The sequence below is a fragment of the Emys orbicularis genome, chromosome 14 (assembly GCF_028017835.1).
Source record: "Emys orbicularis isolate rEmyOrb1 chromosome 14, rEmyOrb1.hap1, whole genome shotgun sequence".
In the NCBI taxonomy this organism is placed as follows: domain Eukaryota; kingdom Metazoa; phylum Chordata; order Testudines; family Emydidae; genus Emys; species Emys orbicularis.
The window spans coordinates 28,688,318-28,760,406 of NC_088696.1; positions in this window are offsets into that span (position 1 = coordinate 28,688,318).

Consider the following 72,089-nt stretch of genomic DNA (forward strand, 5'->3'; position numbering starts at 1 on the left):
CTTGTTGAAGTAGAAAAGAGTGTGTAATTTATGTAATAAAAGTCAGCGCTTGTTCTTCTAGACTCCTGAGTTTTGATGGTTCCCTTGCTGAATTATCCGAGGCTGAATTTCATATTATAAATGCAAATGTTTGATCAGCTACGCATCTTCTTAAGAGGGACCCGTATCATTGGGCTGGATTTTCTTCCTTGGTTATCTCCAGAGTTTTCCTTCATAAAGTCTTTGTTTCCTTCAGAATTCATTATAAACAACATAATTATATGTCTTTTTCTTCCTTGATTGAGCACATTTCTTACAAATGGTGATTTACCACTTGGAAATTACAAATAGCCTGAATAGATACAATTATTATATTGCTGAATTTACTTTAAAATTCAGAAATGTAGTTCAGCTGAACTGTTCATAAATTATAAGTAGGCAGGTCACATTCTTTCCTCTAATCTTCACATGCGACCTTAGATGCAAATTCTACATGTTCTTCATAAAGAGAATTAGAAGGCTGGTGTATTGGAATGTGGGACGGGTTTATGGTTTAGATGAGCTACAAATGGAAACCGAATGGAGTTAAAAAAAAACCCATTTCAGAATGGGACTTTCATGACTGATCTGCCAGTCAATAGTCATGTCTCACTAACAAACCCTTTTTGCTGCATTCTTCTCTTCAGCAAGATTTAGTCATGGCACAGGACCTGCCCCCAGCCAACTGAATATAATGGAAATATTTCAATTGACTCTAATAGGCTTTGGACCAAGCTTACAGAGAAAGCTGTGAATGTGTACTCCTTTATTTTTGTTAGCCCATTTTCAGTAAGAGAGATAAGAGCAAATATTATTTCTATTTCTGATTATATTACCTATCTGGGGTTTTATAATCACAGTGTGATTTATTTTTAAATATCTGTATGTGTGTGCATGCACACGCTGTGGTATCTAACCTGTAGTCCATAAATGCCACAGTATTTGTCAGTCTGTTTATGCTCTTTTGGAACTACCAGAATCCATTTAGGAACACACTTTGAATGGGGAAATAAAAAGTGAAATGTTCATTTTAGCAACAGCACTCTGAAGGATTCTTCATGTATCTGATCTCTATTCCACTCAGATATGTAAAGCTGTAATTAAAAAAAATTAGAAGACTGCATGCACTTTTGTGCATGCACCTGGTGTATTTCCTTGTGTGCACGCACCTGGTGTATTTCCTTGTGTGCACACTTACAGCAAGCATACATACAAACTGGGTACACATCTGAGCAAGTGGGGGTTGTAGAGTCTCTTGTAGAAACATGCACCCAATGCAGGCCTGATGTTAGTGACACTGAAATCATATCCATGTATGAAAGTTGCCATTGAGTTAGCGGGAGCACAGTCAAGCACTATGTGCATACACCTGCAATAGGTGAGTGTGCAAAAGCAGGCTGTGTACACACAAAACGTGCCTGAACTAACAGGATCTCCTTCTCTTCTTAAATGAGGTCCACATCATCATTAATGTGAGGTGGAGGTTTTAAAAATCATAGTGCTGGGATCAGTAAATGTAAATGAGATATGATCTGAAAAGGTTTCTACTTTTGTACTAAAAAAAACCCTAATTTATTTCATAAATAGGGCCCTATATAAATAGAACAACTATGGCATTCTTCATCTCTAACCTTAGTCAGTTAATATTGTAGGTTGGGATTTTCTAAAGCACTTACCATTGGTCGAACTATGTTTTCATTGAAATCAATGCTAAAATTCATATTGACTTCAGTGGGAGAAGAGTTAGGCCACGCTGCGTGCTTTTGAACAACCCACTTTAAGTGTTTAGTATGAAAGACTCATTTATCTTGTCAGTGATCTACAGCTAAACATTCTTATGATGCACTCCTTCTATAGCTCACAAGCTAAGCAGGTCTGACCTAGGTCAATACTTGGATGGAAGACCTCCAACGTAAAGTTTGTCATAAAAAAAAGGGGGTTGTGTTTTTTGTTTGTTTTATAAAGACCCTTGTGTGTCAGAAGATTTCAAAAAAAATTTCAACCAGCTCTGACCCAAAGAACTTCCTTCCTTAGGGTCTAATCCTGAAACAGATCCCTGTGAGCATAAAGTTTTACCCATGTATCTCTCTTTAAAGGATTGGGGCCTAAGACTCTTGTGTAGTTGTGATGCTCATACAGAAGTGTCCAGCACAAAGGGTGCAGTAATGTGTGTAATTGAAGCAAAATTTTTTCAAAAATTGCAACGAAACAACAAACAACAACAACAAAACTAAAGAAAAAAAACAATGGAGGACAAAGGTGTGATGATAATACAAGAGGTTTTTGTTGTGTCTCTTCATACATTTACAAAACAAAGTTCTACAATAGATGATTGAGCTAAAGCCAATTAACCCCTAAGAACTGTTAGTTACAAAAGAGTTTGTATATACCAGGAAACTAGAACAGAAGAAATATGATGACAAGGCCAAACAGCTATGCCATCCACACCACATTCATATGTCATAACTACCTAGAGGGTCAGTACAACAGGAGGACAGATCTCTAAATAAAACTGAGGAGGATGCTGCCTCTCTGTTTCTTGAGTGCTCCAGAATGCTACTGAGTTCCTTTGCTGTCAGAAGTAACATGGTTCCCCCTGCCCAGACACCAAACATGAAAAACACCAGCAGCAGTAAATACAAGTTCCTAGAGGCAATTCCACTTCAACATCTAATCAGTCCATTGCAGAAGGCCACATGTTAGACATAGCACTTATTGACAGACATCCAACAAAAGGGATGAATAACCAACTCTTCTGTGAAGGGGTTCAGGTTGTTCTGCCCTGATCTCTATTCTAGATACAGAAGTCTCCATTTTTGTTTTATTCATTGGCTGTATTAGCTTGTGTTTGTGGGTTTGCGCTAGTATGTTTTTATTTGCATTATGATTGCTAATAAAACAAAACAGAACCGTAGCCATTCCAGTGAATAGCACTCCCGCCATGTGACAGAGGGACTCAGCTTTTGTCATACTGTGACTGAGGCTAGGACATAAAAGTCAGTTTCTAACCAGTATTCCTGCATAGCGCACACAAAGCTGGTCAAAAAATGTTCATGAGAAGTTTTGTGGGGAAAAAAACGGGGTGGGGGTATTTTCAAAAATGAAACTGCTCATGAAAAAATTGTTATTGACATCATAATGTTCAGGGTTTTGTAAAATTTTCCATGTTTTTACTGAAATTATTTTTAGACTCATTAAAAGGTTTTGGTTACTGAAAACCAAAAGTTTACTAACTAAAAACTTTACAAACATGATTCAACACATAATTGATAGAAATGTCAGTAAAAAAAATTGCATACAATTGTGGGGAAATGGAAAGCGGGTCTATTTTGACCCTGCAGTATGGAAACTTTGAAATTTGAAAACGATTCACAAAATCATGTTCGTGTTTTTCAGCTAGCTTTTTAAAAAAAGCAGCGTCAGCCATGCTGACAGCATTTCATCAGGGATGAATGTAAACAATCCTTTCATTATAAGAGACTTCATCCTGCAATCCTGGTGCATCCACAGTCCACAATGAATTCAATTCTGTGTTAACAATGGAGTCCTAGCCTAACTCAGGTAATTATGCCATTGTGCTTACCTAGATCCCACGTTTCATCCAGATATAGTGTTTTACTTCTTGTCTTTGAGCCAAATCTTCAAAGGGAGTGTTGCCACAAGAAGGACTTCAGAATTTGTTCACTAAACATTGGTGTTATAGTGTGCCTTCAAACAGCTGTTCTGCTCTACTCCAGCGGTGGCTGCATTTCAGTGCATGAACTTCTTTACATATTGCCTGATCTGCCATTCCTTGTGGCAGCTGTTTAAAAGCACAGAGAAACCCTACACAACAGTGTAAAGGCAGGAAATAAAGAAATCTATATTCAATTGAAAATGCAAGGAGAATTTTAGGTAGGCAGAACACAATTACCATAATTGGAATTTAGCTGGAGCAGCAGATTAGCATGCTGACTCATATTGCCATGGGATCTTTAATAACCACAAATGGTCAATAGAAGTTTTAGTTGTGTGAACAACCCGGAACGGGGCCCACTTGACACTGTCAAGTGTACCAAATTGTGAAATGCATTGGGATCCCTTGTCATAGTGGTACGATATTGTACTAGTATAGGTTTTCAAAATAAAATCTGGATTTTTTTTTTCTACCTTTGGGTGAAATCCTGACTCCACTGAAGTCATTGGCAATGAAGCCAGGATATCACCATTTATTTAGAAGTTGTGTTACAAACAAAATTTCAAATCAAGAACCAAAAATAAGAGTAGGGAGTGTGGTGCAGGTAGAATTCCATACTTAAAATAATAGAAATTCCATATTTGCCAATGAAGATCAACTCAGAGACATGTGGTCAGATGGAAAATACCCAAATTATTGTTTGCAGAGTCAATAATATAAAACATATCTCCATTAAATTCTGATTTAATTGAGATTACATTTTCTTTAATCCGTGCCAGGAAAAAAGAGACAGACTATGGTTACAGAATTCCCGTGCCTACTTTTTATCTGCACGACCTGCTTAAAGAGCTAAGCCAAGTTTCATTAAAAATTATTGGTCTCATAACTTTTTTTTGTGCCTTAAAGAGTCCCATATGGAGCCAATATCATAATAAAATTGTAGCAGCCCAAAATTTTTTTTTTTTGCTATATTCCAGTATGTACCATAAACATAAGTAATACCTTGATTTAAAAAAAAAATCATAAAGAGACTTTACGTCAAAGTCAAAACACACTAAACAAGACAAGAAGGTCTTGCTTGCACAAAGTGTCAGAGGCAACTGCATAAGTTTTAAAATAAATGAGGTATTTATCTGAAAGAAGACATACAACAATATGTTCCAACGTGTTATGCACTGCATTTAAAACTATACCACCGCAGAAGAACACTGTTCATTTTTTTCCTGGTGCTAGCTAACATACTGTTGTATTAAGGAATTCTTTTGTATTACTATGGCATCTGCTAAAAATGTCAGATGTGATCACAGCCCTTGCAAAACAAGTATTTTAACAACCAAAACCTTATGATAGGTTATATTTCAGTGACTTGGAAACAACACTGCATTATCTGAGAAAACAGCACAGATGTTGCTTAATAAACTGTTCAGTTTATGCATTGTATTAACCTCATGAAACATTTATGCAAATCTTGCATTAACAAAAGGTAAAAGAATCATTATAGGTTATGAAGAAAACAATGTGACAACCTTTGTTTTTACCTCAGTATTTTATGGGTGTATTTTAACTCTTTGGGGGTTCTGTTTAGAAAGACACTGGGGCATTACAGATTTTCATCTATTTTGTTTTCAGTTCTGCTATCATTCCTTCCAGCTGATTTCACATTTTATAATGCTAATAGTGGGTGTATGGTTTTGAGTTTCTCTACTGTCAGCTGGTCAGTAGGTCTGGGGGATATATTTAATGGAATCTGACAGCTGATGGAACTGATCTCATTGAAAGGGGATTTGATATGTGGGATGAATGTGGTGACCCTCAATTCGCCATTTTAATGACCATTATTATTCAAACTCTTGCAGCCAATATAACTCTTTTTCTTGGACACACCAGTACATGTGTATAAAAGAAATGACTTATGGATGAGTTAGTCCATATACTGATTTGTGTGCCATTTAGATAGCATGTCAAAACAGATTAGCTGTTTTATCCTGCTATAAAATTAAAGGCAAAGCCTTTGTACTACGTATACTTGTAAACAAAGCAATCATAACAGTGAAGAGTTTCACTGTGCTGTATTTGAAACCTAGCAAACATATATGGCTTTAATAGTGAAAAAATGATGCATCTCCATTTGCCAATGAGAAGTAAAATACAATAGTAATTCAGATACTATTCTTTACTAAAAAAGTAAGATGGGATGCAACAGGTCTGCTAAGGGTTACCCAAAAGAAATATAGTTTCAGATATCCTCCATGTGCAATTAATCTTCAGGGGAAAAAAAAGCATCAATCTTGCTCTAATTAATCTGAAATCCGAACTTAGACAAATACATTGACATGATAGCAGAACACAACATTACATCCCATATTGATTTGTTTCAAAATCTTTAAAGAGCCTCAGTTTCACTCCGATTACAGAATAGCCATAACCATTTGACCCAGTCTAAGACGGTGCTTCATGTAAAAGCAATATTATCAGGGAGAACTGGTGCTATACTTCAACAAATTGTTCTATTTTGCTACTGTCATCTTCTGGCAGAAAGGAAGTTGGTCACAGAGGAATTAACAGATGTGTAAGGGATACACGAGGAAATCTCAACAGATATGAAGGAGATATACAAGGAGCTGTCTGCTTTTAAATTATATGGCACTAGTACTTTTTTTTAGGTCAGAAGCATAAAATCTATTATTGATCTTGAGCAAGTCCTATTTTGAATGTCTTTGAAAGCCTAAGGCGCTCTAATGCCACATAATCAATATCTACTTTCACATTTTTGAAGCAAATATGCAATTTTGTTTACACATCTGAAAGGCTTCTAATGCATTTTCCCTTTTATTCTCTCTCGTGTATAAGAATAGGTGATGTTATGTACTATTCAGGTACAAAGCCTGCTGTATGCGACAGGCCATTGAAAACCTTTGCAGACTGTATTATGGGCCCTATCATATATGAATAATGTAAACATACTACATTTCACTCCTTTATTGCCATAACAATTGCTCCAAAAGGAGAGAAGGCTTTGAAAGAAACCAAATAATAAATGGTGATGCTACCATCAGCTTAAAGCACTGGGACACTTATCCAACATACATAAGTAATACAGCATATAAGGAAAGCATCAATAACCTTTAAGTTAATAAGGAAACCATCTGAGAAAGACAATGTAATTAGATCATAGCAGAGAGGTTCCCATATTTTCAAGGATGACTTGCCATGATATCATCTCAATTACTGTATGGTTTGAAAAGCATACCCGTATGATGGCACTCAGCTGGACATTCATTTAGACATTCACCAGACGTTTAAGAGTCCTTGAGAAATCGGACCCTTACTCTTTTAAGAACTGTCTTTAGCTAAACATCATCCCACGGATGAGGGTACAGAATTTCTTGTTCACTTCCATGTTCGCTCCCTCTCACTTGCTCACTCTCTGCCTATATCAAGGGAAATTCTAGGTAAGATGCTTTCTTGGATTTGAGATCTGCTCTTTCAGGACACAAATTGCACCGAAATTCACAAATCACACCGAATACACTGAAATCAACAAGAGGAAGAGCTTCTAATGCAGGAGGATGCAAAATTCTGAATTGAGACTACTTACACATGTCTTGTATTTATTATTACAATAATATCTGCTAATGAGTTTGTTAACAAAAGGCCTGAAGATATGTAATTATGAAAATAATAAAGCAGATGTTTAATTCCATAATTTATAAGAACTTGTGTGTTTATTAGAGATAGACAGATGTGTGATATATTCTCATTTGTATTAGGAACCAATACAGTTTTAAAGGTAAAAATGTAAACAATGAGTAAAGAAGAGAGGGTGAATTAATAATAGCATGCGATAATGAATGGTGATGCTTTAATTAATGCTAGGCTAGCCTATAGACATCCGATGACAATTTCCATCTGTTATATGAAAGCTGAACCTGGGTTATAGGCTGTAAGGCCAAAATTTTGAAAAGGAACTAGTGATTTCTGGTCATCTTTTTGGATCCTACCAACAGTTGGTAGGAAGAGCACATTATACCTTGCCTGAGGATCACACAACGGTGATTCTGGGACACTTATTCCATCTCCTAACAACCTGTACTCAGGTCCTTTTAAAGGTCTACTCCTCTACTGACAGTCTCCCCAGAAATGGCCCAGACCCAAGCAAGCAAATTCAGACCATTATAAGGGAAGTCTTTTGGCTTTAAAAAATAAATTAACCTCCCCTTTTGATTGACATTCATGCATTCAGTATCCACAGGAATCTGACTTAATGTTTCTATTTGTGTTTCCTCCTTTTGTTGCCTTGCAAAGTTATTAGACTGAAATATCACAAGAACTGGTCCCTTCTCAGTATCACCACCCTTCTGGAGTTTAAATATTGTGAGAGGACCCTGATTCACATCAGCCACAGGTTCTCTCCAGCTTTTCAAAAGCCAATGAAAAACAAATCTACATATATACAAATGCTAGAAGCTGTGCACAAACCCATTTGACTCCCAGTGGTACTCCTTATTCATGTTATCCACTAATAGTCAGCAGACTTCATGCAGATTCACCCATAGCTATGTTTCTAGGGTAAGAAATATTTCACCTGAACATCAGTAACTTAACTTTCCAAAACAAAAATTACAAATATGTATGTGCAAACTATAGTGTGTGAGAGACTGTGTGCAAGTCTATACATTAATGTACACACACATATACACAAAATGGATGCATATGTAACTATACACACACAGAAATACAAGCCGTTAGACTGACTTGCGACCATTTCAACTTCTAAGCTGTTTTCACATACAATGACAACAAGGACCAGAAATCGTTTGCCAGATTACCTTCCACCACATCATGGAGTCTATGTACTAAGAAAGGGTTAAAATAGAGTGAGGGGGAAAGTTATTTCTAAATTATGTAGAACAAATATACTATACAACTCTGAAGACTTTGGGATCTTGAGTGCTGCCAAATCCCCTACCAGTTACTGCATTTTGGCTTGTTCAACCTGAATTTCAGCTGCTCTGATAAACACTCTTTGGAATTGGTGCAGCTCAGAACTACAGGCGGTGTTTGCAGAAATGATGTTTCAGTGGCAGAGGATTAATTATTACTACACACATTTCTCAAGTGTCTCTCTGGGGGCTCTTCAATAAATTTGTCTAGTACATGAAACGCCTCCGAACTCTCCATTTTCTCTCCTGCCCAGCTTGTCAGAACAGTCAGACATCAAGTGATGCTGGTGGACCCTGCCCATCCATGAAGCAAATGCTTGTATGAAGAGGTGGGTTTACAATAGGACTTGGAGGTGGTAAGATTTGGGATCTGACTTGTATGGCAGAGGCTTGATACAAAGCCTTGGTTCCATGGGCACAGCTATACAGCAATGTTATATGTGGAGCTACAACATCTGAAATGACAATGATTTCCAAAACTGCAATGACTGAAGCGGGCAGAGTGAATGGCAAAATTGATTTGAATGTCATTCCACAATTTCAAATTTCAATGAACATTTGTGAATCGGAATAAAAATACTTTGCTATCTAGCTATGCAATTTGTCTTAGCAAACCCATTAATTGCACAGAGTTAGTATATATTAAAAATGTAGATATCCTTGACATTTGGAGAGGGAAATTCATATACAAGAAAAACAGGCAACGATTTTTTTAAATGTTGGGGGGGGGGGGGAGAGGGAGAGAGAATATCCAAAACTTTCATTATTCACTTCTAGTAAAGAGTTTGCTGGAGGTCACTGAGGACCTGTCTATGCTATAGATAGGATTTTCTAAAGCATTCAGCGTTGGCTCAACTTTGATTCCACTGAAGTCAACATAAGTTTTCTGACTGATTTTAGTGGGAGCAAAGTTGTACCAATGTTCTGCAGAGTGTGACTTTCAAAACAGTTCATCTAACCAAACCAGCCAGCAATTGTCTGGCAAAGTCAAGGGTGTCAGTGTTCTAAAGAGGACTGCTAATGCTGATAATACCTCCCCAGGGGAAGGAAAGGTCAGTGTCAAGGCCCCAACCCACTTCCAAACTAGTCAGCAAAGTAAGCTCCACTCCTGGCATGGAGAGTGTTTGAAGAACACTTCATCCTGTCAAAGGATAGCACATCAGCCATGTGCCCCATGCATTCCTGGAGGCTTTTTGCCCAATGGTTATCCAATGCCTCAAGATGCTCCCACTGGACTAAAGGGCACCTCTAGACACAGTTCCTTACTGCAGGCTGCCTTAAAAGGACTGTTTATTCCTTACTGTTAGATCCACAATGTTTACACAGAACTGTAGATGATTTTGAAGCACAAATACATTAAAAACTTGGGCAAGAAGTTTCGGTTGTGGCTTATTAACAATACTGACCTTTTGGTCACATATAATTTGGCATGTAGTGGATGTCTACATTACAATTAAAATCTTGGGCTAAGAAGCTGTTTAATTGTGGTGTTGCTTTCAGGCTTGGGCTGCAGTCTGGTCTGAGGACCTTCCCACCTCGCAGGGTCCTAGAGCCCAGGCCCAAGCCCGAGCCTGAACGTCTGCAGTGCAAATAAACACCCCCCTAGCCCAAGTCAGCTGGCAGGGGCCAGCTGCAAGTTTTTGATTGCAGTGTAGACATACCCATAGAGGACAAGAAAATTGCTGATGAAGGGAACAGTGGAAAATGTCTATCACTTGTAGACCAGTTAGGACAAAACTATCCTGTGTTTAAACAATTCATTAATATGTCTGTTGGTTTTGCAATATATCCAAAAGAGAAATGCTGTGAAATACTTCTGAAATCTGAAGAAAGTGAAGCTCTGTAACAACAGACACTAACCAGGACATTGCTAAGATTGACCAGCTGAGTCCAATATTTCATATTTTTCATACATTTCAGTATTGACTGATGAAAACAGCAAACCAGCTTGAGCAAATAAATAAATAAATAAAATCCTACTTTACTAGGTTTTCACAAAATAAAAGACCAACAGGCTCCCGGACTCAAAAGTAAAATAAATCTATTGCATTAAACTGAAGGGGTTACTGATGGCTAAGTGTTGCGGACAAGGATACAATGCAGTATTAATAATACTTTTTGTCTGTTGACCTCAAAGCTCCTGCCATGCTCATACATTGACAGAAGTAACACATGTCCAACATCAGCAAACAATAGGCTCTGGGTGACAGATTCACCTTCTACACCTGAACAGGTCACTGCAGAAAGAACTGTTTTGACCAGCAAAATACTCAGATGATAGTTAAGAATTCAATATCCTGACCACCATCCTACACCATCTTTGATTTATCAGGTGGCTGGGTTAGTTTATGGTTATTGCTGAAGGACGGGGAAAGGGAGACAAGCCACCACAAGAGTGTGTAGATTTGACCCCCTACTACAGTATTTGTCAAAGATATTAATAAGAATTGGGTGGGAAACAGTGTTCCTGTCCCATGAGAATTTTTGAGATTTAAAAACATAAAACAAAAAAACAACTTTCCCATCCAAAATCAGAATGAAACGTTAAAATCTAGAAAATTTTTGTAAACCAAAAATCCAAGAATGATTGGGTCAATCAAAACATTTCAATAATTTTGAAGCATTTAATTTTAATTTTGATCTCTTAAAATTTTTAAAAAGGGGAAAACTATTACCTTAAATTTCAAAACAAAGAAAATAATTTTGAACCAAAAATCGAACTTCTCCTTTTGAAAGTGTCAAAATAGGACACTGAAAATTTTGAAACGTTTCAAAAAAATTGAATGTGGGAAGTTCACATAAACTGACCCTTTCCTGCGAATAGTTTTGGTCTCAACAGATCAGCATTTTCTGATTAAAAAAAAAAAAACTTTGTCTAAAAATTCCCAACTAGCTCCAGTACTAACCTTTTGTAATTATCACCTCAGGTTATGTGACTGGGGCCAGTCCATGAAGTTCAGAACTTACCAGAACTCTTATGCGCCACATTGTTATTGTTGTGATTCTCATCTTCCTTTCTGTAGTGATCATTCAGTTACATGGATGACACTTACAAAAGCCAGTTCCCATTGGTGATGCTTTTGCTTCTACTGATCAGTGAAGTTTTCAGTTTAGGGATCAGATGGGAAAATGATTTCTTTGCTTTGATTGCTTTAAAGTTTAGAAATAATTTCTTTCTTGTATGAGAGGCCCCTCAGCTGCAGGTAAAATAATGTTACAGCTTTTGGGCATGCCAGCCAGACCTTTCTTGGCACTGAAAGGTCCAGCAGGGTTTGCTCTAACCTGGCAAGATTGCTTTTGTATCCACATGGTCTGATTTGGTAGTCTAAGGTTTTATGGATCCTCAACACAGCAATCATTTAGATGAAATAATTCTAAAGCGATCTGTCCAAATTAATACTATGAAATAATTCCACTGCATATTGAAACTAAACATTATCTTCAGATAAACCTTAAACGAGTCAGGTTTGCTTTAGCAAAATGAGACTTAGTAAAGCTGTAAAATGCATTTTATCCTATCAAAAATAACTGACATTATATAACCATAACCTCTTCCCTTGACAAATATGCTTCTGAAAGGCAGTGAAACATCCATAATTATAGGCTGAAAAACACTAAAAATATACTCTGTACCACACACATGCAGCATAACAGCTTGACTTCATAACACTTAAATGCAATATTTCCCTGCGTAGTATTATATTAATACGCTAAAGAACAGTCAGCCAAAAAAAAGAGCTGAGGAGCTGCAAAGCGATTTCAGAAATTGGAAAAAAAAAAAAAAAAAGTGATTTCAAATGTTTGGTAAGCATTAACTTGCTCACTGCGCCCTATCAAAAACAGCTGCTAGTCCCTAATTCTAACCCCATTCCTTTCAAAATTACAAGGCCTTGAGATCATATTAATGAGAAATAAATACAGTCATTGAAAGAGTTGTTAATTATAAAGGAAACCAGCTCCCACCAAATCCTCCTCTTGTTCCTTTAGTAGAACAGGCTGATGTAATGATCTACAGAATCTAAACACCAAAGCATTTCCCAGCAAGATGCTCACCTGCTGGTGCTGTGCTAATTGGCAATACACATATAGAACATGGCACAGTGTGGGTCTGTCCCACTCAGCAACTGATCCACAGAGGATCTTGCTGAGTCTGTTCCAGCTCCAGTTTTATGCACTTGGTCCTTTAGCTCAAAGGAATGGAAGTCTGGGCTTTGGAGCTTGAATGGTTCAGGTCCAATCTGTGATGCTCACTTAACCAGAGGTGTTGTTCCATGTAAGAAAGGCCCTGGAAGGGTTAAGCTTTCCCTGTCACAAACATGGCTTCCATGGCCCCTGAGTTTGTTTCTGATTAGTGCCACTTGTTGCAGAGCAAATTAAACAGACTATTGAGACGGAGGCAAAATATAGACGTGATGCTTAGTACACCAGTTATTTATGATCTGTACTGCAACAGTGCCTAGAGGACCTAGCCAATGTCAGGGCTCCAGTATGCTAGGCACCGTACAAACACCTAGCAAGAGCCCCAAAGAGCTTACTATCAAAACATAGCCCTATGCCTTAATTTCTGGACATTTCTCCAATTGCAAGCAATAGATTTGACTGAGATTTTGGGTCCTGTGAATCGAAGCAATCATGAACTACCTTGCTGCTAGACTCATGGGACCAGTTCCACTCCAGCTGCTGGTTACACCTTTTCACCAGCTGATCCCTCCACAACCCAGAGGAATCATCCTCAGAAAGTGCTGTAAACACTTGCCCCTACCTGAGGTTCACATGAGTAGGGAAAAGTAGATAAATTCAAGTAGAAGCTCCATCCGAACCATACCAGTGTAGCTGTTCTGACCAAGTCTCTCCTCAGCCAGCTTTCTGCTGCTGCAGCCTTCCACATGGCAGACTTCACCTTGAAAGGCCCTGAAACTATTTCACTGAATCCCTATGATAGAGGGAACTCACAAGCTCCCCTATGAAAGAACTGTGTTTTGATTTTCTCTAGGACAGCATGAGAAGTGTGTCAAAACAAGGCGCACATACCTTCATGTGATCCCCATTTTGGAGACAGAGAAACTGAGATGGAGAGGTAAAGATCAAAATTTTCAGAAGTATCCCCTCATTTTGGATGCCTAACTTGAGATATCTAGGACTTTAAGATTTTCAGAGGTGTTGAATATCCAACGATTGAACAAACTGAAAATCAGGTCCTAGAGATTCCAAGTTTGGACATCCAAAAATAAGTGGACAATTTTGGAAGAAAAAAAAAACATTGGCCAAAGATGTAATCATTGTCAAGAGCAGGATTAGAAGTTAAGACTTCTCTGCCTCTAGCGTTGTGCTCAGACTGCTATACTCTAATACGCCTCTCTCTCGCTCTCTTATTTTGCTGCAGAACCCTGACTATACTAATATGTCACAGAGAGGCTCCAAGAAAGCAGGGTATCAGGAATTCCAACAAGGTGGAAGCCTTTTAAATGCTGCAGCATCACTCCCCTAAACACCAGTTAAAGGGCTTCTGTAATACCAGGACTTGCATCAAAAACAGCCACCTGCAAATTGCTAGGACTAACCAATGACAGTCCACAATGACATAGTGCTGCTCCTTCCAGCCAATCACCTCTCGGTAGGACTGTAACCCTTTACAATCAGAAAACGACGTCACTTACCAAATAAACCAAGGGGAAAAGAGACTTAAAGTTACCTTTTCTCCCAATAGCAGTGATTGTTCTAGATCAGGGCTCTAGCCGCAATGGTTTATGGGAAAGATAGGGCTTGCCACAGTTGTCCTATGAATAGCTAGAGGAATTCAGACTCCAGAGCTGTCAAAAACATCCACCAGCACTAAAGTCACTTACAACTAGAACGGGGTGAAATTTTATACAACAAATAGTAAATTTGCCAAAAAAATACATTTTGGGAGGCATCAAAATTATTCGCAAATTAAGGTCCAATTTGGCCAAAAAGTTCAAAAATTTGAGACAGTTCATTTCAGCAATTTCTAAATGAAAGGTTTCATTTTGAAATGCTTTGGTTTAGCAATTTCAAAAGGAAACAGTTTGACTTTTCATTTCAAAATGGTGCTTTATTTTGAATTTTAGCTAATTTTTTTTTTAAAGGGTGCAACACACACACACACAAAAAACGTGGTATGGCCAATTTCACAAACTCACGTGAAAAATTCTATACTGCCTGGAACACAGACTCGTATGGGGTTTTTTAATTAAATATTTATTTTGCACACTAAGAGCATGAATACACACACAGGAAATGCTGTTAAATTGTCCATTTTGAAATATGTTCTAAGGTACGAAAGTTCCCCCATGACCCTTTTCAAAAGTTCACCCATTATGAAAAATACACAGAGAAAAACCATCATGTGAACATAAAAATTTTGGTGGCACCAAACACTGTTGACAAATTACATTGGGTCAGATTTGTCTTTGGCATAACAAAAATGTCAGTTACATCAAGCATAAATTTGACATAATGAGCAAAAACTGCTCCTTTTCAAGATCCTTGTCTTGAAATAATAAAATTGCTTCCATCACAACTCATTCAGGAGTTCTTTTTGGCAATTTCTGTTAGAAAAACAGTTAAGATTGTAATATAAATTTATAAAACTATTTTTTCCAGTAATAATTCAAGTGAAATTATATATATTTAGGAACTATTTTAAAAAAATCTCACTCTCTTGGCCAACTTTCCCTCTTCCAGACATCATATAAAGTTTGGCTAATCAGCCAACCAATGCCACACACTTCTAAAAATCCTGGAACACTAGTCTCTTGCCATAATTCATTTCACGTTCCCCTTAGAAAGGCCACAAACGCAGAGGTATGAATGGCTACAGCTGCTTCTAACACACAAGCATGGCCTGATACTGTGGTGCTCACTCAGGCAAACCTCCTATTGACTTCACTGCGAGTTTTGCATTATTATGGACTGCAGGTTCGGGCACAACAAACTTAGTTTTATTCAATATTCCTTCCCAATAGGTCCCGAAGTAGTGTCCACTTGTTCTGCCTAAAAGGGGGGCAAATGAATTAATCCCAACTATACTTTGAGCCAGATCCTGAAGTTTTTACTCCAGCCACACATGCACAGCTTGCAATGGCAGTGCTGTCTGAGTCAAGACTAAGTGAGCAGGGCCGGCTCTAGGTTTTTTGCCGCCCCAAGCAAAACAATTTTTGGCTGCCCCTGACCCCAGCCCTGGGCTCCCCCCCTCAGCCCCCTGCCGCCCCAGCCCTGGTCTCTCTCCCCCCCCCACCCGCACCCCCTGTTGCCGCCCCAGCCCTGGGCTCCCCCACCCCCCGCACCCTCCTGCCGCCCCAGCCCTGGGCTCCCCCCCCCCACACACACACACCCTGCCACCCCAGCCCTGGGCTCCCCCCCCACACACACACACCCTGCCACCCCAGCCCTAGGCTCCCCCCCCCCACACCCCCTGCCACCCTAGCTCTGGGCCTCCCCCCCACCCTGCACCCTCCTTCCGCCCCAGCCCTGGGTCACTGGTAACTCGCTCCCAGGGCGGGTCATTCAGCAGGAATTTTGGATGTGCACAGAACACAGACAGGATTGGTTCCCATATGGTTACAGAACTGCAGTAAAGTGGAACAATTTTCAGCTTGTGTGATTGGAGGATATCTGGATGCATATTATAAGACTGTCCTACATAAATGAGGAAAAGTTGAGGTGCCTTTATTATTCTTTTGTTCCACTCTTCGTTTCTATGGGGAATTTGCCAATGCAATATCACTGTCTTCCTTTTAAACAAATAAAACTAAAAAATAAAAAGGCAATGGCTGTTGAAAATAGCAATTCCAGTCCTAATAACCACTGGGAAGCATTTCTTGCTCAATTTTAGTCTACTTTTTCTACAGCAAGTTACAGTGGATCAGTATATGTGATTTGGGAGAAATGACGTAACAGCTGCCCAAATTGAGCTTGAGCACTCCTGAATTTTGAGATGTTCAAATCTGGAAGGCAGGTGCTAGATTCCCTTTCTGAATATTAGCTAAATCTGGAAAGGAAAAGTCAATTTCTGCTTCCATGGCTCAGGAGTGGAACTCCTCCTACGTGCCTGGTACTGTCTCTAAAGCTGCCCAGGTCCTCTAGTAGAGCCTCCCCTCCCTTACTTTTTATTTTAAATTCTAGTGGGATCCACGTACCTCCCTTGCTAGGCTTCAGATAGAGAGGGGCACTGTCCATTCATTCCACCCAATTCCTTCTTTGAGGGCTGCAAGGTGAGGTCACACCAGTATCCCTAATCCAGGCTGGGGATGTCTTCTGAAGGGGACATCTGGGCCAAAGCCTACTCCTTGGGCATACTTGTTCCCCATTCCCAGGGCCACCCTGTTCTAGCAGTGAGCTCTACATTCACAACAAGTGCATGGGGTCTCAGCTTCCCCACTCCCTCCCCCTCCCTTTCCTGTTGATAGCAGTCAAGGGAATGCTGGGAAATGTAGTTCTTTCCCTGCTCCAGGGCTGACTCTATAGGCAGGGAGCTAACCAAGGAACTACAGCTCCCAGGGCCCCCTGTTGGTTCTCAGCTCCCATGCTGGCCTGCTGCTGCCCCTGCAAATGTGCTGCCCCAAGCACCTGCTTGCTTTGCTGGTGCCTAGAGCCACCCCTGTAAGTGAGGACTGGTTTCTTATTCTTTAAGGCCTGATTTTTAAAAGCTGGTGTCGCTTTTGGTGCCCACAATCATCTAAAGGCGCAAGCAGTCACTTGGGTGTTTGATATGCAGAACAATTGGGTCCCAATGATAGTAACCATGCCTGCTTTTATTTGCACCTGCAATCCTGATGGGGTTGCCAACTGTCTAATCACACAAACCCAAACACCCTTGCCCCGCCCTATCCCTTACCCAAGGCCCCACCCAGCTCACTCCATCCCCCCTTCCTCCATTGCTTGCTCTCCCCCCACCCTCACATAATTTCACCAGGCTGGGGCAGGGGGCTGGCACGTGGGCTCTGGGCTGGGGCTGTGGGGTTCGGAGTGTGGGAGGGGGCTCCGGACTGAGCCTGGGGCAGGGGGTTTGGGTGCAGGAGGGTGTGCAGGGTGCAAGCTCTGAGAGGGAGTTTGGGTGCTGGAGGGGGCTCAGGGCTGGGGCAGGAGGTTGGGGTGCGGGAGGGGGTGAGGGCTCCAGCCCAGCGGTGCTTACCTTGGGCAGCTTCCGGTCAGCGGCGCGCGAGGTTAAGGCATGTGCTGCTCCTGGAAGCAGCTGGCATGTTCCTGCGGGGGCCAGAGGTCTCTGCGCGCTGCCCAGGCCCTTAGCACCAACTCCACAGCTCCCATTGGCTGGGAACTGTGACCAATGGGAGCTGTGGGGGTGGTGCCTGACATAGCCCTGCTGTGCCACCAACCGGGAGCCGCCTGAGGTAAGCGGGGTCAGGGGGCTCCATGCGCTGCCCCCTCTGTGCACCGCTCCCGGAAGCAGCCAGCATGTCCCTGCGGCCCTGGGGGCAGGGGACTCCACATGCTGCCCCGCCTACAGGCACCACCCCCTCAGCTCCCATTGGCCGCAGTTCCCAGCCAATGGGAGTTGTGAAGTTGGCACTTGGGGCGCAGGCAGCTCACAGAGACCCCTGCCCCTCCCCCCCCCCCCCCCCCCCAGGGACCACAAGAACATGCTGGCTACTTCCAGGAGCGCTGTGGGGCCAGGGCAGGCAGGAAGCCTGCCTTAGCCTGCTGTGCCGTCAGACTTTTAGCGGCCTAAAAACTCCCAGTTTGGCTTCAGTAGCCTCCGGGAGATAGAGCCTGATTCAGGGAGACTCCCGGCGAAACCAGGAGTGTTGGCAACTCTAAATCCTCAAGGACATTTTCAGAGATTCAGGGATTCTAAGGCCAGCAGGGACCATTGTGATGATCTAGTCTGACCTCCTGTATAACACAGGCCATAGAAATTCCCCAAGATGATTCCTAGAGCAGATCTTTTCAGAAAAATCATCCAATCTTGCTTTACAAATTACCAGTGATGGAAAATCCATCACGACCCTTGGTAAATTTTTCCAATGGTTAATTACTCTCACCTTTAAAAATATATGCCTTGTTTCCACTCTGAATTTGTCTAGTTTTAAATTCCAACCATTGGATAGTGTTATACCTTTCTCTGCCAGACTGAGGATCCCAGTATTATTCCCCACATAGATATTAACAGACTCATCAAGTCACCCCTTAACCTTCTCTTTAGTCTAACATATAGATTGAGCTCTTTGAGTCTATCACTATAAGGCAGGTTTTCTCATCCTTTAATCATTCTCATGCGTCGTCTCGGAACCATCTCCCTTTATCAACATCCTTCTTGAATTCTGGGCAGTAAAAGTGGACACAGTATTCCAGCAGTGGTCACCCCAGTGCCAAATACAAGAGGTAAAATAACCTCTATACTCCTATTTGAGATTCTTCTATTTATATATTTCAAGATTGAATTAGCTGTTTTAGCCACAGCCTCACACTGGGACCTCATGTTCAGCTTGTTATCCACCATGACCACCAAATCTTTTTCAGAGCCACTGCTTCCCAGGGTAGAATCCTGCATTGTGCAAGTATGGCCTACATTCTTTGTTCCTAGATTTATACATTTACACTTAGCTGTATTAAAATGCTAATTGTTTGCTTCCTCCCAGTTTACTAAGCAATCCAGATCATGCTGAATCAGTGAACTGTCCTCTTCATTATTTACCACGCCCCCAATTTGTGTGTCACCTGCCAACTTTCCCAGTGATGATTTTATGTTTTCTTCCAGGTCATTGATAAAAGTGTTAAATAACATAGGGCCAAGAACCAATCTTTGTGGGACCCCCCTAAATGAGAATTACATTTTGAGACCCGGTTTTAATCCATTTAATATGTGCTATATTAATTTTATATCATTCTAGTTTTTTTAATCCAAATGCTGTGTGGTACCATCTCAAAACACCTTACAGAAGTCTAAGTACACTATGTCAACACCGTTACCTTTATCTGTACCTGTAATCTTATCAAAAATAGATATCAAGTTATTCCGAGGCCTCAATTTTGCAAGCTATTGAAGACTGACAGACAAGAGTGGTTTTTTGGCAGTCTGGAAGCCATAACTCCTCAGCTTTGCTCCACATTCTCATACCAATACTGCTCACAATAGAGCACCTTTACTAGGAAAACATCCTTAACCATTTGTCCCTCTTTGTACTCTCCTCGGATATTTAACTGCATTCCTGGCAGTACTTGGAATATGGCTGAGAGCAGACTGGCTGCCACTTAGCCTATATAAACTCAGTTTGGCGCTAGCGTATAATTATATGCTCTGTAAAGCACTTCAAGATGTCTGATAGCTAGAAAAGTATTGTAAGAAATGGAAGTTAACATCGTCTGTAATTTGCAAACTTCACAACTGGGAATCTAAGCAATTAACAGATGTCTGCACTGCAGTTTCTTAAAAAAAAACAAAAACCCACAACCCACACAGAACACAATCAATCAATAAGAAAAGTGAAAATCATGAAGGCTTTAAGTGCAAAATCAGATCTTATCTACTATTAAAAACTGGCATCATCATCCTAGAGTAAAAACTTACTGTACTCAACACAGTACTTCCTCCTTAAAACTGTCACCACTCTCAAAGTTGTTTCTCCAGCTGGCTCTTTCAGTTGATGAAGTTCAAGTAGCTATGCCACTTTTCATAGCATTGGGGACACTCACCTGGAGGCTGCACCTGAACAGTGCAGATCTCACTAACTGAGCTGACAGAACAATGTACAGTAAAGACTCTTTTTGTAGTTGGAAGCAGTGGGGTTCTAAAGACTCAGAAGTGTTCAGGAAGACAACAGCAGGCTGAATGGCTGCCCTATATTTTTTTATACTCCTCTTTGAGATAGGGATGTGCCAGGCTCTCGGCAAATTCCCATTTTGGGAATGAATTATTTGACAAACTAATCAGCACCTTATTGCTGCCTCAAGGCAGAGGGATGTTCAAACAAATTAGCTAGGAAACAACCTACAACATGGCATGGCAAGAAGTGGTTTAACTAATCTGAAGGTAAAAGATAAATAAAGCTCATGGTGTAATGATTTACTAGAACAGCTGAATGGCCTTCTATTAATGAGATTGGGGGACATATGTCCACCTAGGTTACCCATGAAGGTAACTCTTGCATCTACATGTATTCAAACAAAAGTCATTTCATCTTAATTGGATCTCCTGGAGTACTCAAATCCCATTTTACATAATGTGTTTACCTCTCCTGATGGAGACAATGCTCCGTGAAATCACTATCCCAGTATATCAACTTTTTGGCTGCCCCACTCCTGGTATCAAGTATCAGAGGGGTAGCCGTGTTAGTCTGAATCTGTAAAAAGCAACAGAGGGTCCTGTGGCACCTTTAAGACTAACAGAAGTATTGGAGCATAAGCTTTCGTGGGTGAATGCCCACTTCATCAGACGCGTCTGATGAAGTGGGCATTCACCCACGAAAGCTTATGCTCCAATACTTCTGTTAGTCTTAAAGGTGTCACAGGACCCTCTGCCACTCCTGGTAAATAGTCTAACATGAACTACTGTACAATAACTTGGATTGTTGTTGATCCATAGCATTGTTATAAACTTTTTGGCAAAATATGCTCGAATCAGATTCAGTAAAATGTGGGGGAACGGCATAACTTCTCAGTTGGAACACTGTTCCCAAGAATGATGAAAAATTACTTCCCATCTATCCAGAATTAGCATCATGACTATATACAAACATCACGTTCTTTTAACTCATTCCCCCCCCCCTTCCTCCTCCTCTCCTCCCAGCTCCTTTACTGAAAAATCCCATCAACATTCCAGGGCTGCTTGGCGCAGGACATTTTCTATGGAAATTTGGACCAACTACAACTGAATACATACAAAGGACTTTCAAAGGTCAGAGCTAGGCCTCATCATACTCAGGCTCAGTCCTGTGAGGTGTGAGCACCCTCAACACTATGAAAGTAGTGGGAATTGTGGATACTTGCAGAGTTGGACATCTAGGGTAAAACCCCAACTCCTGTGACGTTCATGGCAAGACTTCCACTGACTTCAGCAGAGCCAGGATTTCAATGCTGGACTCCAAGACCAAAATTTCTAAAAACCAGAACTTAAAGTTCGGGTGTTAGATCCATATTCAGCCTCCTAAATAAGTTTCTGCTAGGTGTTCAGTATTTTTGAAAATTAGACCATTTATTTGAGAGCCTGGGGTTTTCAATGGTCCCTAAAGGAGCTAAGTTCCCAAATCCTATTAAGAGTCAATGAAAGTTGGGCACAGGCATCTAACTTCCTTGAACACCTTGGAAAATCTCACCCTTAATTATAGATTCAGGAGCCTAACTTTAAGGCTCGGATGTTTGATAATCTTGGGCCAAGTTGTTTTGGTCATGTGCTTTTACATCAGACCTGACCCTGTAACTGTCTCTGTATCAAAGTGATAGATTTTAAAGTCCAGAAGGGCCAATGATGACTGACTATCTACTCTGACCTCCTTCATAAACCCGTATCAAATTATTGTACTGCATCATGGCTTCCATTAAAAACTTACCCCAAAAGAAATGAAAAGTACTAAACATTTCTGCATAAAGCCACATGAAGACTTACAGTAGCCTTGGTTGTAGGACTGATCCTGTTCTGCAGAATGCCACTTAGATGACGTCTTCTGTTGGTAAGCTATTTTTTTTAATTGGTCGGTATATTGGGCAAAGAAAAATGCAGAGAACTGACATTTAATTTCATTGAGACATTTTTAAATTTAACCATTAAATTAGTAGTTTTGCTTAAAAATGATTAATGCATATAAATCTATATGGCAAGTTATAGATTACCAATTGTGTATCCCATAGGTAAGAACAAAAGAAAATTCATTATTACATTTCATTCATCAAACATTTAATAAGAATGTCATTACTTAATCCTCTCTGCCTTATGACTATGAACAATAGGCTACTTCCTTGGCCTTCTGTTTGACCTAAGACCAAAAAATAAATGCATAGCTTCTGTGACAAATTACTCTTTTTTTATAATTGCCTAATGAAATGGAAAACAAAAAAAAATACTTGATAGTCCATAAAGGCTAAAAATATATCAGTGATAACAACATTTAGCTTTTACTAAAAAGTTGCTGTTTTTTATGGAAATATTCAAGTCTCCACTCCATTTCATACAATTACTCCAAAAATAACACCCTTAGAGAGATGAACCAAAGGGCACAGGAATATCATCACGGAATAACTGTGACTTTGCTGATGCATTCATCCATATGATTTATACAGATGACAATGTTTCTTTTTTAAAAAATAAAACATTAAATACCTGCAATGATATACCATGACATCTTACCCATCCAAAGACAATTTTATTTCAGTTTAAAAAACAAACAAAACAAAACTCACTGTAGGTTTATTCACAAAGTCTGATTTTGATTCTCCATAATAAATTCTGTTCAAAAAGGACCCCAGAATGGACTCTCCAGCTTTGTCTTCACTGCAAAGAAAGAGATGTAGTTTTTTTTAATATTGAGATAGCTATCTCAATTAAAAACTCTAGAGGAGAGCACAGGTGAATTTTAGTTTGAGGTCAACCCTATACCTTCCTCCCACCCCTACCCACTGCAACCTGGGGCTTACTTCGACTAGTTGCATCAAGATAACATTTATCTCTGCCTTGTCTCCACTAGGTATCTTTATGTAAAATCCTATCTCAAATTAGCTATCTTGATGTTCAAACAAAGAAAAACACTTTTTTTTTGCAGAGAAGACATAGCCTCTATTATCAAAATCCAGGTCCCAATTTTACTTCATTTTTAAACACTTTTCCATCCATTTTAGCATCACAACTATGCCCATTTCTTCTGGATGAAGAATCCACCACGCGCTCTCTCACACCAACCGTGTTTTTAAAGCTTTTTACCTAACACTTTTGATCGAACTACCTGCTTTTTTAAAAAGCTGTTCATTCCTGTAACACTTTTTAAAGCATATGAGCTCTTGAGGATCAACGGTCAGAAAGGAACACGTTTTAAAAGCAAAATTTCAAAGTGCTGTTTACAAATTGCTAGCCAGGAAATAATACAGACTTCTCAAATTACTGAGAGTCACCAGCAAAGATTCAATGGGCCCTTTAAAAACACAAGCACACACTGCAAGGACACACTTCTTCTGCAACGTGGAACCTCTACATTTGCGTCAGACAAAAAGTTTCCTGGAATATTTTGTGCGATTAAAGGGAGTGCCAACAACCATCAGCTTTAACAAAGCATGATGGGTTTTCCTCCGCAAATTATAATAAAGACAGTGGTACCATAATGTCCATAATAGTTTGAAGCAATAGTTCAACAACTTAGATGGAGGTTGTATCTCATGAGCAAGCCCAAAGGAAGAGCAACTGACAAACTTACAGTGACTGATGCACCCAACTATAGAGGTCTTAGCTGGCACATATTACTTACTGACAACATAGTCCGACAGCTTTTCTAAGTGCAATGCAATTACCAAAATTATACTTATGGTAGACAAAATACTGAGTACCTGCTTCTATTTACAAGAAGTAACCTAACCTTCTTTAACTTACCAAATATGTGTAGGCTTCAAGCATCTCACTTGACCCATGAGGTTTGCATGATTAGCATCTTATTAAAGAACATGGCACTCAGTCCTGCCAATCAAGCGGGACTGCTCCCTTACGTGCTCTGCTGGACTGGGGGTGAGATTGCCAAACACCTTGCAGCATTACAGCTCGGTTAAATTTTTTCTTTTATTTCAGCTTCAAATATATCTGAAAATAACTAATGGTGTTTGTTTAGAAATTACAGATTCCTTTACTAGATAGATAGATATCTTTCTATATACAGATGCAGATTCCAATCTGTATTGGAATCAGGGTGTAATGGGGTACCACTCACCGCAAGGGCACCTCTTTCTGAATGCTCTGGGGATTAGCTCCTTCCATGTGCAATTCCCACTTCTACTGCTCGTTCACGTGCCCTGCCACCTCTCCCTCTCCATGACTCAGGGTACTCTCTCTTCATGGCTTGGCCCTCCGGCCAGGTCACTATAATGCCCCCCTTCCGGGGAACCAAAGTCCTATTGGATAACTGTCCCAGGCAGTCTTCTGTTCCACTGCCCTGTCTGCACTGCTTCCCCAGTGACTGGTGGGGGAACCCAGGCCTGCCCGCTACTCCAGGTTCCAGGTGGGGACCCTATATCTGGCAAGTGGTCTGCTTTTTCCCAGACCCGGTTGTTATTTCCCTGGACACCTTCCTCCATCTTCTGGTTCCCTGGTTCTGGGTTTACCAGCTCAAACTTCCTCATCCCAGGGAGTAATTGCAGACTGCTTAATTCCATAATCCTACACAGCCCCTCCTTTCTCACAGGGAGTGACTGCAGACTACTTCCCGTGCAGCCTCTTTCTGCTGCTGACAACTTCCTGGCATTATACCAGCCCTGCCTGTTCCTTCACAGCTGGGCTCCATCATCCACCAGTCTTTCAATTCCTGCCTCTCCTCCAGGAGCAGTCTATCAGATTAATTAACCTAATTTTACCTGCTCTGCCTCAGGTGGGGTGGACACCCCATCACACAGGGATTGTGTTTTCTTTTATGCTAGGCAAGCATCTGGCCATTTTGAGCTACTAATAAACAATAGTAAAATCATTTTAAACCTGGGCTGCCTACAATGCTTATCCTGTGGACGTTACTGGTATGCTGTTTTCATGACAATCAAAAAAATTCAACTTCAGGACTTTTAAGGCAAACATTTTCTCTTTAGCAGACAGTTTCTGGTAAAAGATCAGTGCAGACCATGCTAGAACTTTTAACCACATCTGAAAATTTACATTTGATTAATATGTATCACTTCCTCCAGCAAACTATAATTAAATTAAGTGTCAAAGTGTGAAAAAGTTACTTTCTTAAATTAACAATTTTACACACACTTCATTTATGGCTTTCACATGATTTTTGCTCAATTTGCTTGAAAAAAGTTTTATTCTTATTATTATTTATAGCTCTATTTTTGCAAACATATTCCAGCCTTATTTGGAAATATCTCAGCCTTATTTTATATACATATACCAACAGCTTGCACTCTGCAGACAGACTAGTGTCTGTGAGGAAGCACAAAACCCAAAAAAGCTATTTAGTGTCAACCTGGCTTATGTTAATACAAAGTTTCAAGAGTAGTTATTAGTTTGATTTAATGTAGTATCTCCACCAAAATCCATCAGAGAAGTTACAAAAAGATTAGGTGAGTTTATTCTCTTGATGTGCACATGTAACTTCCTATAGTATTAACTAGAGTTAAGGACACACGCTGGTAGCAGACAGATCTTTGGCATCACATCAGAAGAGGTAACAGAGAGGGCAAGTATAAGATTTACAACAATCTGTTCAAAAAACAAACAAAAATAACTCTCTTCCTGTTTTTTAGGATCTATGAAAATTATGCACCTGATCTTGTACTGCTGAAATTAATAGCAAAGATTCCCACTGATTTCACAGGTCCTTTGTTCTGATGGGTCCAGAAATCTTTAAAAGCTATCTGAAGGCTTACTATGGAATACAAGGAAAGCTCTTTTCTGTAGATAAGTCTTTAGTTTTCAAAAGAGATGGACCCACGTCACAAAGCTTAGATGCAGAGCTGGACGTCACCTAAATGTGGGTGTATTTCACTTCATCGCTGATTTATAGAGCTATCAATCCAGCAATAAATACACTGAAAAAGCATAAGCAAAAAAAATTGTCAGCACTTATTTCCACCACCCCCAACAAGGAAGCCAGCGTATCATCAGTGGAACTTTACTCCTCTGCTATTGATGAACCTAACCATGAAAGATAATAACTAAAGAGATTTTTATTTTGAAATAAAGAGCTAAATAATGTTAAAACCATAGAGGGATTTCCCCATCCATTTGTTGGAACCTTCCTCCTCTTTCAGACCTTGAATGAAACCCAAGATATTCAACAGTACTTTAAAATAGAGACTTTAAATTGCCTTCAAGTTATTAAAAGACAGATTGCACTGGGGCAAAGGTGACCCATGACTACAGCAGTTAATGTTAGATTTTAATAGTTTTCCATATTTAATTTTAAAAGATGTAATGCAGACCAAACCAAAGTAAGAGTCTTCCAAACAGATTTTTCCCACAAAGGCACACTTTTGCAAACCTTCAAGTAGACACTGCAATTGAGTAGCAAGTAACTTGAACTTTGCATTGAACATATCGAAGAGGTGAGAGAAGGCATTTTCATGCTTCAGTAGTAAAGTTACCATTAATACAAAGCAAAGACTATTTTTAGCATGCCCTCACGGAGGAGAAACTTGGAAATTAAAAAGGAAAATACAAGTAAGTGGCTTATATCACGTTGCTCTACTGAGCACAAGTGCCTGGTCTTTTATCTAGGTAAATTAAGACCAAGTGCATGATGCAAAAAACGTTTCTTTTGTGGTCAGCCCCCATCCATGCTCTGTTATACCAATCTGCTGTCTGTGAGACTAGTGAGAACGTAATGTTTCCTTCATTAGGATTCTTCCAGTCAGCTCAGAGCTGGAATGAGTCACCTTTGGAAAGGCAAGAGCAAAGGAGTGTTCACTACAACCTTCAAATCAGGAATTACAATATTGGCCACAGCAGATCGTTTCTTTACCCAAGCATCACTCTTATGTTTTCCAGAATTTAGTGGAATAAAGGAATTCTAATAAAGGTTCAGGATAAAGAACATGGTGCCAAAAATTCCTTATTGGAAAAAAAAAAGTTGGTTACACAAGTTCTTCTTTGTAACAGAAGAAAAATCTGTGAGGTGCAACAGCAGATTTGCCTCAAAAAATAGCAGAAAGACTCCCTTCGAGGCTGTGACCAGGATTATTTTCCATGAAGGAGCGTAGTAGTTGAACAACTAGTGGTCTGAACCCTGACGAGCTCTTTGGCCTCAAAGATTAAAATGAGATACCTTAAAGCTCTGAGGGAGGAGGGAGAATCCCATATTGCCAGAAGCAGCAGGAGGAAGCCATTACTGTTACTTATACAATCTATTCTTGCTGAGACTGTTGCCCAATATAGTTTACAAAATTTCAGTTGGAAATGCATTAGCGGCTGAACAGTGAGCAGCTTCTAAGGGGTAAATAGAAAAAATAAATTAAAAACCTAGCTTCGATGCTTCAAATGTTATTGAACGTCTGCTGCAATCCCCGCAGTCAGCAGTCTATAACCTTTTAAAGTCCAAAGAAACCTTTTCTTAAATGTGCAGATTTCATTTGATTTTGGTTTAAGAAACTTTTTATGGATTCAGTTCAAATGAAGCAGATGACAATTAGTTCAAATACAAAAGCATCCTTCCACACTTACAGAATGGGAAGATAAAGGATAAAAAGGACAAATTATATATATAATATATATATATAAAGTGCAATTTCCAGGCTGCTTTTTATTTGGTAATGAAACAGATTCCCTGCTAGTTGCATAGTACTCTCAAATGCTTACTCAAACTTTTTCATTGTTTCAGAATGTTTAATAGCCATATAAAATTATTCAGTCTATTTCCGCATGAACGCATTTGTGTTCTTTACATTTTAAAATAATGAAAAGAATAGAATGCACTAAAAAGGACTGGAACAATGCTTTCCCTTCATTCGTTGTAAGTGGACCTCTTCCCCCTTTTCCCTCCTAATTTAATTTTTACTGAAGGTTCTTCTGCACCATGAGAGAGACACTAAAGGCCCAAGCAGCGTCATATTGCACAGATACCAGCAAGAGGGTATGAGAATTGGGAAACTCTTCAAGGTTGATCTCAGAATGTTTGCTCAAGAAGAACGGAAGTCAGAAAAGAAGGAAGGTGTGCAGCCTCCCAACTCTGCTGACCTGGGAGATCCACAGTGCATGCAACTGCCTCCAGTCCTGCAGAGCACCGCTGGTCCCACAGTCTGCCCCCACTCTCCCCCTTGGCACAGTGGACAGGCAAGAGCCAGCAGCCACCTTGTGCCTGAGCACAGCAAATTTCTCTGAGGTGGGTGTAGATGCTGCTTCAGACAGGATTAACATAGGAATAAGTATCTGCTCTCTCTGGAGCCTGGAACCTTCCGTTTGCCGAATCCCTATGGAGCTTGATTCCCCTCAGAGAAGGGAAGCAGCAATGTTATGTAAGTGATAGTTTTGCTCTTCTAGCCTTACTGTATTGACCCTGGAGATCGGCCACAGCAGCATCCCTTGTACTCCCGGAATGCTTTACATGTGTTTGCATACTATCTACGGTTCTAGTTAAGAATTATACGCTCATGAAAGGTGCCAGACTGACAGCCCTGAACACTTCTATTGATGAACCGATCGGGCAGCTTATGGCGGAGAGCAGTGCAAACTTTCCCACAGCGTCCTGATCGTACGCCTCAACCCTGTTCTGCTTTTCAAGGTGTCCCACTTCTGTTCAGTTTTCCATATTCAGTCCATTCCTGGCCTTACAGACTGTTAACAAGGGTCCCAATTAGTGACAGTGGGGAAAGTGATTTTTTTTTTAAAATGCATCTGTAATTGTACTTGGGAGAGCAACCCATTTCATAGAGAACAGCTACCATCCTATGTGGTAGTGACTACCAGTCACTTCTGATTTGGGCCAGATTTTGAACCAGCAACCTACAGGCTGCTGAGGATGTAAAGTCTCTGCAACTTATTACCAAACTGCTAAATCTTTTAGGCCCTTACATGCTACTGAAATCAAAGTTAAGTATTACATTAATACATGTGTAGGATACAAGACATGTAATTAGACTGTTGGTTGTCTATTATAATAGAAACTGGCCATATTTACTATGAGATCATGTGATTTTTTTTTGTTATTCCTGATATTCCAGATCATCATATTTCTTTCCAAGTCTTCTATTCTCCATCATGCTTTGCTTGCTCAATCAGCTATTCTGTGGGCTGATAGCTTTGCACCATTTTCTTAAAGTTACTCTTTTTTGTTTCAGTTAAGGATGCAAAGATCCATTTCTTTGCTGATGGATTTAAGGAATCAATGTCTAGAAGGCAACAAAGGCACAGATTTGGAGAGGGGAAAATTAAATTTCTAGCACAGCAAAGAAGCTCTTACCATACATCAACTGGAAAGCTTCTTTAATTTTGGTTAGTGAGAGAAATTGGAAGCTGGCTGCTACCCTTTAAAAATCCTGCACTTTCTGGTTTCTGCAGGCCTTTTGGGGTGTCTACTGACAATTTTATTTGGAGCAATATTAATAGCAGAGTGGGATGTGCTTCTGACATTTGTCCCATTCAGAATCAGCTACATTTCCTAGCAGTTGTTTAGCCTATTTAAGACAAAATGTGACACACAGGGTCAAAACTCACCTCACCTGCAGAAGGCTTGAGTAATCAACAGGTGAATTGTGGGCTTAGGGAGAGGCAAAACTCAACACTTCCATGGGTACACAGGGCATTCAGCATCACCCCACCATTCCACCCTGAGCCACCACTCCAACATAGGGGCTGGAACAGCATCCGTTTCCCCTCTGCTCTGGGTATTCGGCTCCCTTCATTCATGTAGCTGCAGATGCCACAGGGCCTGCCCCCAATACCCTGCCTTCAGGCAGGCCCAGGTGGAGCCAACATGAAGTCCCCTCCATGGCGTGCAAGAGCGTGCAGCTGCTCTGTGTGCACCTCCCTCCATCCCCCACTGGTGATGCTGTCCCCACACACCGCAGAGAGAGCAGAATGTCAACTATGTGAATCTGGGAGGAGGATTCTGCCCTATTAGATTTTACCTCAGGAGTGGGGGGATGGAGTGGATTAAGTCATCTGTATACATCTTCTGCCAGATATTATTCAGAGGCTCTTTTGGAGAAATTCTTCAAGTGGAGAGAGAGTGTATCTAGCTGCCAGCTCTGACTCAAGGATTTATTTACTACAGATGAGAGAGAGTTAGAATGGAGAAAGCTAAAATTTGTCACACAGACAACTGAAGGCTGTTGTGGGAATGAAGCAATATGGCTGGGTGACTGGAACCAGAACAGAGAAACTCCTGTGTTTTATTCCTGACTTGGACACTGACTTGACCTGTTGACCTTGAACAAATCACTCAACTCTACATCCCTGTAAGGCAACACTTGTGTGAGTAGTACACAATGCAAGGAGTGCAGAATCTAGCCTTTAACCGCTGTGTACCATAGGATGGATATACAGGAGATTATAGCAATGCAGGAGCATTGTGATGATTGATTAACTCCTTTTTGTAAAGTGTTTACAAGTTTTTATGCCTTTTTTACCTATTTTTAAGTTCGAGACATTCTTTGATGTTACTTGTCGGGTTACTCCATTTCCATAGGCTTTTTATTCCTAGAATTTGCATTATTAAAGCAGAGGTTCACGCCATGTATCTTCAGTATCTGTCCTAGTTATTTTGGATTTGACCAGATGTCTGACAAACACCACATTGCAGCTTTTCACCCTCAACACCAGAGGTGCGCAACATCTTGTTTTGTTAGAAACATCCTATTATATTTTTAAAACATAAGTTCTCATTAACGTGCTAGCTACAAAGATTACTGGGCTTTCTGGGCATGAAATGTACCTCACTCCGAAGGTGAGGCTCCACGATAGCCCCATGTTATCCAGTCATTAAATTAGTCTAATATTTTCTGCCATGCTATATGGCAGTTCAGAGACTTCAGGGGACTATTTTATTCTCATATTCTAGTCCCTGTGCATAGCTTTGTGAAAGTCAGTGTGAGGAGAATAATTCTGGTCTGCGTTAAAGCTGATATCTCAGCTAGGCAGTGCACAGGGGGTCTAGACCCTTCAGCATAGGCATCCTATATCTTGCACCTCCCCCTGCCTTCAGAATCACACCAATTCCACTCCCATTCTTTAAAAGCTTCTGGGGGCTTCCTATGGAATGCGGGGAAAGCTCGGTTTGGTGAAGAACTCAATTTTTTTCATTTTCTAGCACAGATGGGCCCATGCCACAATGTTCAGATGCAGAGCTGGACTCCCCCTAAATTTGGGGGTGTTTGGAGAAAGGGATCCTATTTGACTTCATCTCTGATTTCTAGAGCTGTCCATCCAGCAATAAATACACTGAAAAATCGTAAGAAATCAAAGTTAAATTTTCAGCACTTATTTCCTGACCCCAGCCCACAAGAAAGCCAGCAGGTCATGAGCGGAACTTTGTTTCTCTGCTATTGATGAACCATGAAAGATAATAACTAAGGAGAGATTTTTCCTTTTGTTGTTGTTGTTGTTGAAAGACCCAAATAATGTTAAAACCCCCAAAGAATTTCCCCATTCATTTGTGCGACCCTCCGCCCACCATTTATAAATTTCATCTCTCAGATTGCTTTGCACGGACATTTTCGTATGTTTAGCAAACAAGATCCAGACCACTGACTTCCAGTTTGCCTTCTAACATGTAACAGAGGATTACCATAGAATTCTATCTGCTACCCATAAACTCTTAAGTACCACTGCACCTGCACACACTGAATATTATTTTTCTCTCTACTGTAGTGTAACTTACATTAAGAAGGTACAAGCCGGACCAGTGGATCTACACCAGTTTAAATTCACTGACCAAACCTTCCACGTGGAGGGTAGTAAAGGCATCAGCCAGAAGGGCTACTGCAGCCTTAAGAATTCAGTGCTTATGTCCACACTGCAGCTGGGAGGTGTGATTCCCAGAGCAGGCAGACAGACCCCCGCTAGCTCAGCTCAGCCTAGCATGCTAAAATTAGCAGCGTGGATGTTGTGGCACTGGCAGCGGCTCAGCTCAGACCCAAGGGGTGAGGAGAGCCTGGACTTGGGTGGCTAGTCAGTGCTGCAACCTCTACACTGCTATTACCTCTAGCTGAGCTAGCAGCAGGGCCGGCGCTTCCATTTAGGCGACCTAGGCAGTCGCCTAGGGTGCCAGGATTTGGGGGGGCGGCATTTTGCCGCCCTCGGGGGCAATTCGGCGGCAGGGGGTCCTTCCGCGGCAATTCTGCGGTGGGTCCTTCACTCGCTCTGGGACCCGCCGCCGAAGTGCCCCAAAGACCGGGAGCACGGAAGGACCCCCCCGCCGCAGAATTGCCGACGACGACCGGGAGCGCGGAAGGACCCCCGCCTAGGGCGCCAAAAACCCTGGTGCCGCTCCTGGCTAGCAGGAATCTGTCTACCTGTGCTGAGAATCACTCCTCCCAGCTGCAGTGTGGGGCTAAGATTCCTTCTTTCCCAGATCCCAACTGATCTGCTCTGTGCACTTCCCATGTGGTTTAGCTGGGCAGAGGGGAAAGGATTCATCCTTAGAGAAGGAGCGAAATCATTAATGTGACCTCCATTCCATCCCCACATGGGGTTGGCAGAAGGTCTCTCATCTTTGTTCCTATCCATCATAAGATTTTAAGCAGAATTAAACAATCCAACCTGTTTGCCGGAAGCAGCAATGGGCTGATGTATACATGCAAGCAATGGTAATCAGTCAGTGCTGCAAAGGAAGAGAAGGAAATGGGAATGGGAAAACAAGAGCTCTCACCAATCCAAAACTCCACAATTACTCCGGCAGAATGCTAAAAAGCTTTGCTTTTTTTCTACTTGCTAGTCTGTTTCTGCTAATCTTACCCCCATGCTATTTATGTAAGTTTTCATTGTGTAAAAAGGCCTGGCTCAAGCTTCTACTTTCTCTGTAGATACAAGAGCCCAATTCTATGAGCACTGAGCACTCATCTCCCATTGACTTCAACAGGCACTTAGGAAACACAGATCCTTGGAGGAGGCATTTGGCACTTCCTCACATGTTTGCAGACTGTGCCCAATACCACAAACCTTACACTCATGAGTAATCTTTACTCATGCAGTATTGGGGTGGGGATACCCTGTCTCTTGAAAACATGGCACCAACTCAGGAATTTTCTCTTATTCAAAATGGCCACTCTCTCTTAATTACTGCCAGTGGGGATGAAGCAAGATGGCCACCATTTCCCTATAGTCTACCTGTATGTGGAAGTGCAGTGCTGCCAACTCTTGTGACTTGATCGCGAGTCACGGGTTTTTGGCACCTGCAGGAAGAACGGTCGTGATGATGCAAAAAACTCCTCTGGTCTTGTAGTTTTCAGGGCTGGCCATGCAGAGAGAGAGAGAGCTGTGCATGAGAACCTCGGGACTGAGAACACAGACCTGCTCTGCCTTCATGTATGGCTCTATAATAGAGAGAGGGTCCTGGGGCAGCGGGACACGGGATGAGGGAGTTGGGAATATGGTGCTTCTGGAACTCAGGCAAGGGAAAAACCCTGGGGCAGTGGGAGCAGAGGGAGTTGGGGAAGTGGTGCTCTATCCCAGATAGAGAAGTCCCGGGGCAGCAGGATGCAGAGACGTGTTGTTGTTGGGTCAAGACAGTAACAGGAAATGAATGGCGTTTTCCCTCTCTTAGGGGTGAAGAGATGGTAAGTGTAGTCTCCGAATGAGCAGCCAGGGAGAAGCGTGCATTTAAAGGTTGACTTTTCAACGTGAAATTATTACACATGCATTGGCAGAGGACTAGAGGGGAGTTAAAAAGTCAAAAGACAGACTAAAAAAACATGATTTGGGGGGGCCAATCTCATGATTTTTGATGTCTTGAGGCTAGCAATACTGCTCATACTACCAGTCTCATTGCAGGCATTGCATTGGGATACCTCATGTGAATAAGGGTTCTGAACCCATACTTGCTGGGAATTACTGGGAAACACTACTGGGTACATTATTCATGCTAGGTAATCAGAAGGCCTGATTCTGAGCTCACTTATACTAGAGTAAAACCAATATGAGATCCCTCTGTGTGCAGAACCTATAAGAAAACTGTGTTGAACATGAACTCTTCAGGGAAGTGGGAGGTGAGCTACAGAAATACAGGATGTTCCTGGGGTAGGATACTTAGTAGAGGATCAGGTTTGCTTTTGTAATATTATACTGTATCTGAGGGAAGGGGCCAAGGAGGGGGACTAGGAGGTTTGATTGTGTTCTTGGGCCTTCTTATAAATAACTACCGGTAAACCCTTAATTTGTAAAAGCTCTTGAGCTTTCAACAATATTACAAAAAGCAGAGAAAGTAAATATTTTGCATTAATTTAGATGCTTGTAACCAATCAAATTTTCGAAGTTGTTCCCAGCAATTCAGAGCCATTTTATTATGAACATAATCATTTTGTGAATCCCTGTTCCACAGTCTAAGGATCAAAAAGAACTATTTACTTCTGCCGAACAAACGCCTTAGCAGCCATACAACTAAAAGCAGACATAAATAAGGCAAAGAATTTATGCAGTAAGGTGAGGCAAAACCCTATGCACAGAAGATTACACATTAATGGTTTGGAAAACAGAACAAAAATTGGCTATCCTGCATTAATAGTCAGTACAAACTTGGAACCATATGCAATAAATACATTGTTAGCCTACCTAAATGACTGTAGCTAACTGAAGTGTAAAGACCAAAAGATATTCGGTTTTCGACTCAGTGATCTCATTGCCAAAATACAAGCCTTTGATTACTATATTTACCATTTTATACCTCCTAGTTCTGCTTTATGAAGAATAAATCATAGCCAACTTCACTGATCCAAATCCCATTTGCAACTAACCATCTTTAGTAATATTATGCTATGTTTGCATGCTAGTGCAGTAAAAATATATATATTATGAATCCTTTAGGGTACTGTTCACCACTTAAGAAGTAGCATATTAAACTTCTTAAAACCTTTGTAATCTGCAGTATAAAAAGCACATTTTATGTTAGTAGATAATTTAGCATCCATAATCTAATTAAATGAAGTGAGTGACAACTGTAGTGTCTACAAAAATGATATATCAGTAGCAGATAATGTACACATTTAAGAGACTGGAACCCTATCTAAAACGTTGTTACAAATGCTTGTCCTCGGATCATAAATCCAGCTAACATTATGGGCTAAATCCTGCTACCCTTATTTACATGTGTAGTCACAATGAAATCAATGGGGAGTTGTTTGCATGAGGAAGGATTACTCATGTGAGTAAAGATTTGCAGGACCAATTTGCTGGATTCTTTTCACTCATAATAAAAATAATAATTATTGGATTTTTTTGCCTCTTATTAAAAAAGCTATAACACCCAATAAACTTTTTTTATCACCCTCCTATGCTTTACAGTGAACGATATTAAAGAAACTGACACTGAGAAGTTATAGAAGAAATACCTGAACAAAGGATGCAGATATTGCTGGGTGGAAAATGTTTCAGTCAGTGGAAAAATGTCTAAAAAAGTCTTTCCCTACCCCCTCAAAGACAGAACGATCTGTCATTCGATTGAGGCATTTCTACAGAGCTCATCACCGTAAAATCAAAGTGATTAGATAAATATAAAAGGCTTTTTTGTGTGTGTGTGTTTGGGATCCCAGTCATCTTTTTAAAACAAGACTAATACAAATAAGAGAATATGATTCTAAGAGAACAAAAGAAATGTTATGTGTTAATTCTTGGACCCTTCCAGAATCCATGGGAATGCTACAGGTGAATGGTTAACACAACACTCTGCAGACCTCAAAGAGCTTCTGGAGAGCATTCTGCAGGTTTGCACTCACGCAGCGAGAGCCTCTCTGGTCCTTGCAGTTGGATTTCTTTTTCTTTTAAATCAACCCCTTTGATAACATTGTCTTTGGTAAGAGTTCTCATTTTAGTCTTGCATGTGCGACGAGACAGCCGGTCTTGCTGTCAGCGTTATTGGCACCATGTCTGCAGTCACAGCTTGCAATTACAGTACCTTGCTGAAGCGTGGGACACCTGTGTACACTGAACTTTTCTAGTGCTTTACCACTGTTACTTTTTAGTCATGTTACTGATGAGAAAACAGCTTCGAAAAATCAATGGCTTTAAATTATACCTTTATGTATTGAGTATACAAAACCACCACCAAAACAAGAATACTTTTTCCATGACTAAAAAAATCAATCTTGCTGATGCTCCTGCTCCTTAAGCATTTTTATTTAATTCATTTAAAGCTTTTTCCAACCCCCCTCTGCATCTGGTTGCTTTGTGCAGGCTTTCTTCAGGTTTCCTGCTCAAGAGACTAGTTTTATCTAAAAGGTCAATTCATTCAGCGGGGCACCAAGCAGAATTGAATATAATTATCCCAATCTTTACTGTGTAGAATTCATGCTTGAATTCATTCAAAAAATAGCAAGCAGTATAATTAACTCAGAGCCCAACCAAATCTATTGAGAATGCCTCAGGTATCATACAGTCCCACTTACAATAGAACATTTTCATTTAAGGACATTGTACGTATTAACCCTAGTCAGCATCCAATTACTCGGAATAAGTGAATTCTCTGTTTCAGGAATGTAATTTGAAAATGTTGTCATGCAATCTGAGGCAAAAGGTCTTTTTTCATTAATCTAACTCTCATTAAAGTGGAAGCCTGTAGGTTATTTCAAATCCATTAGTTTTAAATACAGGTGATTACAATTCTATTGCACATAAGACAACGGAAATGTCTAAACTACACAATATTTCCTGATAAAGTGTGCTGATGAGTTTGTGACTTGCCCTAACTGTATAAAATTAAATTTATTGCCTGACCAAAACCAAACACTGTTTACTACTAACCTGCCAATTACATAAATGCTGTCCACTAAAAATTAGAAATTAAATTGTTTTTTTATACATAGTCAACTTTAAGCTACTAGTAGAAGTCCAAATGTTTCGGAGATTCAGGTTTGGTTCAGATAAAGCATCCTAATACTGTAATGCATTTCCAAAATGTCCAGACCTCCAGTCTACAAAACTGGGCTACAAGAAACGTCTCTCTCTAGGAAATTTTTACATTTTTGCATGTGGTCATAGCTGAAATACTGAAACAGCTTTTCATGTGGTACTTTGGCAGATCCAGTTTCAATCTCAGCCAGAAATTTGATAATGGCTCAAGGGAAGGGATTCTTCAGTTTTTGAAGTGGCTCTTTTCAGCCCTGCTCTAGATCCTGAGAAATCCACCCATGATGAAAGATCCCCAAATGTAATATCTTTGGAACTCTATCAGAACGTAGCATATTTGAAATACTCACTGACCACCCTCTTAAATTCACCATCCTTGAAGGACTACAAAACTTTGTTAAAAGCCAAGCATTTCTTTATTAAACCACAATTAAAAATATTACATTCACAATATATATGTACTATGCAAGAGAAATGTCCTGTCTTATGTACTGTAAGTGAGATTTTGGACAGGCTAAAAGATTAGGTTAAAGAAAAAAGTCTATTTTTTTTTATTTGGTTTTATACCCTGCTCTTCGTAGATTCATAGATTCTAGGACTGGAAGGGACCTCGAGAGGTCATCAAGTCCAGTCCCCTGCCCGCATGGCAGGACCAAATACTGTCTAGACCATCCCTGATAGACATTTATCTAACCTACTCTTAAATATCTCCAGAGATGGAGATTCCACAACCTCCCTAGGCAATTTATTCCAGTGTTTAACCACCCTGACAGTTAGGAACTTTTTCCTAATGTCCAACCTAGACCTCCCTTGCTGCAGTTTAAGCCCATTGCTTCTTGTTCTATCCTCAGAGGCTAAGGTGAACAAGTTTTCTCCCTCCTCCTTATGACACCCTTTTAGATACCTGAAAACTGCTATCATGTCCCCTCTCAGTCTTCTCTTTTCCAAACTAAACAAACCCAATTCTTTCAGCCTTCCTTCATAGGGCATGTTCTCAAGACCTTTAATCATTCTTGTTGCTCTTCTCTGGACCCTTTCCAATTTCTCCACATCTTTCTTGAAATGCGGTGCCCAGAACTGGACACAATACTCCAGCTGAGGCCTAACCAGAGCAGAGTAGAGCGGAAGAATGACTTCTCGTGTCTTGCTCACAACACACCTATTAATACATCCCAGAATCATGTTTGCTTTTTTTGCAACAGCATCACACTGTTGACTCATATTTAGCTTGTGGTCCACTATAACCCCTAGATTCCTTTCTGCCGTACTCCTTCCTAGACAGTCTCTTCCCATTCTGTATGTGTGAAACTGATTTTTTCTTCCTAAGTGGAGCACTTTGCATTTGTCTTTGTTAAACTTCATCCTGTTTAACTCAGACCATTTCTCCAATTTGTCCAGATCATTTTGAATTATGACCCTGTCCTCCAAAGCAGTTGCAATCCCTCCCAGTTTGGTATCATCCGCAAACTTAATAAGCGTACTTTCTATGCCAATATCTAAGTCGTTAATGAAGATATTGAACAGAGCCGGTCCCAAAACAGACCCCTGCGGAACCCCACTCGTTATGCCTTTCCAGCAGGATTGGGAACCATTAATAACAACTCTCTGAGTACGGTTATCCAGCCAGTTATGCACCCACCTTATAGTAGCCCCATCTAAATTGTATTTGCCTAGTTTATCGATAAGAATATCATGCGAGACCGTATCAAATGCCTTACTAAAGTCTAGGTATACCACATCCACAGCTTCTCCCTTATCCACAAGACTCGTTATCCTATCGAAGAAAGCTATCAGATTGGTTTGACATGATTTGTTCTTTACAAATCCATGCTGGCTGTTCCCTATCACCTTACCACCTTCCAAGTGTTTGCAGATGATTTCCTTAATTACTTGCTCCATTATCTTCCCTGGCACAGAAGTTAAACTAACTGGTCTGTAGTTTCCTGGGTTGTTTTTATTTCCCTTTTTATAGATGGGCACTATATTTGCCCTTTTCCAGTCTTCTGGAATCTCTCCCGTCTCCCATGATTTTCCAAAGATAATAGCTAGAGGCTCAGATACCTCCTCTATTAGCTCCTTGAGTATTCTAGGATGCATTTCATCAGGCCCTGGTGACTTGCAGGCATCTAACTTTTCTAAGTGATTTTTAACTTGTTCTTTTTTTATTTTATCTGCTAAACCTACCCCCTTCCCATTAGCATTCACTATGTTAGGCATTCCTTCAGACTTCTCGGTGAAGACCCTTCCAGGGTGATGACTTTGGACTATAATGAGACTGGAACAGATGGCAATCTTTTTTTGAACAGTGTTTAGGTAAGATAGGAAATAGTAATGTATGACCTCAGACAGCAATGCATCCTGGATACTTTTCCAAAAGCTGATTCACTTTTATACCCCCAAACACAGAATTTTTTACAAGGAATATTTAGCAAACTGTCTCGATCCAAAAGAACCAGGGAGTTCAAATTCAAATGATCAGTTCTGTCCATGTCCCACCCTTTGTATGCATAGACTGCACAACTTATTGTAGGTATTGAGTGGCAGGTCACATCAACCAATAATGGATAGCTTAGAAGACATTGTTTCTAGACAATGGTAATTGAAATTGACATCCCATGCCATCCCTCAGGATTGCAATCACATTATTTCCCAATAATGTGGAAGATCAAATAAGTCACTGCTGTATGGTAGAAAGGACCATGCTGCTGCTATAATACTGTTCTACTTACTCTACACTTCCATAATGCAATTACCCAGGATAAACACCCATTGATGAACATGAGTTACAAAGTTCATTGTTCTGACTGACCAATTCAAAACAAGCTTCCTAGTCATTTCTTTAAAGGATACTGCAGAGGGTATCATAGCAACTCGGATGAGTTATGTGAGGAATAAACATCTTCTGCTGAAAATGTCAGATGATGTCCAAAAGAACAGCTGTTCTTATGGTCTTGCTGCTATATGCATTCTGGCATATTTAAAGCTAGTTGAAAAAAACAGGTGATTATTTCAGAGATTATTGCAAAAAAACATATCTTTTTGCATCAAAAATTATAAAATTCAAAAAAAAATTAGGCCGGCTATAGTCATGTTTCTTCATTGACTGAAATGGACTTACCAGCAAGTCAAACTAATTTACTTAACTGAAAGTCTCATAGAAAACTTCTTAGAAGTCAGAATTTTCTGATAGCATTTTAGAGGAATTTTTGATCAAAAGGCAACCCCATGGTTACCTGAGTTCTCCTAAGAGTTTCCAGACTTCACAGTTACTCCAAAGCTAAGACCAAAATCAAAGACCTTAGAAGATCCTTCCTCTTCTACTCATCCTTTATATGTTGTTTCAGAGCTTTACAGGCCTCTTCATGCAGTCTACCTTACATAAAACCAGGAAATAACCTTTCACATCTGAAACCATCCAAAACTGTCCCCAGAGTCATCTCTTCTTGTAATCTATTGCCTAGGACCACCATGTGTAATAAATTATGACTGCTATGACCCTCTGATGAGGCACTACAACTTTCCTGCCATACACGAGACAATCAGAGAAGTAAGAGTCTGAAACCTGGAGCCAGGCTAAATTACATTGACAGCAAGGGAGCAATATTTTAGAGAAAAGCGTTTATTACCTTTCTTCAATGAAGAAGGCAGGCACGTTCCAATTGTGATCCATGGAGCCTCTGTAAACTTCTCAGTTATGTTTTGATTCACACAAGCCTGGCCACAAGAGAATTTATGGATGTTGGGGACATTGTGTGCCCTTTTGCCCTATCTAGTCATAAATCACACATACCTATATGTATTACACACTGCATATATAATTTACTAGAGCTTCCAAGAGTTACTTGCAACATTGAATCTATGCTCTCCTGCTGTGTTGCTTGATTTATGTACATAAATGAGTATAAAAGCACAATGTGTCACAACAAGAAAAGCCACTCAGAAATATTTAACACAGATATTTCCTCTCACCCTTGTAGAGGCCAAGAAAGACTAACAATCATTTTTTAAAAGGTGTTCTTTGTAAGTGATTCATTTCACATCAAGCAACTTACAATAAATGTACACAGAGGTGACCATTAATAGCAAATATTTTGAAGCTATGATGGGTTGTCCTCATTTTGCCCAATTTAAAATCCATTCCAAAATTATGGGGTCATGACTCACTAGGGGAGACTATGAAAAATTCAACTAAGAGAAAAAAAATCTTGGAGGAAAAAAAAAAAAAAAAAAAGACTGGTCAACAGGTAAAGTGATAGGTAGATAACCTTGTCCCCACTGAAGTCAGTAGCAAAACTCCCATTGACTTCACTAGGGCCAAGATTTCACCCAGCAAGGTTGAAATAATGAGTGCAAGTGACACAAGTAGATGACTTCATTGATTTCTACAAGCCTAGCTTTTCAGGGGTGATTGTTCTATCCCTAAGATATAGCAGAGGCTTCCCTTAGCTAGATAAACATTTAATTCAATTTTCTTATATTTTTAAAGTTTAAATGATATCTGCTGGAAGGGATGCTTAGTGGTGTAAAGACCAGCTTTAAAATATTTAGACTCCTTCAACTTACATATTCGAATCTAGACAGCACTTATACCACCTTTCATCTTCACGGGCGATAAATTGAGTTCACTGCGATTTATTGTGTGGATTTTTCAAACAAAACCTGGCCTAAAATGAAAGAAGCTGAGACACACTCCTATATGTATTGTAAATGCTCTCAAAATGAAGCGCTTGCTGTAACCCAGAGCTGGCAAGAACTAGAATACTTGATGGTCACATAACTTGATGTTGAATGATGCAACCTAGAACTTTGTACAGCACAAACATTCAAAATGTTTTCCATTGAGAGTATGTCCAAATCTGCTGATGTTGGAGAGTTGTTTGAGAGAGCATGAAGATAAAACATTATTCCATATCATGTGAATATGTTCCCACAGTGATTCATGGTCAAAGGTAAAACAATTCATGACTGAAACAACAGGTATTCTGGTTCTAATACCTAAGAGATAGGGGTGTGGGTGTGGGTGTGTTGGGCACACCTCCCTCTCCCATCTATACATAAGTGATACTGATCAACCTGATTACGCTACTGCATTTAACCATCAAATGTGCACTTGTCTTAAATTGTCTCACTCATATCTGGCTACTAATACGGTCCCCTCTGAAAATGGTAGAGAGCATTTTGGTCATAAATAGACAATCTGCACAAATGCTACAAAATCTGGAGTCCAATTTGGGACATGCGCAGTTTAATGTTAGATATTGAAAACATAGGAACATATTATATGGGACTCAGTAGAAAATTCTTTGCATAAAGTGTACGTAATACATTTACACCTGAAAGTTATATCACTCTTATCATTTGCCATTTCCTTTTTGTTTTAGGTTCTGTTTCTTTCAGCTGTTGATTTAACCCAAAGAGCGTGTTTCCATGCATGAGTCATAATGTATATAGCCATTATTTAGGCAAAAAGTATTTCACTAGGTATTACTGAAATTATAAATTAGGGGTGTCTTTCTGGTTACTTTCAAAACATAGCATCTCTCACAACCTGTAATTCAGCGACACGAAGTGGGTATTCACCCATGAAAGCTCATGCTCCAATACATCTGTTAGTCTATAAGGTGCCACAGGACTCCTTGTTGCTTTTTTACAGATCCAGACTAACACAGCTACCCCTCTGATACTTAACCTGTAATTCAGAAACCCTCCAGGATGGAAATACATAGCAGCACTAAAGTAACTAGCTACACCATTGAGCTTTTTGGGTCCAGATTACCCAGATTTGTCACTGAATTTCCTTTCTGCCCTTTCAACTTTTATGAGCTACATTGTGCCTGGTTCAGCACAGTCCAGGGCTAGAAGCAAAATGCCTCCCAAAGCTCTCAAGTATGCAGGTGGAAACACAAACTGCTACACTCACATAAGGGGTGCAACACCCCGCCTCTTCTGGCTGGCATGCAATAGGAAGGGGGGAAGCAGAACTTTGATTCTACCTACTCCCTGCCCCCGGGACAATATTACAGTAGCAGGACTGCATCCTGCTAAGCACAGGGGCTGTAATTCTGACCAACCCTTAGCTGGGTCATTCAAGAGTGGAAAGGTCCCTTATCCTTTCCCACACTGTGTAAGGCAGGGGTAGTCAAGAGGCAGACCGCGGGCCAAATCCAGGACCACCAGATGCTTTTGAATGGACCCTGAAATCTTTTTAGTTACTTATTATCATTGTTATTTTTAAATTATTTTCTCTGGAATCTGGACCTTGACTATACCTTGACCAAGAAATTTGGACTTTGACAAAAACTAATTGACTACCCCTGGCGTAAGGCCTGGGCAGAATTGGAGGAAGGGACACAAATACCAATCAGCTGATCTCCAGAGCCTGAGCAATGTCTGCCTGAGTTTGCAGAGAACTGAAATAATCACTCTGCTATGTAAAATGTGCCATTTCTTTCCATGGATGCGAACTCAGATGCGATGACAACACTTTAAAATATCACCATGGTTACATATTTCACTGCTCATCAATGCACGTAAGAAGAGAGGAAGTACTGAATTATGAAGATCTACATCAGCATGCCTCAAAAGTGTGGAAGCTGCAGGAAATGTAGAAATTAAGATCAATTGTCCCTTACCAACACATGGCAGAATTAACAGATGAACATTTGTTTTCATTTTCCTGAAGTGAGGGGTTCAGCTTTCAAAAGTCTGGAAAACGCTTGCTCAGAGAACCAATGTGAAGAAAAAGGAGGAAAAAAGGATTTTCTCCACTCCTCAAACCCTCACTAGGCTCTAACTTGAACCAAACCTTTTCTCATGTACTGTAGGGTCAGAAAACTTTTCTTTTTTCCCCTTTTTTGTTTTTTGGCACCTTGGCCATGCAGAACAAAAAGCAGACGTGCTAAAATAAAGCTTTTGTGAGATTTCTTGATCCATTTTGCAGGCTTAATTGGCCAAGCATCTAAAATCGGGATGGTTATCCAAAGAAAACGAACTCAAACTTGTTAGGTATATTCATCTCTGTATATAAGGAAGCCGAAAAAGTCCTAACACTGATTGTGTGCATTACACAGCATGCACTAGAGTGTCTTCATCCATGAGTAACGTGGAGAAAATGGTTGGTTTCACTCTCCAGCCTGTTAATCAACCTGTTAATATTTTTGATGCCACCACTTTCAATGCTTTAAAATCAGATGCCACCACAGCATCTCCCTACATGCCACTGCACACGGTGAGCTGATAGGGTAGGAGGCACAATGTGAATTTTCTTGAGTTGGGACAAGGATACTGTAATAATCATTCATTTTATTATCATTTATAAAGGTGACCAGTAAATGTTAATGCAGTTCTTCTATCTCTTCCACGTTATATTGCCAAAGCCCAATTGATTTAACCTAATGAGGACAGATAGAAGAAATTACCCAGTCAGTAGATGCTGCAGAGACTAACACCATCCAAGAGGGAAAGATAAGCAAAATGTGAGACCTTCATAAAGATACAATCACGTCAAATGACTTTTTAGCCTAAAAGAAATCCAAAACAGCAACTACAACAAAAAACATTCAACTTCCAGAGCAGTTATGTTTGCTAACTCATAGAACTAATAAACCTTTTAACAGTGAAATTCTAAAACTAAAAACAGAGAACATTCATACAATACCCAGACAGGGGCTGGGTCACTACAAAAAGTAATTTTCCCTGTTGATATTTCCCCTTCTTGTCGACTGTTGGGAATAGGCTACATCCACCCTGTTAGAATTGGCCTTGTTAGCACTGACCCCCCACTTGGTAAGGTAACTCCCATCTTTTCATGTGCTGTAATATATATACCTGCTTGAATTCTTCACTCCATGCATCTGATGAAGAGGGTTTTAGCCCATGAAAGCTTATGCCCAAATAAATTTGTCAGTCTCTAAGGTGCCACAAGGACTCCTCGTTTTTATTAATACACTAGAATCAAAATTAGAATGACTAATATTGTATGCCAGAATCCAAAAAATGGTCAAATTCTGACACCCTTACTCACATTCAGTAATACCTTACTACTCAGTCAGTCCCATAGAAATCAATGGAACTAGTCATGCGTGGCCATGTTAGTCATGCTAGGTAGCATCTTACTCCACAAGTAGCCCCGCTCAATAAAACTGCTCATGTGTGTACAGTTATCAGAATATGGTCCATTCTAAGGTACTACTCAGGGTGGCAGAGTTGTGCCTATGGAAAGCAGTCAAGAACCACAATTTAAGAATAATAAAACTGTGCTGCTAATAAACAACTTCTTATTACTTATATTTGCCAATAATATCCCTAAAGTCTTATAAGAATTCAAAATGAATAAGAATAATAAAAGAAAAAATATATAAAAAAACAAAACAAAAAGCCCCCCCAAATCTAGGACCAGATTGTGAAGTTCATACTCTCACTGGTGAGGAGTTTACTCACCTGAGTAGTCAGTGGGACTATGCAGGTGATTAACTCTTCACCAATGTGAGTGAGAGGTTCACAATCCAGCCCACAAAAATTAAGGGCACACATCAGCAGAGACTGCAAACAGCATGTGATTTTTCTTTTTTGTTAATTCCACCTATCACTGAGAATGCAGAATTACAAGTGATCCTTGCTAAATTGCATAATACTAAAGAAGGGTATGATGGGGAAAATAGCCAGTGGTTATTTCTGCTGTTTGTGTTAATTATTTCAAGCTAAAAGATGTCAAACTTTGTTCTCACCCAAGTGTAAATGCAGAGTTATTCCCCAACTGTTTCTAAATATGAAATCCTATGAGGACATCTTATATTTGGATTTTATTTTGGATTAATGAGTAAATATTACAAAAGTATCCCAGAGTGCCTTTAGAAAATCAGTTAATATATAAAATCTTAAATTTGGTTAGGAACAGGGAAACGGTCAGCCTTTAAAAATACCTGATATGTGCAACAAGTTAGCCTTATGGCTCTACCCAGCTCAAACCTGTGTGTCTCATTGCTACAAAAAACATACTTTTTTTTGCCACTTCTTTATAATTTTCAGCTGCCCCTACCTGAAATTCTGTTGGCTGAGATTTTCCAACCTGAGTGGCTAAGGTTAGGTTTCCAAACAGGTGGCCTGAGCACCGAATAGTTCTCACTTGCATGAAGCTCAGTCCAGATAAGTCAGAGGTGATTTGTTGAGGCAGGGGAAACAGTGAAAGGAAACAGAAAAGATCTCTCATGTTGACTGATGGGTTGGGGCCCATTTTTGTTACTACGTTTTGCAATACAGGGGTTCTACTGGAACCTTGGCTACTGCTCGATACCCAGATTGGAGGCTCCATCATCATTTTGCTAGGAGGCTGTACCCTTTCCTTCACAATTATCCATATTTTTGTGACTTCCAGACTGAATTATTGCAGCAAGCTCTTTGCAGGGTTTCTCTGGAAAGCCATGTGGAAACTTCAGTTAGTGCAAAATGTAGCTGTCCACTTACTTTGGGGTGTTTCTAGTATAGAGCAATCATACCTATGCTATAGAGACTCCACTGGTTTCCAGATTGCTTCAGGGGCATTTCAAGGTATCGGTATAAGTCTGATCAACCAAAATATTTTTTAAATTACTGGTGATTTCAGCTGCCTACCCTGAGACTCCTTAAAGGGGGTCTGCTTTCCGAGGGTGGATGATCAGCACTTACTCAAAATCAGGCCCTTCTAACTTGCGTCTCAAGTTAGACTCCCAAATATTGAGGTGCCCAAAATCACTGGTCACTCTTTAAAATCTTGGCCTAAACCGCTTTTTGGTCGGGGTCCTATTTATACAAGGTAGTTTTATATTATACATATATTACACCTAGAGAGGAACAAACTTACAGTGAAATCTCTTTTATTCTCACTGAATCACTGCACTATAAATGGTGTTTCGCTATATCTGAGTTCCTATAAGTAGGTTCCTATGTATAGTAAGTTTGATCTATTCCTGTTTTTGTAGGTGAAATGTTTAGCCTTGCAAATGGTACATTTCAGATAGGCACTGGTTGATTCCTCATGTTCAGTGACTGCTTATAAGGTTTGATTAAAAAAAAAAAAATCTACTGCATTTTAAACTAAGAAAAACAAAAAGTTTAAAATCATCAATTCAAGTGAAAGTGGTCATTCTATGAACAGTGGCCATAAACAAAAGGAAAATCTCTCTCACTTATGCAACTGGTGATTGACATTGTTCTTTTTAGGCTGACATGAAAAGAGGCTTTGGGGGTCTGGAGAGAATAGCATTTTAATTAAGATTCACAAGGGTTTGCAGTCATACAGGAGATGCAAGCATGAACTGTTCTATATAGAATAATCATTTAGAACAGTATTTTTCCCCCAAACAGATGATTCCTCTAAAGGAAAGAGGACAAGTTTGTCTAACTTTTCAGGTGTATACATTTTAAAAATACTGAGAAAAACTCAAAATTCAGAAAAGCAATATCCATAAAGGACAACAATGTGCAAACCCTAAATACATCTAACCAAGATAGTGAAAACAAGACGGTGCCTTACACTCACATGGATTTAAGTTAACTGAAGAAGATAGAACAAGGAAGAAGAGTTCTTGCCACTGATGTGTGGCCTTTTTGAATGAAGGGGCTTTTCATTAACAAAGTAACAGGAGATATCCTCTTTCCCTGAGTAGGAATCATTCACTATTAGCACAATGTGTTATTATTGGGTTTTTTAATTGAAATGTAAATTTTGGGAACACTCTGACCCAATTTACTCCTAGGGAAAAAAAAGGGCAAAAATCTCATTTTCAAAGCTCTACATAGGCACTTCAGTATTATTAATGATTCCGCTGTGTTGCTACATGGACCAGACCAGTACTCTGCTGACATTTAACAACATTTACACAACACTGTCAATTGTTACATGAAGTAGCACCTTCCACATATACCCAATCTATTTCTTAGACTGAAATCATCACAATTCAATTAATAAATTTTGTCATTTTATTTGAAAAACATAATGGTGCCTCCTCTCATACTGAAATAACCAAGAGAAAAGCTGGGTGAATCTATTTGCAAAATATAAACGCCCTTTTCTTTCCCTCCCTCCAACTGCCGCTCAAGCTAAAACTGGAACTTTAAGATTCTGAAGGGTTCAGATACATTTTTGGTACATCTTGTTTCTGCAGTGGAACTGCAAATGCTTTGTTGTGGGATAATCGAGAGCAGGAGTTCTCAAACTGGGGGTCGAGTTATTACATGGGGAGTCACGAGCGGTCAGCCTCCAGCCCAAACCCCGCTTTGCCTCCAGCATTTATAATGGTGTTAAATATATAAACAAGTGTTTTTAATTTATAAGGGGTGGAGGGTCGCACTCAGAAGCTTGCTATGTGAAAGGCATCACCTGTACAAAAGTTTGAGAACCACTCTAGCGAATCCTGGAACATGCAGGTCCTGAGACAGGGAGTGTGTTTTAGAGTTTCAAAGAGGTTTTTTGTGGATTTCTCTCTAGCGAGAGTCTTATAAACATTCAAGCAGCCTAATATATGAGATAACTCACATCCAGATCATCCAAAAAGTACATCACTAAGTTGCCGCAATTAAGAGTGCATTTGTTACCTTGCAGGATGACCAATGAGGCCTGGAACACTGCAGTGCACCCTGGCTGAGCTCCCTGTAATGAACAAAGAGATGAACAAAGCCTTGAGTTTTTACACCTGGGAAGAAGGCATGGCCCTAGACTCGAGAGTTGCAGTTTCTGGGGAAATGTAGTTCAGGAATAAAGTAGCCATTTTTTCACTGAGTTATCTGGTCAGTCCACTTTTTTAAAAAAAAAAAAAGAAAAGGAATCTTTTGATTTCTTTAGCTGAGAGATAAGGGGCATACTCCTCTTCTAAAACCAGATACAATGAACAGCCAGGAGTGCCTGATCATTCCAGCGGAAGCAGGAAAAAGTTTGGCAGTGAACATGAGCTCTGGCCTATAACCTTCTATTCTCCTCTGTAATACAACAGATAAGAGTAGTTAAATGGACTTCTGGCTATTTGTCTTCTGTATGTAACTAAAATTGTTTTGGAATTCTTTTACTAAAAAGCGGCTTCTTAAAGATACCTTCACTAGTTCCAGATTGAAATATCTCAACCTTTCACTGAAGGAGACTGTGAAGCATGACATTCATATATATCCACAAGCATTCAAAAACCAGGCCAGTCCCCCCAAAAATCAAGAGATTGACTTAAAGATTATTGTTATTTTTTTAAAATAACAAATCCGGGAGTTTGGACCAAGGTTTTTTCTATTTGTTTTCTGCTTTTTGAGCCTTCAGGAATCACGTTTTCAAGCTTTTCTCACCAATCATGAAGGCTAGAAATATTTTTTTTAAATGAAAGCTGATTTAATTACGTAACCACACATCTCCGGGAAATGAGACTTCAGGAAAAACACCAAATACCATCAGAATCACCATAAAATTGTGAGAACTGGCAACATTGTGTCCTTCCCTTTCAGTTATAATAAAAAGCTCTAATAAATCTCTCCTACCTAAAAGCCAGAAATGCAAGCTTGCCCCTTAGAGGTGACCTTAGAGACAATAGAGGATGAGCAGGTTGGGAATTTTTTGGTGTGTGGCCCCTAGTAATCAGTGTACTCACCCTGGATGTGGGAGGCCTGGTTTCATGTCCCTGCTCTGCCAGGTTATTGGGTATTCTGGGGTGAGCCTCTTTCAATCTCTCCTACTAAAGTTGTTCCACTAAATACTCATGGGGGGAAGACTGGGGAGAATGAGAGCAAGTCACAGTCTATAGCCTGATTCAGGTACTCACCTGGGATGTTGGAGACCTAGGTTCAAGTCCCTGGTTCACCAATAATCACCCACCAACAGACAGGGGGGCGGGGGAGAATGGGCTTTGCTGCAATCCAGGCAGGTTAATTAATCCAGGCCTCAGTATAACAAGGGAAGAAATGAGGGGCCTTCCCAGAGAACATCCTACCTACTGCTCAAACTGAGGGAGCACCAGCCTGAAAACTTGCTCTGCTTCCCACTGTGAAATTAGTCTATGGGCAGCAAGGGGTACCCCTTGTAGCAATTTTGGGGTTTACCCCTAGTTACCCAAGTTAATGGGATACAAACATGCTGCTGATTGAGAAAGAAAGAAAGAAAATTGATAGACTCCAGAGAGATGTGACAAGCTTGTGCAAGGTAGAAAGCATGAGAGGATGCTCACCAATCCTGTGAAATGAGAGCACTACAAAAAAGGACAAGAACCGCTGATCTATCTCCTCTTTTTGCATCAGCCACTAGTAGGTGGCACAGCCCACAAACAAATGAGGACAACTAACATTCTGTGCAATACAGAGCATATGCATGCAAGCCCACAGTAACCAATATGTTATAGTAGGGCCCTGCTTAAGTGTAAAACTGTCAGTTCAGGAGTGTCAGGAGGGAATCTTAGCCTTCCCTTGGAACCCCCAGGCTCTTGTGGGTTTAAATCAGGTCATAAATGTTACTTAAAACCAAATTATTTGTGTTTTTGGGTTGAAATCTGAATAAAAAGAGAGAAAAAGATTTTGAGGGTCGTCAGAAGCTGAGGAGAGAAGTTTGATTCATAATGCGTTGAGTCACACTTTTTTAAGATTTAGTCTCAGGAGAGTCTCTTTTAAAAGCAGTTTAATATTCCAGAGCAAGAGCTCAAGGCTAGTATGAATATTATTATTTGCTATTGGATGATATGTAGTGAAATCTGAGGGTTTTTTTCCAACAAACTTGGCATTTCTGTATTTCTCCTATAGAAAGAACGATCAAGCACTCATAACAAGAATGCACGAGGGAAAGAAGGAAGTGATGGATGGCAGGCCAGGGAGAAATAAAGCCATAAAAATAGTAAATACCTAAATGGGATTTGCTCTTTCAGTGACTCAAGCACCAAAGTTATATTTTTACAAACCACGGCCTCATTAAACCAGAAATATGTCTGGCTCCTGCACTGTGTAAGGCCATGGAAGTCCCAAAACAAAATCCATTTATTGTTATACATTTCCCCCTTCAATTTGGCCTTTTGCTTCTGACTATGGGCCAAATTCCATCTTCTGTCCTTGAAGAGAGAGACACACACACACACCCCACACACCACTCCTTCAAGACAATGGGAGTTCCAAGAATGGATTTTAGGAAAGAATTTTGTCTTATAGTTTTGTATTTTCAAGTTTAAAAATGTGTCTATTTTACAACTGTAGGTTTTTTTTAAAGGGAAATTGAAATAGACTTGTATTTTTGTGACAAGGGCTCAAACTCAAAAGCTGTGCTGCACAGTAACTTGAAGGCATATAAAAGCCAAAAACCAGACACGATACTGGGTGTTCATATTATCTCCAAAGTCCAAATGCGAGTAAAACAGAAAAAACACATACAATGAAACTGTGGTCTCCTATGTCTCAATAATGGTATATCTGGATCTGCCCATAATGAGAACTGATATAAATGAATTAAAAGAGACAAAACGTAGCCCTCACTCCTCTGAGCTACGTGGGGGAGAGAAGCTGAATGGTAGCTGCTGATTGGAGGTTCTCTGAACCATTCTCTCTCATCTACCAGGGTAGGATGGCTCAGGGAAGACTGTGCTTAGTAGGGGCTTAATTTTAAAAGGGCCTGAATACTCTGGCTCTGATCCAGTAAAGCATTTTAAGAATCTACTTAACTTTAAGCAAGTGAGTATTCCCATTGATTTCAAAGTGACTACTCATGTGCGTAAAAGTTAAGCAGGTGCTAAGGGCGCTCCTGGATCAGGGCCATCCCCTCGGAGTATCAGTCACTATGCACATTTATTATAGCGATGAGTTGCTATAAATATCAAGATAAATGCTGCAGGACAGTAAACAGAGGATCTGAGGCAATGCTTATTGAAGTCAATGGGAGTCTTTCCACTGACTTAAGTGAGCTTTGGGTCAAACACACATAGTAGTGCTCCTTACTGCTGCGGCAAAATGCAGGAGGTAAACACCCATACACCACACAGCTCGCTCCTCTACAAAGCTATGTCGTTCTTCAGAATCTCAGGTTTCTTTCTTTCTTTCTTTTCTTTTTTAAAAAAAGGAGTAACTCCCTAGCTGTTACGGTTGCAAATAAAATCTGAAAAATGTGAACTGACTTAACCAGTGCAGAATTGCCCAATTCATCTCCAGGTTAACTCAGATACCCAATGAAGATCATTTAAATGTCCACATTATTAACTACTGGCAATAGTTCAATTAATAGTGGAATTCCTCAGGTAAGACAGGACATGGAGAGTCATATATCTGTGCAGTTTGCCACGTTGGTGCCACTGCTTTGGCCCCAGTCGAGAAGCAACCAAGCAGAGTCCATGGGCATACTGAATCCCCCCCAGAGGGGGAGCAGAGCTCAAAAAGAGCATGTTACTATTCTGAACCTCTGGACAATCTACAGTGAGTGATGTCTCTTTCTGGTGCACCGCTTATTTTAGGGGCAGAGCTTAAGAGAATACCACCAGCTTTTTTCCCAAGTTTCACTCCTGTGGGAGGAAGGGGAGCATAGGAGCAACAGGTGCTTCTCCTACAACCAGACAACGTTGTATAGAGCAGTGGTTCTCCACCAGGGGTATGCGTACCCCTGCGGGGAAGCAGAGGCCTTCCATCAACTCATGTAGATAGTTGCCTAGTTTTACAATTGGCTACATAAAAAGCACTAGCGAAGTCAGTGCAAACCACAATTTCATACAGACAATGAGAAAGTAAGCAATTTTTAACTAATAGTGTGGTGTGACACAAATGTATTTTTATCTCTGGTTTTGTAAGCAAGTAGTTTTTAAGCGGAGGCGAAACTTGGAGTATGCAAGACAAATCAGACTCCTGAAAGGGGTACAGTAGTCTGGAAAGCTTGAGGACTGCTGGTATAGAGGGGCCAGAGACATGGACATAGCCCCAAGCCAGCTGGCTATGTCCCACTGGGTCCGGTAGCACTGAAAGACACCAGCTGGGCCCTCAGCATAATGTATTCATTCCTTACCCTCCCCTTTTCCTGCACAGGTCTACTGGAAGAAGGTTCCTGCACTTCTTCCCTCACTAATCCATTCACACAAACCAGGGCAGATTTTTCCCCAAGAAACACTTGGGACCAGATTGTGAATCTCTTACTTCAACTAGTGAGCACTTACTTATACTGAAGTCACGGGTACTGTTTGTGTAGGTAAGTGCTCACTAAAAGATGTAAGGGATTCATAATCTAACCCTTGGAAGGTCTCTCTCCTAGATTTAAAAAAACCTGTAAAACCGGTAAAACAAATAAGGTAACAAGTCTATTACCTCCGTATCTGAATATGCCAGCATTGGTGTTTATTAAAGCAAAACCATATTGCTATTTTTTTTCCAAAGAAACTTCTGTACTTCAGTAGATTCTAATAGATGATGTGACACGAATTAAATATTCCTGTCAGCAGGGAAGTTCAGTAAAAAGCACAACAACAATAACTAAAAAAAAAAAAAAAAAAAAAAAGAGAGAGAGAGAGAGGCTCAGCAAGCTTGGAAATCCATAGAGCAGGAATTAAATGCTATAATCAAATTGTTTGTGCAACCATTTAGCGTCTCATTTTCTTGCTGTGCAAGCTGAGGGACCGCTTGAGACAGGCCATCTTGGAGAGTAACAAAGTGCACCAATAACTAACATGGGATTAAAAGAATATTGATAGCCCATGACAAGCTGCTTCCTGAGAAATGTTTCTTGGTCAAATAGCAGCAATCATTAAATATATGAGGGTCAGTCAATTTAATCTGCTCTTTTTATATGGATTGATTAGTTTAGTAAAGTAACAGAGCTAGGAGACAATTAATGTGACCATAGTTTTTCATGCCACGATGGTAGCCCATCATTTTTAAAGTGACTACTTAAAAGATGATCTTCTACACTAATACATACAAGTCATACACATTTTAGCAACTGTGTACAGCACTGGTAGGGACTGAGACCATTAAGAGTTGCAGTTATACAATCCAGAAAATCATTATAGTATATTTATATAGCATCTTTTATCCAGAGGGTCCCAACGTGCTTTACAAACTTGACTTAAATAGTTATAATTTACAAATTGTAGTCCCAATCCTGCAATGGGCTCCACACATCTGTGCCCATGTGCAGCTCATTACAGGGTCATGCTTCGATCTAGAAACTACTACACACCACTAATGTATCCATCACTTGCATGAAATGTGGCTACTCTTCAAAAGTGCACAGCTACATTACATGAAAGTTCAGGCCATGAAGGGAAGAAGAATTCTCATGATATCCTATGGAAAACGCCTATAGAATTTAATACAGGTGAAACAAATAGGGTTCAATAGAAACCGTTTTTAGAAGAAAACAGGATCCTTCCTATAGAATTTTCAGACCCACATGAAGAATTTAATAAAGAATATCATGCCTAATGAATTATATAGGCTGGTTTTACAACTTCTATTCAAAACTCAAAGAACTTTTCCATAAAAAGAATAATCATTTGAAACCCCAGGACAAATTTTAGGTAGGCAAACTATAATCAGAACGGAGCCAAGACACCGTAGCTAACACCTCCATTCTTGGTGGAAAATGCCATGAAACCTTTAATAATCAGTCAAGTCTTGGGGCTGCTCTAAGCCATATTCAGTTGTTCATGGCCACAACAGACCACTCCAGCAGCCAGGGAAACTGATTCAAGATCTCCAAAACTTCCTATCTCCAGTCTGGCTAGAAATACTGTAGGAATGGACTTGCCAGGGTCTGCTCAAATAGCTGCTCATATTGGAGCCAGCATTTTCCTGCAAAGGTCTTTCAGCACTGCACTATTCTCAGGTGTTCACCTCTTGGCCCTCTCTGACAGTTGTTTGACAGATGATGCAAATTGTCTGGCACACGTTTTAAAGTTGGACATTTAAGAAAACAAATTACAGCTGACGTCTTTGATGTAATGCTTTGTGACACCAATAGTTAGGGAGAGTGACACTGTCGGAAAATAATTTAGGTTGAAAGCTTTTGGAATGGTTCATGTTCCAAGGTGACTTTGCACTGTAGTTTGCTACTTTTATAAGTGATTCGTGATACACTTTCTGGGTGAGATGCAAAGCCCATGCAGGTCAATAACTGTTTCCATAGACTCCCAGGCATTTTGGATCAAGCCTTCAGCGAGAAGGCAATCTCACAACATAGACCATTCAGCAAAAGAAGGCGTTCTTACAGAATCTGATCTCACAGTTAGTCCCTCAGTATTTCCTCCTCTAGTATTGGTAGCTGACCCTATATTTCCAGGTTCCTTCTTTGACTTTAAAGAAGGAGAGACAGGCCCGCCAACAGCAACGCTGGGCCCCAGGGCAATGGGTGCTCTTCTGGCATGGCCAGGGCTTCCACATGCCTGCCTGGCTGCCTTCGCCACCCACAGTACCACCCCACGCGCACCTACGAGCCCTGCAGCCCGCCCGGGGTGATTTAAAAGGGCCCCAGGCTCCTGACCGCCACTGCTGCTACTGCAGCAGCAGCAGTTAGGAGCCCCGGGCCCTTTTAAATAGCCCCCTTTGCCCGCCCCCTGATCTCCCCGTTGGCAGGCCTGAGGAGAGAGCTTTACTTTGGGCTGCAATTAGAGAGACAAATGCCACTCATCTGCCTCAATGAGCTGGGAAACTTGATAGGGCCAGCAGTGGCAGTCCCAGCAGCAAGGGACATACTGAGGGACACCAGGTAGATTCTCCCCTCAGGTGTTTCTGGCACCGATTGGCCACCAGGGTGAGGGGAAAAGGGTACTGGTTGGCCAGCAATTCCCAGCTCCCAGGATGGAATAGGAGCCATGGGGAGCCTCTTTTGGCTCTGTTCCAGCATCCCCACCCTACCCACCCTGAACTAGGAATGGGAATCCGGTCTGACAGATGCTACGGGTCTAGCCGATCATCCCTTTGGGGGTCAGGAAGGAATTTGTTCTCCCGTGGGCCAATTGGCAGAGGACTAGGGAGTTTTTCACGTCCCTCACAACACCTTCAAGGCACAGTGGGTTAAATAGGGACGTGTTTACTGCCTAACATATGTACTTGGGTTGAGTTGTTAATTTGTCACAACTTGCGGCCCATAAAAGAATAAAACGAACAGTTCCCAGAGATAAAAGACCTGGGCTTTTGGTGATGGGCCTTGGGCTCATGAGATAGGGTGAGACCTGGTGGCCCTCGCAGGCCGAGGTCTCCACCCTTCTGCACCCTCTGTTCCCCATGCATGGGGCAGAATACTAGGACTCAGAGACAGCTGAATCCTGGGGGGAAGGTGGTAGGCTGAGGAGAATCATCCCATGTCATGGGTTATATGGTAAGGAACCCTCTAACCCTACAGTGGGACCAGTTAAATGCCTTGTATAGGAGAGTGTAGGTGATGGGCGGGTAGCAAGCCCCCCCCCCCCATGTTAAAGTTTAACAAAAGTTGCAGCCTGACGCTTAATTCCATACATGTGTTTGTCCTTATTTTGCCACTGTTTCCACATCAAGTACACCATGAACACTCATGCCTCATCTTTTAACCCTGATACCTGATAATTTTTTAACTTTCTGGTATCTCTGTAAGTCTTGATCTTTTTCCAATCACTTTGGTAAGGAAGGAGAAGGTGGGAGAGAAAACAAAGATGGATCCTGGATGTTATGCAGGTGGGCAGCAATTGACATTATGCTATTCTTCTGGAGGCACTCTTTGATGTTCAGTACCTTGCCCCAAAGACACTGGACAACACAGCTGCAGAGCTGGTAATATGGTCCTCAGGTTTTGTCAATGAAGCAAAAATCTGGAAGAATGAGACCAGAATAGAATCTATGAACCCAATATCTCACTACAGATTCTCCAGGTTATTTGAGATTATAATTGAGTTTTGTCTCAGAACAGAAGCCAATTATAATGAGGTTAGGGAATGTAAAGTATCTAAACACATATGTAGCCTATGTATATTAGCTTTGGCTCAGTTAAAACACTGCATGAGATCAGAAGGTCTTCAATATTGGAAGAGAAAATGACATCAGAGGACCTGATAGTCATTTACTCTATGCCCCTTTACACAGTTATTATATGTAACTATAAATTACTCCCACCTTAAGGCCCCTTTACACTGTCAATGTGGTCTAAAGTGTAAATGAAAATCAGGTCCAGTGAGTTTTTGCAGAAGTAATCAGAGGGCTTTAAGGGACAATAGCGGCCTTCTGCAACACATTACTAACATTTGACATCTGGAGACAAACCTATTTCATATAAAGCAAGTTCTGGAACATTTTAATGAAAGAACTGTACACAGAACCACACGGGGTTCAGTTTGTACCCTTTACTCAATCAAAAACCTAAGTGCAAAACATAGTTAATGCAACTGTACGGCTGCACAGTTAAAAATGACAAAAAGTGTGAAAATGCAAAAGATTCCGAGACCTAACTCAGCTACATGCACATCACGTATGTTATGTAGCGATGAGACAGAGCTACAAAATTTAGAACCTGATTTGGATGTGAATCTGAACGTCCCTAAAATTCAGGGTAAGTGTCTGGATTCAGTGTTCCAGTTCTAGTCCATATTTATCTTATGGTGTGCCAGGCACATCATAAACCATGTGAGGAATGGAGGCAGAATATGGCTCCAGATTACTGAGTAATAATGTTGAAAGCAATGAGACTGCACACAGTGTAAGGTATTACTCAGTGTGAGGAAGGTTTGGAAGAACCTGGTCCAGAGTAAGGTGTGCAGTTTACTGGGGGTGCGGGGGAAGGAATACACAATGTGGCTGAGTTAACATTGATGTTGGAACCTTCACTTTGGTATCCTTGACTGTTTGTGGTTTACCTTGCATTAAATTATTGTTTAATTATTTATCATTTCCAAAGAGCATATAACTTTCTGTTACAGCTTATTGAAACAGTAATATGCAAAGATTTCACATCAGATGGTTTAGGATTCTTCAAGCTAGAAACTTAGCTTAGATTGCACTGGGATTGCTGTCCTCTATTGAACATGAAGCCATTATCCCTGGCATGAAATGTGAAACACATACCAGAACCGACCACCGACTCAATCATCATCCAGTGATCATTTTGAGTCATTACACTCCAGCAGCAACTCCTGCCTACAGCATCACCCTTTCACCCCACATAAAAGAGATTTAGCTAGCCCAGCAGACTAAGGCAGATAGTCAATTCCACCTCAATGGAAGGGACAGTCACTGAAAGGTGTTGGGTAAGTAAAAGTGGGAGAAAAATAGTAAGATTGTAGTCATCTCCCCAACTTCACCAAAAAACATGCAAAAAGTAAATTGACTGGGCTATTGTCAGTAACTATGTCTTGGATGCATATCGAGGTAGCTGATGTAGCCCAATGACCAGACCACATTGTACAGGAAATAAACATGTCTTGATGTCTGTTCACCCTCCTTCTGCCAACTTTCTGAGGACGTTCAATACAAAAATCTCAGCCTGGTTTTCATTTTAGTTTTGCAGTTCACCTTAAGGGTATTTAAAGTATGTCTACAAAAGAATAAATATATCATGCACAAAAATAAAAACCAATTGTAACCCATTAATTCTGCCTTTTAATTTCTTGTTTTCCTAGACCCTGCCTATTTTACTTTTGTTTCATTTTACACCAAACTTAACCACACAGTCCTTGCTCAGGCAAAACTTCTATTGTTTTCAGAGGAAGTTTTGCTTGAGGAGTGACTGCATGATTGGATCTCTTATGTGACCTAAATATTTCCCAGAATTGTTCTTGGGACAGGTTTTCCCATTGCTCATAAATGAGATTTTATTTAATAAAGAAATAAACAAATGTGGAAACATTTTTAGGTTTTGAATTTCAAAGACAGAAGTCATCATTCTTTTAGGCAGGTGTGCCTTTCTTGGCAGCTGCTAAAGATTAGCAAATTACAAGTTCAGGATTTTTTTTTTTTTAAATATGGCTAAAGAATAAAATCTTTAGTCTGGCAATTTGAAGTCAAACTGCCACAATGAGCACCTGTTGAGAAAGCCCATTATTAGAAGCTGGGGGTTCTGGGTGAAAAGATCACTGTGAATTAATTTTGATTGCTTCACAAAACTCTGCATAACAAATGGTCTCTGATGGGGGTATCAAGGGACTTCCATTTGAAGGGGGGAAAGATTTTGTTTCTAGGAAGGTAATATAATCTCTGCAGTGACATTAAAACACATCAGTGGCTGCACTTGCCTGAGTCCCTCTCCTGAAACAGATTGTATGCGCTTAGGTTACCAGGTATTATGCTTTGGGAGGGGAAAGAGAAACAACTGATATCAAAATCTTTTCTAAAGGATTAGCTAAAAAGCATATGGTCAGAGATCCATGACTCCTGGATTCTTAAAGCAGTTATCTACTTATATGTTTCATCCACAGGCATATTTCTCTACGTGCTGGACTGTTACATTAATTGCTGAAGTGAAAAAAAATATCAAACCATAAATTAACAAAATAATGCAGCAAGTAAATATTTTGCTAGAAAGTAACATATATTCTAATAGGGATATTAGCAAGGATACAAAGAGAATGGATATCTAGCAAATATTTATCTCTACTGGGGCAGAGGCTACTGAATATTAAGCAGCGATTTCCTCTCTCTCTGAAAAGAGTGTCCATCTGAATTATGCAAAAATGCTACCTGTCTGTCATTTCCTGATTAAATTTAAAGCCATGCTTCCCATCTGTTTGTGCAAATTAAAAGAGTAATATTCTATCAACTACTTTGTATGATCACTTTACTTAAGAGTTTCCTGCAAAATGATCTCATTCTTTTTTAGAACAAAAAGAATCACCTGAAAGCTCTATGCTCTTAGCTAATAATAATGATTTGATCAACTTTATGCTTCAGTTGTCAACACTTGACCATTAATACTACACAAGTTACAAGGTTCACTAATCCTCTAGCCAAAAGGAAGCAAAACTGACTTCCAAAATGCAAAAGCTATAAAAGTTATTTACATATAAAGATGAAAAAAATGTCCCAGATGTGTCATATCCTGCCTTCATTTTATATAAGTGATTCTGCTTTTAAAGTTGTATCATACTTTAGGTCCTGTCTACACTGGGGATTTCAACTGCATCTATGCCAGGCCTTTGGTGTGTTTGGATTCCATATTGCTACAATGGGCCTGCATCATCCTCATTGAAGTCAGTGGGGGTTTTGCCACTATCGTAAGAGCAGGATCGGGCCCAGTATTTCTGTTCATTAAACGCATCACTTAATTAATCCTAACCATGGGTCGGATCCTGCATTTCACTCACTCCTGATATCAGTGGGGAATTTTGCATAAGTGAGGACCATGATTTTGGACTGAATAGCAAAGGTCTCAGCCTCCAGGCTATTAAGGCACCTCTCTGTTGTTTTGGCAGGGCAGAGGAGCACAAAAGCCCGGACACTTGAACAGAGAAACCCTGAGGCTACTCTAATGCATGCCAGAGGCCAGCCCAGCAGCTGGAAAGCCCCAAGATAGGAGGACAGAAAAGTGGCTTACCACCACTATTGCAGTCCTCAACCCTTCCTGAGCTGAGCTGGCCTGATCCTTTCCTTGCCCCATCCTGCTTTCTTCTTGGCACTGATGCAGAGGGAGCCTTACAGAGTTAGATCCCATGCCATGCAGGGGCATATATACCCAACTCCTTATGCAGCAGAACAGCACCAATCCTGCTGTTTATGGAGCCTCCACCTCTACAAATGTGGGAAATGGGTATGTCACACACTGCTTCTGTAAACACTAGAAGCAGAGAAAAACAACAAAGAAATTTATAACAAAAACATGATTTTTCTCTCACCTCATTCCAACGCTTGTTTTTTTTTAAGTTATGCAAATAATAAAGTAAGACAAGTGCAGACATACAGATGTTGGGAAAATGCATGGCCCTGGCAATATAAAGTGACTATGGATGCATTATTAGTGAAAACTACCGGAGAAGCTTTGCAAGGAGCAGACTCCAAACTTGGAAAGGTTACACGGTTCATATGACTAAATAACATTAACTTAAGTGAAGGGTATGCACCAGACACACAAAGTGACATAAAGGGCCAAAGACTGCTTTGCACCCCTGTATTGAGGTCAATGGGGCTGCACAGTGTTGGCCAGAGCATAATTCTCCCCAGCATGACTATTTGAACATTTATCAAATTTTGAAGTCTATCAAATGTCTTTTTTTAAGTAGCATATATATTTATTCCCTTGCTGTTTCAAAGTCTCTTCATCAACATCTAATGAAAGCCACAGAGCAATGAAAACAAGTGACCAGGAAAATATTCCAAACAACTTGTTTTAATTAAAAAAATAAAAGAACCCTACTCCCAATAAATGCCCCTCCAATTTTATTACAAAATGATTTAAAAAGCAGAGCATTTAAGGCTCTATTAGAAAAATATAAACAGTGGGAAATATGTAAACACATCCCTCTGTTTCTTTTTCACAAACAAACTACAAATCTCCAATGCTGAAAAGTTCTTCCTTAAGTTAATAAAATCTGTCAGCTTCCATAATGGTTGATTGGAAGAAAGTCCACAGGTGCGGTATTCTGTTGTTCACAGCTTGGGAAGTCAAGGCTTATAATAAAAAGCCCTCTGTGTTATGGCCCTCCTTCCCCATCAATTCACATCAAGTATTATTAGAATCATCTGCCACCTCAGTGCTGCTTCCTCTGTGCTCAAACTGCAGAAGCAACAGTGACATTTTACTGCTCTGCAGGTGCTGCTGTGTGTGGTCATGAACACATAAGTGTGGCCTGCTATTGTTCTCCAGTAGCACTTTGATCTCAAGCACAAAAAGCTGCCTAGCTGGATGCCCTATTCATTTTTATGCTGGGTTTATATGGGTAAGAGAAAGAAGAGGTGACATGAGATGGGCAATCCATAATATTTATTTCAACAACTGCTTCAAATCTTTTTAAACGTCATAAGAACATGGCTCATTAAACTACAACAGCCTTGAAATTGTGTTATAAAACCGCAAAACAAAAATCAATACATCTGCTGGAAAGGAGGTAATGAAATATATCGAGTTGGCTGAAAAGTGGTTTGTATGAATCATAATATTATTATGTACACATCACTTCTATTTCCAATACTTAAAGTTAACAAACTAGGGAGTGCTTTTTTCTCCATCACTTAAACAGGTGCTACGAGGTAAGGTTTAACAAAGTTATTTTCCAAAGCCATTCCTTCTGCTATAAATAACACTGGGGAGGAGGGGGCATAGTAAAGGGAGATCAATTCAACACATATTTGCTATCTGAGCTTCAGCTGTTGTCGTATTACTTCACAGTCTAATCAATACTCTGCTCCAGAAGGGCAAAGGAAAAAGCCACAACATCACCCTGATGAGTCACTGTAGGTTTATTACTGGACTAAAAGCATGTAGTGTTTCTAATCTTAATAAAGATTATTTTTGGTAGCAGCATCTCAGCCACTATTAAACACTGTAACCCTCCTTCTAACATCTCGTGTGATGACTTCAATTGTTTTCCATTTGCTTTTCAACTGTGTTGTCTGAATGTTTCTGAAAACAACCCCCCAAATAATCACCCAGGAAATGATTCAGAATTATTTTTCATTGACTTTAAATTGAAGTTATCACTCTCCCGGTGAATTCAAACAAAGATGATGTTTTTATCTTTTAACACATAGGGAAGTAGGGATATTGCTATAAAACCCAATCATTGGGAGGCTTCGGGATGGAGGTAGGGGAGGGGAGAGTCTGATGATTAAATCATCCAGATCCTCAGATGGAAATGTTGCTGTATCACCCATGCATTGTACTGTATAATCTGTAATGCTTTAAACAAACAAACAAACAAACAAAACAAGGCACTGCAGCTATGAGATGCGTCTTTCTCGGTCTTTGTCTCACATCCTGGGGCTTCTTCAGATGTTCTCCCTTCCTGGGGCTACATTGCCATTCCGTGTTAAAGCTACTGATGCATCTGCTGCTTGAGAACTGAACGGTGCACACGCATCTTCTGCGTCTGATAACAATCACATGCAGAGGTGATTGGCAGATCACAAAATGGGAACCCAGGTAATGTATTGTGGAGCAGAGTGACAATTTTCCTTTATTAAGCTCCTTCGACTGCTTCACCTGCACTCCGCCCACTAATCCAGTGGTTCTCAACCAGGGGTACATGTACCCCTGGGGGTACGCAGAGTCTTCCAGGGGGTATATCAGCTCATCTAGATATTTGCCTAGTTTTACAAAAAGCTACATAAAAAGCACTAGCAAAGTCAATACAAACTAAAAGTTCATACAGATTGTTTATACTGCTCTATATACACTAAAATGAGAACACAATATTTATATTCCAATTGATTTATAATTATATGGTAAAAATGAAAAAGTCATCAATTTTTCAGTAATAGTGTGCTGTGACGCTTTTATATTTTTGTGTCTGATTGTGTAAGCAAGTAGTTTTAAAGTGAAGTGAAACTTGGGGTACGCAAGACAAATCAGCCTCCTGAAAGGGGTACAGTAGTCTGGAAAGGTTGAGAGCCACTGCACTAATACATCTTTGCCAGGACTTATTCTAACATTCCAAATGGCTAGGCAGCTCAAACAGCCAACTCGCCTGCCCCTCTGAACAAGCTGCCAGCGTAATGATTTCTATTTCCTCTAACTGTGGCATCTACCCTTAAAGGTATACTGGCTTCTGGTGAAAGGGAGAAAATATTCAGTCTCTGACTAGTGATATGTTTATAGTTCACTACCTCACAACCCAAGAGGACTAGAAATGGGAGATTTCTACCTCTGATCCTCTGCACTTAATTCAAGCCCTGGTAGGTCCTGTGGTACCATGACATCATTATTTAGAGAAAATATATTTTAGGTCGTTTGTAGAAATTTCTGAACTGTGTTAGTTATAAAGTTCCTCTTTCTCAAAGTTCTGTACAGTTGGATTTAAGCTACCAAGACACTTGGCTATTACATAATAATATATCCTTTAAGCCTCTCTAAAACATTTGTAGAATAGTTTACTGTAGCCTGTACGGCAAGTACAGGATACGTAATGGTGAAGGGTGGTATAAAGACTGGTTTGATTCACAGATGCAGAACCACAACTCATACTGGTAAAAGAAATTATAAAACGTTGTCTCTGATGATCTTAAAGTACTTTGCATGAACATAACAGGGCAAGGTCAACAATATTAGGGGCCCCCTCTGGACCCACGCACTTGGGTTCCCTCCCTGGAGAAAGCCTCTTGCTGGGGCACCATCATTACTAGGGATGGGGGATGATCTCCTGCTGGGACCCATCACCTCTGGGTACATGTGCATGCGTGTGTGGAGGGAAGCCTAGAGGAAGCTTCACACTAGGAAATCACCACCCACAGCAGTAGAGAAGGGCATAAGGAAGCCTCCCTTATGGGTGACATTAGCTATACAGCTGGGAGAAAACACTAAGAAGCACCCACACTCAGAGGCAGCATCAGTCACAAAGGCCCCCTTGCAGACACCATCCCTGCCCCCAAATCCCCTCATGTCCTATGGAGGGGGTGGGGAGAAAGCAGCCATTTACACACTGACTAAGGACCCGCACTGCACACTCGAACAGGCCTCCCTCCTGCAGGAGGCTCAGCAACTCAGTCCTTCTCCTAGCACGTGGAATGAGGAGCTGCCTAGGGGCCTGTTCAGTACGAGATCGCACAGGGCCACCTGCCGGCACAGTTTGTTCCACCTGTCAGAAATGGCCCTGTGGTGGTGCGTATGGGACAAACAGCTACCACTTCACTTCCCGAAACCCACCCACCCCTGGAGCAGAATCCAATCGTTGTTTAAAAGTGCAGAGCAACATTCACAAAAATGTCCTGGACAGGAAGTGAAGAAGAACTCTGTATCCAAATACAACTGAGGGGGGCTTTAAAGCGGCATTCAGATTTGCTAGAAAACCAGGATTAACTGCTTTAAAAAAAACCACACACACGGAGGTGGGAGCCCTGAATCTCAGCTACAGCTAAACTGAATTTGGACTGGGCACGGCAGGGAACAGACTGGGCTTTATGCCACCTTTGTACCTCTCTGATTCTGTAGACCACCAGAGAGGCCCCAATGCAAGCTAGAGTAGTTCTATATGCTTCTCTAACAGCTGTCGCAGCAGCCTAGTGTACTCCAGTCACATTCTTCCTGTTATACTCCTTCCATCCCAGCTGCACCCTTGGCATGCCCTATGCTGGGGACTGTAAGGAGGAAAGCGGGTGGCCATTCTGCTGTCCTATGCCACCCAAGGACACCCCTTTGCTGGGGGCCAGTTCCATCTGCAATATGGTCTTCTTATGCTGGCAGAGCCTGTTAAAGGGGTTATGGCAGAACCCGGATTCAGGACCAGGATCTTTAATGGCGTTAACTGGTCAGAGCTTCATTTTTTATCTCTCCGATGAAAGACAGCACCTCCGGCAGCCACTATGACCACCGTGCTGGAGCATTGGTTCAGCAGAGACTTAATAGAAATAGAAAAAATTAGAAATTAATGGAGATATCCCATCTCCTAGAACTGGAAGGGACCTTGAAAGGTCATCGAGTCCAGCCCCCTGCCTTCACTAGCAGGACCAAGTACTGATTTTGCCCCAGATCCCCAAGTGGCCCCCTCAAGGATTGAACTCACAACCCTGGGTTTAGTAGGCCAATGCTCAAACCACTGAGCTATCCCTCCCTTTAAGGGAAAGGTCAGCTTCTGAATCACCAGCACCGCTATCTGCAGCATACAGATATGCTTTGGAGGTCTCCAATCCAAGTACTGACCCCTTCCAACCCTGCTTAGCTTTTACTATGGAATGATATAGAGAGTAGATGCTACAGCTGCAGGCTATTGATATTTAATCTTTAATTTATTGTTACTTTATTGTTTCCTATAAATTCTCATGTCTTTCACATGCTGCTGCTAAGACCTCTGCCATTAATTGTTAGTCTTGCATAGAGCAATAACTCCACTCCAGACAAAGAAAACCAACTCCTAGTCACCAAGAGAGAGACACGTCACATCACCACAGGATTCCCTTCTCATACCAAGCCTTTTACAGTTAATAATTATACAGCAACTTTGTCTGCTTAAGGTCAAATACCCTCCCCCACTGAAGACCGCCATGTCAACATACAACAGCCTTCACTGGAACATTAAGGGCCAAGAGTCCATTACACTGAGCTTCCTACAGTTACGTTATCTGACTCTGCTTGAATAAATCATGACTCTCAAAATCAGCAGCATCTCACTCACCCCTGCATATATGCAAACCCTATCCCTACAGGAAGTTGAATCACTCTCCTAGTGTTTATTTACTAATCATTTTTATGATCAGACTCACAGGACTCAGCTCGACCTGTACCTAAGCTATCCACTGCTATGGAATTTGGGGCTGACATTTTCAAAGCTGACTGATATTCAGTGCCTCATTTTTGGGTGACTAACAGGAAATACTCGTAAAGGAGCCTGAATTTTACACAGCAAGCGTTCAGTGCTTTCTAAAAATAAGGCCCCTTTTTGGTTTCCCAAGATGAGTACCCAAAAACAGAGATGCTACAAATCACTAGTCACTCTTGAAAATGTAGGCCAGGGGCTTTTTGTTGCCCAGGTTCTTAATTTTGTTTTATTCTTGTTGTTATCGTTCTCAACATCTCATTTTTCAGATATGAAAAAAAGCACTTTGAGATAAGTAGCTCATAAAACCAGGACTTTATGCTTTTAGCTGACAATTACTTCAGACTCCTGATGAAATTAAACCCATTCCGCTTTGTTTCTCTTTGTTTCAGGAGGGCAGTGGGGAAAAGAAAAAGCAGCAGCAAATACCCACTGTCAGGCAGAATGCACTGACTCATATTGGAAGTGGCCGGTGTTGGAATGGCTAGCTACACAAAGTTATCCTTTCAAACCACTGCCATGGGGAGTGATAAGGATGGGCAATGAGTTCAGTAAAACTGAGAGAAGCCCCTACCCTACCAAACCATTGAAATACTGAGCATTCATTTTCCTCACTGCTAGTTTCCAGCACTGAGAAGAGAATGGGCATAACCTTGGCTGCATTCCCACAATGCCCCAGCCAATACAGCTTCACCAGTACAGTGGTATCATAATTTGCTGCTGGTATAATAATAGTAATACCCGTCTCTTGTATAGCACTTTTTAATTAATAAATCACAAAAGTAAGATGAGTATCATTATCCCCATTTTATAGATGGGAAAACTGAGGTCGGTGGGGGGGGCAAGTGATTTGCCCAAAGTCACCCAGGAGGCCAGTTACGGAGCCGGGAATAGAAGCCAGTTCACCTGACTCCAACTCCAGTGCACGATCTACTATGAAACACTGCCTCCAGGAAATGACTATTTCTGTTATTGTCCCCTGCCCCAGAACAAGTAGGGGAGGAATTGTGACCACAATTCTAGTTCTACGTTGTCATACTATACATTCTAACCCAGACTTTTTGATAACCAAATATTTTGCCTCCCAATTAGATATTAAAATTCCATCTGCTTAGTTTTATTGTTACAATCACCAAATAATAAATCTGTGGGGAATAACGTGAAACAATACCAAAAAAAAAAAATCACCCGTAGTCCAGACTAAAACTAATTTGTGATAAACATCACTTAAACTGACAATGAACTATATTCCTGTTCTCCTCAAGGCACAGAGCACAATAAATATTGCCCCTTTGTCGGGTCTGAGCGAGTGGTATTTGTATTATCCACAAGGAGAACTTTGTATCAGATTGTGGTTACATCCAATAGCTCAGTGAAAGGTACAGTAATCTCTTGAGACGCTTCACAGAAATAGATGGTAAAACTGGTTTTCACAAATACAATAAAAAATTTAAATGCACATAAAACTACTTTGGCTTTTAAACAGCATTCATCATAGTTACTTTCCCTGATAACTTACAAACATGGGGAGATCGCAGGTAGAATGCTGCCAGTTGTTCATGTGAGAGTGAGACTTTAGGAGGGTTGTTCTTAGACACTGTTATAACTATTTAGATTCCAACATACAGTAGCTGCTTACTGTACAAACACACAGTAAGAGAGCCCCTTCCCTGAAGAGCTTCCAATTTCAATACACAAGCCAGACAAAGAGCGGGAGCTGAGAAAGTATCATTAGCCCCATTTCACAGATGGTACAGAGATATTGAGTGACTTGGCCAAGGTCACATATGGGCAAAGCTGGGAATTCATATCAGCTTTCCTTAGCCACAGGGTATGTCTGCACTACAGAAAAAGTCTTTTCTTAACTCACGTTAGCTAACCTGTATTAGCTAACATGGACTGAAATAGCAGTAAAGACACGGTGATCAGTGGTGTTCAGTGATCGCACAGTGCTTGCAAGAGCTCTGCTTTATTCTGTGTCCTGTTCTAACTGCCAGTGCCAGTGCAGAACAACAACAAGAGCTTCACAGCCTCACCCAGACGGTCTGGGAAGCTCAGCCCTTGAAGACACTAATACCACTTCTTCCCTCCCAAGAAAAAAATTAAGAATAACTAGAGCTTCACACATACCTCTCAACATTTTAAGTAGCTAAAGCAGCATGGGTCCTGGCCCGCCTGTGGGTGCGAGGCCGGGGAGGGATAGGGGGGAAGGGAGCTGCAGAGCGAGCCTGCCCTGCACTCACCCCACACTAGCGGCTCCTGCATCTCCTGTCCTGCAGGGCTGGCTGGACTCAGTTCCCTGCTCCAGGTGTTGCGACCTGGCCCCTGGTGCACAGGGTCACGTCACAGTACCACTAAAGTTAGGCCCAGCCCCCCTGACTGGGGCAGCTGGGCCAAGTGAGTGGCATTGTAAACTGGTGCATGGGGTCACAATGCCACTCAAAATTTGGCCCAGCTGTCCCCCGCATCAAGCGGCCAGGCCAAACCTGAGCAGCACTCTGACTTCATGAGCACAAGGCCAGGTTGCAAGGCCCAGAGCGAGGAGCTAAGCCCTGCCAGCCAGCCTTCCAGGACAGCAGGTTTTGTGGGTCAACATGGGACCGTCCTGCAAAACCCAGCACTGTTCACTGCAACCTGCCCAGGCTTTCTGTTTGGGAAGCTCAGTCTTTAAGGCACAGCCCCCTACTGGGTATGTCTATACAGCAATCATGGGTGGCAGAAAGCCTGGGCAATTACTCACGTGGCTAGCCCGCATGCAAGCCCCTGCTGCAGCAGCTTCACTGCTGTAGCATGCGAGCTAGCGAGATTGAAACTAGCACGGGTGTGTCTACATGAGCTGCAATTATACCCTATGATTGCAGTGTAGACACACCCAATACCAGAATGGTCACTTGCTTTTAATTTGGGTTAGCAGCTTGATTACAGCCCACAAAGGTACGTCTCCACTGGAGCTGGGGGAGGTCCTCCCAAGCCCAGGTAGTCAGACTCACGCTAGCTCAGATAGTGTGGACACTGTGGCTCGGGTTCTCAAGCCCATCTAATCTCCTGGGTCTGAGCTCAGGTAACTAGCCTGAGCCTCTGCCAGTGTCACATCATCAATGCTTGCTATTTTTAGCATGTTAGCCCAAGCATTGCCCACTGCTGCAATGTCTGCACTGACATACTAGTGTGCTAGCTCAAGCTGAGCTACCGTGAGTCTGTCTCCGGGCTGGGAAGCATGCTCCCAGCTGCAACCTAAGGGAGCCTGGGGTTGAATTCAAGCTGCTAACCCAAATTAAAACCAAAGTGGCTGTGTCTTCCCTGCTATTTTAACCCAGGTTAGCTAACCCAAGTTAAGAGCACACCTTTTATTTTTTTAGTACAGTGCAGACATACCAAAAGTCTAGTGCCTTACCACAAGACCAAACGTTTCCTTTAGATCCATTCATGCAAACTTTCAGGGTTCCAACACACAGTTATGCACAATTATTATGTTAGTAAACTCATTTCAAACATTTTCTATATATTTACAATAAATATATATATACACACACCAAACCAACTAGGCAACATAATAGTAATAAAGAAAAAATGTCTAAATAGCGCCAATACAAAAACTCTATTTAAGATTAATTATTATTTGAATATGCTGCCATCCTCTCTCCATCTGCACTGTTTTAAGAGCCTTTACAAAACCTAGATAGTTTCCCCCCAACCCATTTTACCTTTTTTTTCCATTTGACAAGTATCAATATATTTCTTCCATGTTTAAATGCATTGTAATCCACTGTTTTGTTTGCTTTCTTGTTTGTGCGCTAGCTTTACTGATGATGTCAACATGAATACGCGTAGTTCTGGGAAGAGAGGATTGGTTAATTAACTGCTTTTGCAAAGCCAACAGAGAGAACACAAGAGCACAACCCATTGTTTTGTATGGGTCACACAGGACCTACAAAGGCTACTTGCAAGTATCTCACACAGCAGTGGGCTGAAAACACCAATAGATATTAGGAAGCCAATGGAAGCTAAACTGATTTAAGCAAGGGTTAAACCAGTTTCACTGCATTTACATTACGGGTTTGCCCTGGTATAAATGGATTAACTTCAAATTGATTTAGTTAAAGCAATACCATTTTTCTAGTATTGAGAAGCCACAGCATAAGGAGGTGAGTTGTGCTTGTGTTATCTCCTAGCTATTAGTTACACACAGGTGAATCCTAGTTTACCAGTATTGTATTGTGTGTGTCAGTGTCTTGTCAGCGTGCAGTAAAAAGAAAACCCAAGAGTATATTGTTTGCAGTGGCTTTTCCTGGAGGAATCAGGATCAGGTGAGATCTTTGCAGTCTTTCATCCACTGCATTCATTCTAGAACCAGACCCATAGAGACAGTAGCAGTAATTAGCTGTGCTAAAAAAGTCACAAAACTTCCACATATATACTCTTTAAAAATGCTTAACTTTGTTTATTATCCATAGAATAGGGATTCCAAAGAGTAAGCAGAAGCCTAACCAGTTCAGAAGACAGCACAATTCTCATTAGCAGCTCTCTCATGGCTCTTCAAATACAACGCTGTATCCAGATTAGTCAACTAAACAAAGCTGCAGACTAGAACCCTACTTGCAAAAATATATCACTTTTTTACTTCTCTTAGGATCTTTTAGCTAACAGGAAGACATCAACTCACAGGAACTCCAGTTTAGGGTACATTTGTGCAAATTCCTTGTGCTGTAGTGGACTGGTGCTCCAGCCCCTTACCTTCGTTCCCCTGTTGAGTGCATGAGAGAACCCTGGCAACCTACACAGACACTGGGTGGCAGAGTACATTTAGGGCCATTGCATCAACTTTTGTGCACACAATTACACACATTCTATTTTGGGGGGGGGGAGGGTCCCCCAAGTACCTTTTCTTTCTCTATTTTAAAATATCCTCCTAGTTGTATCATTCTATCCTAACACATTTTGTTCACATCTTTAATATAGTTTCCAGTCAAAGTGTTAGTTTTCCCCTCACCCCATCAACCTCCACAAGGGGTATGTCAAGGGGCACTTCACTGCCATACAGCAGGTAGTCAGACACAGCTGGTGTAACTAATACTGCTAATGAGGCGCTGTGCTACAGCAAACCACTTAAGGTACAACTCAGCACCACCAAGGACACCACAAGTCAGAGGGAAGCACTGAAGGTGCTTCAGCTGCTAGGCCCCATAGGCGCTAGTATCTGGTAGGTCCCTCAAACACTAAAATAAAAGGATAGTTTACTAGGGCTGACAGAAAAGGGAAGATGCAAATACACCAGGTACAATGACTTAGGCAGTTAAAATACTAGGTAAAACAACAGCTCCCAGACTGGCCGCTGGAGGCAAACCCACAGAATTAGGGCTCCTCAGGCTGTCTTCAGCCCCTCCTCTAACATGCAGGCTCTCTGGCCAGGATCAGTCCCTGGTGTAGCTCATTGGGGACAATCCTACGTTGCTACCTGCTACTGTGACAGCATTTCTCACAAC